The sequence below is a fragment of the Hyla sarda genome, chromosome 6, assembly GCF_029499605.1.
Source record: "Hyla sarda isolate aHylSar1 chromosome 6, aHylSar1.hap1, whole genome shotgun sequence".
NCBI lineage: Eukaryota > Metazoa > Chordata > Amphibia > Anura > Hylidae > Hyla > Hyla sarda.
The window spans coordinates 188,588,507-188,660,595 of NC_079194.1; the positions used below are offsets into that span (position 1 = coordinate 188,588,507).

Consider the following 72,089-nt stretch of genomic DNA (forward strand, 5'->3'; position numbering starts at 1 on the left):
GGAGAGTTCCAAGCCGTCATTTCTTTGCGAAGAAGGCAGTACAGGCCCTGCACAAACCAGTGGCAGCTCATACGTGACACCTGCCGTTTGCTCAGGTCCTTTGAGGAAGTCACATTATTAGTCAGTCGCCAGGATTACGGGATGAATGACATTCCACTGCTTCATTTCCTACAACAGGTGTTAGAAACGATGGCTGGTCAGGGCAATGGAGATGTGTGCCTACATCTCATGGCCACATGAGCCCTGTGGGGGCTGAACTGGAGGAGGAGGGGGAGGAGCACAGTGGAGCACAGTTTAGGTTTTGTGAAATGGGCAGTTTTTCTAGTCATCTGACAGGAGAGGTGAAGCAGGAGCAGCCAGAGGAGCTAGAGGGTAATGAAGAAGGTGAGACAGAGGACCCAGACACAACGTGGCAGTATGCAGTGGAGATGAAGGCAGGGAGATCCTCCGAGTCGCTTGGAAAAATGGCACGTGTATGCTCACTTGCTTGCGTAGTGCAACATTACAGAATATGTTGAAATAATATTTATTATATAATACTTTATATTTTATCCTGTATTGCCCTTACTACACCTTTTTGATTATTCAGTGTGTACCCTCAAGGTCAAAATGTCCTGTGGTATCTGTTGGTGTTATATAAAGTGTAATAATAATAATAGCTATAATTATTATTAACCTTTATATATTTAATTACTATTATATATTCTTTCATAATATTTTTTATTGTATATGAAACCATACACGTCTATAAATATTTTAGTTTTTTAGTGTGACTATGCCCCAATCCATGTTAAAGTTCTATTTTTGTGCATTTGTTTCACAAAATTTTTACTAATCCAGATTGTGATTTTTTAAAAGGCTCAATATGGGACTATAAAAATATATAAACAACATAAACAACATATAAAAAATATGTTAACCCCTTAACGACAATGGATGTAAATGTACATCATGGTGACGTGGTACGTAACGCACCATGACGTACATTTACGCGCCGCCATGACCGCAAGCACCAGACCGGTGCAGCTGGTATCAGCAGCCAGGGAGCCGCTGGTAATGACAGACATCCGCAATCTGAACTGAACTATTTAAATATATTGTTAATTATCCTGTACAGTGAACAGCGTAAACGTAAAAAAAAAAAAAAAAAAGTCCAAAATTGCTGCTTTTTTGGCACATTTTATTTTAAAAAAATGTATAAAAAATTAATAAAAAGTAAAACATAAGCAAATGTTTAACTAATAAAAACTACAGATCATGGTGCAAAAAATGAGCCCTCATATCGCCCCATATACGGAAAAATTAGAAAGTTATTGGTGGTCAAAATAGGGCTATTTCAAACATACTAATTTTGTTAAAATGGTTTGAGATTTTTTTTTTTCTAGAAAAGCATATAATATGGGTATCATTGTAATCATATTGACCCACAGAATAAAGAAAACATGTAATTTTTACCGGAAAGTGTACAGCGTGAAAACAAAACCTTCCAAAATTTGCTAAATTGCGCTTTTCTCTTCAATTTTCCCTCATAAATAATATTTGTTTGGTTACGCCGTACATTTTATGGTAAAATAAGTGATGTAATTACAAAGTACAATTGGTGACACAAAAAACAAGCCCTCATATGGGTCTGTGTATGGAAATATAAAAGAGTTAAGATTTTTAGAAGGCGAGAAGGAAAAAACGAAAATGCAAAAATAAAATCGGTCTGGTCCTTAAGGCCAACATGGGCCTGGTCCTTAAGGGGTTAATCTGATAGAGCCCATTTAAACCCACACTTTTTATTATTTAATTTTTTATTTTTTTTTTAATTTATTTTATTTTTTTTCATTTAGTTGCTGTTTTGCTTTTGTATTGTTTCCCATCTGGTCAATAGGAAACTATATTTATATTTTGTGTGTGTATATAAATACATTTGATATTGTCAGTCTATGCATTTAGTTAGTTACAATCATTTACAGTCTAGAAGAGCAGTGTAAGCTTGTATGTATCTCATTTTATCAATATAAAATTCAAGGGTACTCTGACATTTCACACCTGCACTCGACTGTGAATATCCATTTCTTCACCCAAAGGTGAGCTACCACAACCAATTTTTCTATATGCTCATGCAGAACAATGTCCAAGACCCTTCAAGATCCCTTTTTGGAGAAGGATGCCTACTGTTATGTGCACACAGAGGTATGGGATGAAGCAATGGTTTTTTCCAAGTGCCCCCCCCCCCCCCAATTTTTATTATTTTATTTATTTTTCTACAATTTGTAAAAAGCCACTGCTTTTTTTCTCTACAGGGGCAAAATCCAAGGATACTTTTAAAACAACTAAACCTGAGTGTGGTTGTGCCTGGTACTGCAGCGTAATAGGGCTGAATTAAAGTGCCAGACACAATGACACTTTTTATGGATGTCATTGTGGCTTTTAATGTAAAATACTGTTTAAATTCCAATAAAAAAAAAGAAAGAAAAAACTCCACTTCCATTTCATGAAAGAGTTAAGGTTTTGCCCAGTGTAATAATCTGCTGGCCCGAGACCAGGAATATTTTATTTAACGGTGTCGCAATCTGTGCAACAGCTATCATTTCTTCTGCTGTTCTATCTACTGCAGATGCTGATTTATATCATTAAGCAAACACTCACTAGAATTGCATGGATGGGAGAGGAAATTAATATTATAAACCTGTCATAAAATATTTTAATCGCAAGAAAGCCAGAGAGATTTGAATGCTTTGCATGGCTGAAGCAAAATGATCGAATTCTCGGCAGGATTCACTGTACTGTGGCTTTACTATGTCCCAATCTTTAGACTTGCAATTATTGAAAGACTCCATAGAAAATGAACCCGTTAGGCATATTCACACATTCATCATGTGATAATTACCTTGTCCACGTAATTACACAGCTAGAGTTTTGTGATGTAAATTTACAGCTGTTAGAGTTGATACATAAAGGATCTATTTCCGCCAAACTTTTAGCCATGATATTGATGAGTGTAAGTTCCCAGAGCACCATGCGCAGACTGCTGCCGGGAGTTCCAGTAAATAAATACTCGCAACAAGCTCACATGCTGTCAAAACAAGTATGATTGGCCATTTATTATGATTAAGTTGGTTATTGAAGGTTCATTGAAATGTACTAGGTAGCTTTAGTCACTAGACACCCATGTCCATATTTAGTGCATTCAGGGGTAAATATTTGCATACTCTAAAAGGGTTTATTTAATTTAAAAAAATATATATATGTGACTTTTTTTTCAAAAAAATTGCAACCCTTGTCCATGAGCAGTGTCTGGTATTGTAGTTAACCCCTTTCAGTTTGAAGGGTTTGAGCTGCAATACCAGACCAAACCTATGAGTAAGTGTGGCACTTAAAAAGAGTATTTTTTTGTAATCCGGACAACACTTTTGCATTACGGTAGCCATTCACGTTCAATAACTGTCAGCCTACAGTTATGTCTCCCGACCATCCCACACATATAATTATGTTTCCTCTATGAGGAGGGGTAAGTCACAGTCAGATAGTGTGACTCTGACTCTGGCTTATCTCTCCCAGAACAATAAAGTTGGGAGGTAAAAATCTAGCACACTCAACTCTTCTCTTCATCAACATCATCCGTCAGGGGAGTGTCAGGAGGTCGCCATACACTGGCTTAGCCTTTAGTCTAAGGTGTATGAGTTCTTATACTGGAGCTGCTCAGCATCAAGCGTCCCTATATTTTAGACCTATCTATTTCATCTTATTCTAAGCCACACTGTACGTACCTTAATCTAAACTAAACCTCCCCTCTCTGCTGAGAGGAAAAAGGGACAAAAGCATGCCCTTATCACAGACTATGATGTTCCCAATGTAAAGAATTGGCCCATGTTAAGTGCATGGGCTGTCCACTAAGTCACAGCCATTAAAGAGTACCTATCATGATCTTGTTAAATTTTATAATCCTCCCCCCCTAGCAGGCATGACATCAACTGAAACCATGCAGGGGAGAACTTCTTCCCTCACTCTGCTACACACAGCCCAGAGCAGTTCAGTGTGAGAGGAGCTATGATTGGCTAAAGCTGAAACCCTCCCCCCCCCCCCTTAGCACTCCAGACTGCATTTCCTGATTTTGGACTTCTGCCAGGCCAGCAGGAGTCCAAAGTCTGTGCAAGAGATGGGGAGAAATGTGCTCTGTACAAGTAGGGAGACACCTAGTGGCAGCTTTTTTAAACACAAATAAAACATAGAAAACTTCATTTTTTAAAATCAAATTACATTAGAAAGATTTTTTATTTTCCATAAGGAGTGCAATAGCAAAAAAAAAAAAAAAAATCATGAGAGTGCCCATTTAAAGGAGTAAACATCAGAATCACAACAAAAATAGACATAAATACAAGGCATTTTATCTGACAACCAACCCACTGTCTAAAGTATGGCATTGACAATTATTTTTATTTCCACACAGTTTCCACACATGTGATTTTTAAGTACATTAGATTTTTACTATCTTTATAATCTCTCTTTATACTTCTCATGAATATCAATGGCTAATAAGATTTTAGGAACTTATAACCCATACCAAATTGATATCTCTTGCTATGAAATGTCTTCTGAGATACCTGTTCATGCATGGATTTTTGTCATAACAAAAATGATGCAGCCACACAGGGCCAACTCCAGGTTTATGTGGACCCTTGGGTGGTCACACTAGATTATTATGCATAAAAGGGGTAATCCAGAGACCTAAAATAAAAAATAAAAACCTAAAGTACTCCACAAGGTCTGGGATGTTTCTGGCACCATTCTCTATTACCTTCTTCCTCTACCTATTAGTCCATTTTCTCTCTTATTCTTCCTCCTGCACACTCTACTAAAACTACATTTCCCAGCAGTCTTCACTACTGAGACTGTTAGAAAGGGGGAATGGTTGGACAATATTAGAAAGGGGAAACAGAGTGGACAGATTATGGCAGGTTTTTCTTCCCTTATGCCTGTCACAGCATATTCCAACAAGAAAAACATCCCAGTAAGTTCAGGTAAAGAGTGCATATTACAATACAGTTGGTCTGACTATGAGGGAACAAAATATGAATATGTTTTGCTATCCAGAGTACCTCTTTAACGTCTCTCATCTAGCTGCTATACTGTACATACTGTATGAGAGCCTGTGACTAGGAAAGCAGTGTTGAAGGGGGCAGCATTTTATTGAGTAAAAAAAATTATATACCTGTATAGTTTTGCTTTATCTGAGGCAACCAAGCTGTAACGTGGAGGGAAAAATATTCTCAATGGGTTAAAACAGCTGTGAATTTTACCTGCTGATTTGGAACAAGAACATGTTTATTATGTTGTGGATTTATTATTGATTTTGCCACATTCTGTGCGAATCAGCAACACAACCTGCAAGTAACACATGAAGATTTGGTTTGGACAGATCAACATGAAATATTCTGTGGAATCACAGAGCAGCACAACCTGTAAATACGGCCCTGGCTATACACCAATAATGATTTTCATATCACATTTTTTTCATTTTAATAAAAAACACGTAGATTTTTTCTGATACGTTTACCATGTGTGTTATAAATATTTAGATAGCGATGATGTTTTTCTTTTCTCTTCCCACAGTTTTTTTAAGGGGGGATATGATCAACATATAAAACTATATAAACAGCCCATACAAAAAATATAGGGAAAAAACTGTTCCAGGTTAAACCCCCTCAAAGGACAAGGGGGCACTTACTCCATCTGGAGAAGAAAAGGTTTAGTCTCAAAGGGTTACATGCCTTTTTTACTATATGAACTGTGAATTTATAGAATAGTCTACCTCAGGAACTGTTCACAGCAGGGACAGTTGGAAGCTTCAAAACAGGGTTAGATACATTCCTAGAACAACATAATATTAATGCTTATGCAGTAACATAAAATCACATCCCTTCCCCTTCATCCCACCATACTCCTTCCCTTCAAGTTCTTGGTTGAACTTGATGGACATATGTCTTTTTTCAACCATACTGACTATGTAACTATTGGCAGCCATCCAACATTGAGAGGCCATTTGTGAAATCCCATGCAACTTCTACTGCAAAGATATAAAAGGTTGTGCAGTGTATATGTGAAAGCATAATATAGATAGAGAAATAGATAGATAGAGAGATAGATAGATAGATAGATAGATAGATAAAAAGATGCCTGGTGGTGTGAGACTACCGAAATGTAGCATTTTTGTATTTCTTGCTAAGGATGGAATAAATATAACTTTTTTGCACTGAAGACACTTTTCGTGTGCTGCGTTTTTTTCTACTTTAGATAAAAAGAAAGATAGATACAGTAGATGTAGCAGACCTGCAGTTTAATTGATATTCTAAGAAATGTATTATATATTAGATTACAATGACTGTTGGCAAGTATCCTATTGTTTGTTATACATAAATGCTATGCTTGCCATAAATAAAAGTAATGATAATAATAATAATAATAATAATAAGAAAAACACTAGTAAAGTTTGAATATGCTTTCTCCTCTATAAAACCCTAAATGGACTGGAGCAGCTCTGGGAAGAGCCCCATGATCACAATATGACAACATGATGACACATGCCATAGTCCAGGTCATTTGAATGACACACAAGGGCAGCCAAGATGAAAGCCATTAGGAAAAGCCAAACCTGAATGCAACCCTTGATATGATCAGTACTGACATTTCTATAAAAACAGTACAATATAATGGAAAAGCTCTCTAGGGGGCAAACATATAGGACTTTTAAGCACGACTCTGGCAATATGTACACTTTAATTAAGTAGTTGAGCACTTACATAGTAACATAGTTACATAGTTAGTATGGTTGAAAAAAGACATAGGTCCATCAAGTCCAACCAGGGAATTGACACGTTTCTTTTTAGCAAAACTAGTGCAAAGTTGACCAGTAACCCAAGAATCAGGTCTCTGCTTTATTTTACAAAGAATTTCTGCAAACTGAGAGCTGGAAATGGTAAATGGTTGCTATGAGAAACCGCTTCACTTTTTATTTGCAATAGTTGTGATAAATCTCCTCATTGTAAACATGCAGAACCCTTATGCAGCTGTGTGGAGTATCGTAACATAAGAGTGTGGGTTACAACACAACGGGAATAGGACAATTCTTTATAAATAATTGCTTATTGGCTATGTTCAAACTGTGAAATTCTGAATGGAAATTCTGCAAAATTTAAAGCACATATCGCAGCTCAGCTAACGAGCTGTGGTAAAGTGAAAGCTGAGTTGTGATTGGTTGCTGTGGGGAAAATCACTAAATTTTTTCTCTCATACAGTTTGATAAATCTGGGCCATTATGTTCAATTTGGCTTCCCCTGTCCCATTTACATGACATTCTGAATTGTGCAAAAATATAAATTTAGCTAAATTTAAATGTAAAAATATGCAGAATTCCAGGTTGGATCTTTTTGAACTCTATGGGGCTTTGAATCAACAGAATTTGGTTTTGTGAGCACATATTCCGATGAAATTCCACTCAAGTTTCTCAAAACTGCAAACATTCTGCAGTAAGCTTTGCAGAACAGAATTTAAGCAGAATAGCCAAATTTCTGTAATGTAAACATAGCCTAAGGCTGCTGACCCCTTCAGCATTTTTGAGCCTAAGGCTGGGTTCACATCCCGTTTTCTCCCATATGGAATCGCATACGGCAGGGTGGAGCTAAATCCTTGCGCTCCCGTATGCCTTTCTATGCACTCCCGTATGTAATTCATTTCAATGAGCCGTCCGGAGTGAAACATTCGGTCCGGTCGGCTCATTTTTGCGCTGTATGCACTTTTACAACCGGACCTAAAACTGTGGTATATCACGGTTTTAGGTGCAGGGAAAAAGCGCATACGGCGCAAAAATTAGCCGACCGGACCGAACTTTTCACTCCGGCAGGCTCATTGAAATGAATTACATATGGGAGTGCATAGAAAGGCATACGGGAGCGCAAGGTTTTAGCTCCCCCCTGCCGTATGCGCTCCCGTTTGGGGGAAAACATGATGTGAACCAGCCCTTAGCCAGAAGTGGATTCGGCAACTTCTGGCTTAGAATTAAAAAGGACTGTTGCAGTTTAAAAAAATGAAACAGCCTAAAGGGAACCTGTCATCACCGTATGAGACCAAACCACAGGTTATCGGGTGGTCCTCAGTAGCTGTTCCCCACCCCACAGCTTGACCTGTTTGGGAGAGATCTATGGGCAGGCAGAAGCTGTTAGGACCGCTTAGATGATTCATTGCTCCAACAGCATGAAAATCATGCATGAAAATTTAATTGTCACTTTAGGAGGCTGCTCAATGAATCCTGTTGTTTTGACTTCATAAATGTATGATTGTAGTAGTTAGCAACAGGGATGAAGGCTTCCTGAACCGACAACCACCAAATGCAGGTATGCAAGCAAGGGATCTAGTACTGGCAAGGAGACACAAGTGATGTTGCTAGTACACTGCATCACCACACGGAGGATGAGGAGACAGCTAGGTGGAAGCCTGTGAAAAGGGCTGTGATGTGTTTACAATAAGCCTGCCTTTTGATATCTGGCCCACAGAAGGAGGGACAGGGAATTGAGGCTAAGAAGGCACTGGTGTGCTGAAAGTTGACATGGCACATACCCTTGTGGAGCTAATCGGAAGGGTTAACTGTTCTGTTAGGGCGATTCTTTAAAGAAGGAGCAGTAGTGCTGGTCTGACAAGCAGGAAATGGACTTTGTGGGCAGGATGGTACACTGGGTAAATGGCCTCTGCTATTAACCTGGGGCTAGATAGGAGTGGTCATGGAAGTGAATGGCTTGCAGTTTGCTTTTGTAACATCCTACTTCATCACTTTAAAGACCACAAATAAAATCCAAAAACTAATGTATTGGAGTAAATATAAAATACATAAATAGAGGGGAGGGGTAATGGAAAGGGGCTGTCTGATTTTAGGGGAATGTAGACAAGTGAGGGTGTTGGGAAAACAAGTAGACAAGTGAGGGTGTTGGGAAAACAAGGTCTGAAACGTGGGTGCGGTTGTGAAAGTGATCCAGTTATCAGAACTAGAAGTAATTTTTCAGTCCTATCCGAAAGGTCTGCAGACAGTACCTCCATGAGAAACAGATGAGCCATTTATTGTTGCCAAAGTAGAAGTGTGAGTGGTGAACCATTGGTAATACCTGCCTATCGGCTGTCCCGCAACATCACAATATGTTTTTTATCTGCTAACTAATATAGTCAGGGAGTTTGGGGAGAAAGGCAATTTTGTGTTGGCTACTAGCTGCTGAAAAATAGTGCAATGGTGACATTTAATGCACCATATAATACATAACAAAACACAATTATTTGTGTGTGGTGGAATGCAAACACAATTTTTGTTAGAGTAATTTAGGGTTTTATTTTACATGCCTTTTACCTATAAATTTTTTCCTGTCCAATTATATACAATATTGCCTAAATGTATCTATTTCTGAATAGAAGATTAAAATAATTTTATCATAGGAAAAATATGAGGCAGTGGACTTAAAACATGACATTACAAAAATGCAGAGTCCGCTGTTGAAATAGCAAAAACAAATAGAAATGTAACTCGCAACAAGACAGCAAGAAGCCGGTTTATATAAAGGCTGCTGAATGAATAGCTACCACCTGGTGATTTTACATTACTAGTAGGTGATATGACTTGACAGCATTTTCACAACAAGAAAACGACAGGAGACTTAGTCCATTCACAGCAGGAAAACGCAGATTGCCCACCCCTGTTACATGGTAATAAAACAGAGAAAGGAACATTTAGCTTACTTATTTAACCAGGTAAAATTATTTTAGTTTTGGATAAGTAAGCATTTAACCCCTCAAGGAGACGTGCCGTAAATGTACAGCATTGCAGGCAGTAAATTTGCGCACAACACTACATTTATGGAACGGAACGCTTGGGGAGTAAGCGAAGTAGCTGTGCTCACTACGGGGCAGGTGAGTTCCTGCTACTAGTAGCCAGGGTCTCACCGATAATGGCGATCCTGCTGATGTTTGCCATTAACCCCATAGATGCCGTGATCAATGCCAAGGGGTGTCAAAGTACTGATAAAAACTACAGATCACGACACAAAAGATGAACAATCATGCAGCCCTGTATGTGGCATGTTGGAAACTGAGTAAGCTATAGGGGGTCAGAATAGGGAAATCTTAAACATACTTATTTTCTTTAAAAAAAAAAATTCAACCATTGCAATAATAGTAAAGTATGGAACTATAGGTATTTTAATCATTCATGTAGGGTAAAAAAAAAAGGAAGTCCGTCACAGCCGCTACTTGTGTCACTCAATGGACAATAGGTGTGTGCAGTAGGGAAGTATAATTTGCGGAGTCTTTACAGACTAGCAGTGCTCAGACATTAAATATGCATAGTAAAGAAAACGTTTTCATGGTAGAATGTTTGAATGACGGCACTCACCACTTCTTCCTTATTCTTTCTTCTTTATTAGAAGTCCTTCATCTTCTCACACATAGTGGGTTGGGGGGTACAGAAAAAGGCTATGGCGCTGTTTCGCATCTGCTTGTGCTTCGTTGGGCCTCTGACCTGCAATGGTCACACTCGCACATAAAAGGGGCGTGCAGTCCTAGTGAAACCAAACACCCAGTAAAAATTTTTTTTAATCATACTAACTTACAGAATAAACAGAACATGGCAATTTTACCGTAAAGTGCACTGCGTAAGAACAAACCCTCCAATTTTGCAAATAGTTTTTGGTTGCACCATACATTTTATGGTAAAATGAAAGGTGTTCTTACAAAGTACAATTGGTCGTGCAAAAAAACTAGCCTTCATATTGGTCTCTAATTGGGAAACAAAAGCTTTGTCTCTGTTACGTTATGCTCTCTGGCCGCACACGCTGGCCATAAGCGCCTGGTCCCATTACCTGCTGCTGCCGGCGGGGCTGGGATTCGCATTGCGGGACATGCCCGCATGTGAGTCCCAGCCCATCACTCACCTTGTGCTTCTTCTGCCCCCGCCTCTGCTTTTCTGCTCCAGTGCGCGTGTCCCCATCACCTAGGGCGCGCCGGAGCTTTAAGATTTAAAGGGGCAGCGCGCCCATTAGCCAAGTAATATCTGTGGCTCATTGATAAATACCTCTACCTCCCACACTTCCCTGACGGATTTTTGTTGCCCTAGAGCCTTAGAGAAAGCATTCCTGTGTATTACCTTGCCGTGTATCATACTCCTTGCTCCTTTGCCACCTGCCTACTGACTATTTGCTATGTTCCTGACTAAGCTACTGTGCCACCTGCCCTGACCTCTTGCTATCCAGACTACGAATTGCCTTATCCCACCTGTGCCTCGAATCTCCTCAGCCGCCTGTGTGGTTGAGCTGTGCCAGGGGTAGCGACCTGGGTGCCACCTGCCACAGCAAGTCCATCCCACTTTGCGGCCGGCTCTGATGAAAACCAGCAGCACCTTAGTCTCCGCTCCCTGGTACGTTCTGAGTCATTTACTACACATGTCCAGCGGATCCACTATCATCAGTGTTCCAGTCTACAGAAATGGGAGTGTTATAATCTCTTAAAATGGCAGGGGGGGGGGGGGGAAATGAAAATGCAAAAACGAAATTGTCTGTATCCTTAAGGTCAAAATGGGCTGTGTCCTTAAGGGGGTAAAGCTTTGCCTGGCTTAAAAAGCACAATGCTCCATCCTCTCATATTAGAGGGAGGAGGTCCCTTGTTCAGGGAATTCATATCTTGGTCATTGAAGAGAAAAGTTATGCAGCATGTCTCTCACTATGGACCTGTCCTGTGAAACATCACACAAATATTCTATTTTAAGCAGTAGATAATGCTTAAAGTATACCTGTTGTATCAAAGAACATTTAACACATTCTATTGACATGTCAAAAGTTTAGAATGAGCAGTAAGAAAAGTGCAGCTGACAAAGACAATCCCATAGACTTACACTGTAAATTTGTTTCCGTGGGATGTTCTTCTTTTAGCTAGTTTTAGCTATTAGTTTTAGCTATAGATCAAAACTTGTCTATTCAACATTTCAAAAGATAGTTTTTGTTAAACGCCTTAAGGACCCCTTTAGCGTTTTTCAGTTTTGGCATTTTTGTTTTTTCCTCCTTGCCTTTTAAAATCATAACCCTTTCAATTTTCCACCTAAAAATCCATATTATGGCTTATATTTTGTGCCACCAATTCTGATTTGCAGTGACATTAGTCATTTTGCCCAAAAATCCATGGCAAAATGGAAAAAAAATCATTGGGTGACAAAATTGAAGAAAAAACACAATTTTGTAACTTTTGGGGGCTTCTGTTTCTACGCAGTGCATTTTTTGTAAGAATGACACCTTATCATTATTCTGTAGGTCCATACAGTTAAAATGATACCCTACTTATATAGGTTTTATTTTGCCTTTTCTGTTTTGATTGGACTTTTTGATCGCTTTTTATTCATTTTTTAATGGTATAAAAAGTGACCAAAATACACTATTTTGAACTTTGGAATTTTTTTACGTGTACGTCATTGACCGTGCAGTTTAATTAACAATATATTTTTATAGTTTAGACATTTACGCATACAGCAATACCACATATTTTTAATTTAATGAAATTGTTTTTTTTTTATGGGAAAAGGAGGGTGATGCTGACTGTTCTTAGGGAAGGGGTTAAATCAAAATTTTTAACATTTTTTTTTTTCATCTTATTTTTTGCAATATTATAGCCCCCATAGGGGACTGTAACATTGCACACACTGATCTCTTAGGCTAAGTTTCTACTTGGTTTTTTGTCCTGTGTTTTTTGGTTTGATAAAAATGCAAGAAAAGATGCCTGAAGAAACGCCAGTGCAATTTCCTGCATCTGGCGTTTTTCCTGGTGTTTTTTCTGGTGTTTTTTTCATTTGGGTGGAAATTTCATTTGTGTGTAAATTTGGCATTTTTTTGTTGGGTACCAAAAAAAAAAAAAAAAAAAAGGATACAGTAGTGATGGAAAATAAATATTTAACAAAATTTATATTTTTCATAACAACATTTTTTCCCTTTTTTTCTAAATTTTTTGTCATTTTTTTTAGGTAGTACTACTACTCCCAGCATGGAACAGACTGTTCCATGAGGGGAGTAATAGTACCTGTACTAATAGACATAACGCCTGATGCGATCATCCATACTATAGCAGAGATGTGGAGAGGCTCTATACAGCACTCACATCTCTGCACTATACTCCGGCCAGTGATGTGAATAGAACATCACTCATTCATATTTTACTCATTCATCCCAGAGGGAAATATGAATGAGTGATGTTCTATTTACATCACTGGTCGCAGTATAGTGCAGAGATGCGAGCGCTGTATAGAGCCACTCCACATCTCTGCAATAGATGGGAGGATCACAGCGGATGTCAGGAGTGATACCCTCTGTGATCTTTCCTTAACTGCAGGTACTATTACTCCCATCATGCAGCATACTCTGCTCCATATTGGGAGCTGTAGTACCTGCATTAATAGAAAGATCTCAGTGAGTGCCACTCCTGACACCCGCTGTGATCCTCCTGTATAATACATAGATGCAGCTGGCCGCTCTTCTACGGTCTCCTGCACTGCTGTGTATATATACCTATTCATATTTCCTGCCATATATCTGGCCAATAGCAGCTCTCTGTGGGAAATATGAATAGGTATATATATAGGGCAGTGCAGGGGACCATAGAAGAGCGGTCGGCCGCATCTATAAATTATACAGGAGGATCGCAATGGAACCCGGGGCGATCTGTCAATTAGTAGAGGAACTACTGCTCCCATCATGGAACAGTGTGTGTTCCATGCTGTGAGTAGTAGTACCACCTAAAAAATAAAGAATAAAAAGTGAAAAACACACACACACACTACATTTTTATTATTGTCAGCTATATTTTTAGTGCCCTGCCCGCCCACATAAATTGATCCCTGTTTAAAAATTAATAAAAATGTTGTATAGAAAATATACATTTTGTTAAATGCTATTTTTTCCATCACTACTGTATCTTTTTTATTATTTTTTTAATGGTACCCTACAAAATGTTATTAAAAAAGGTATCTCCATCACTTTTTTTGATCGCTAAAGTCCAAAAGAGAATAAAAACTGCCTGAAAAAACGTCAAAGTTAAAACCCACATGGCGTTTTTCTTGGTGTTTTTTTTTACTCCCATAGACTTCTATAGGAGAAAAACGCCACAATTTCAGGGAAAAAAACGCCAGTGGCTCAACATGCTGCAATTTTAGAAAACCGCCAAGGAGCTGAAAAACGCCAAAAAAGAGTGAAAAAAAACCCATACGTATAAACAAAAAACGCCAAAGTGAAAAACGCCAAGTGGAATAACATTTTTGCCATTTCTCATTGATTTACAGCTAACATCTGGCCGCAGCGTTATTTGGCCAAAAAAACGCCATGCGGCAGAATTGGCATTTTTCTTGGCGTCCCCGTCCCCCCCAAAAAAAAAAAAAGTAGAAACTTAGCCTTACACTGTTCACTGTCATGTATTAACATGGCATTGTTCAGTGTTATTGCCGCTCGACTGTTCCTGCCTGGATTTCAGGCACGGAGCAGTCATTCAGCGATTGAACATGCAGGATGCAGGTAGGGATCCTCCTGGTGTCCTGCAAGCTGTTCGGGACACCGGAACTTCACAGCGGCGGTCCCGAACAGCCCGGCTGAGCTGCCGGGCAGCTTTCGGTTTCACTTCAGACCGCCGAGTCTAAAGGCATACGCCCTGCATCCCCGATCATTGAGGACTCAGGGCATACCTGTGCGCCCTGGTCCCATTTATCAGGTTTAAATCATTCTCACCAGCAGCCAGGACCCACGGCTTATGCCGGGCAAGGCCAATCGGGCCGATGACCAGCATTAACCCTTTAGATGCCACGATCAAAGTTGATTGCAGCGTCTAAAACTAAAGTAAAACAATCCCTACAGCGCAGCGGAGCTGATCGGGACTATCGCAATAAAATCACGATGTCCCGATCATATTACCATATGACGGGAGGGTCCTCACCTGCCTCTCCGTTGTCCGATCAGCGATCTACTGCTCCATGCCTGCGCAGCAGGCAGGAGCAGCAGAGCGCCGGTTATACTGATCAGTGCTTTGCAATGGCAGAGCACTGATCAGTGTATCCAATCAGAAGATTGCTTTGACCCCTATGGGGGCTAAAAATTAAAAAAAGTGTAATTTCCTTTTATTTATTTATTTATTTTTTATAAAAGTTCATTAACCCCTTCCCTATTAAAAGTTTAACCCCTTAAGGACTCAGGGTTTTTCAGTTTTTGCACTTTCATTTTTTCCTCCTTACCTTTTAAAAATTCTACTTTGCAGTGACATTAGTCATTTTACCCAAAAATGCACGGCGAAACGGGAAAAAAAAATCATTGTGCGACAAAATCGAAAAAAACGCCATTTTGTAACTTTTGGGGGCTTCCGTTTCTACGCAGTGCATATTTCGGTAAAAATTACACCTTATCATTATTCTGTAGGTCCATACGGTTAAAATGATACCCTACTTATATAGGTTTGATTTTGTCGCACTTCTGGAAAAATTCATAACTACATGCAGGAAAATTTATACGTTTAAAAATGTCATCTTCTGACCCCTATAACTTTTTTATTTTTCCACATACGGGGCGGTATGAGGACTAATTTTTTGCGCCGTGATCTGAAGTTTTTATCGGTATGATTTTTGTTTTGATCGGACTTTTTGGTCACTTTTTATTCATTTTTTTATGGTATAAAAAGTGACCAAAATACGCTTTTTTGGACTTTGGAATTTTTTGGCGCGTACGCCATTGACCGTACGGCTTAATTAATGATATATGTTTATAGTTCGGACATTTACGCACGCGTCGATACCACATATGTTTATTTTTAATTTTTTTTACACTGTTTTATTTTTTTATGGGAAAAGGGGGTGATTCAAACTTGTATTAGGGAAGGGGTTAAATGACCTTTATTAACACTTTTTTTTTACATTTTTTTTGCAGTGTTATAGGTCCCATAGGGACCTATAACACTGCACACACTGATCTCTTACACAGATCACAGGCGTGTATTAACACGCCTGTGATCAGTGTTATCGACGCTTGACTGCTCCTGCCTGGATCTCAGGCACGGAGCAGTCATTCGCCGATCGGACACCGGGGAGGCAGGTAAGGGCCCTCCCGGTGTCCGGTCAGCTGTTCGGGACGCCGCGATTTCACCGCGGCGGTCCCGAACAGCCCGACTGAGCAGCCGGGTCACTTTCAGTTTCACTTTAGAAGCGGCGGTCAGCTTTGACCGCCGCTTCTAAAGGGTTAATACCGCACATCGCCGCGATCGGCGATGTGTGGTATTAGCCGCGGGTCCCGGCCATTGATCCCGCTTCATATCGCGGGAGCCGGCGCAGGACGTAAATATACGTCCTGCGTCGTTAAGGGGTTAAATCACCCCCCCCCCCCCCGTTCCCATTTTTTAAAATAAAATAATGTAATAAAGAATAAAAATAATCATATGTGGTACCGCCGCATTTGTAAATGTCCAAACTATTAAAATATTACTGTAGGTTAGCTAAACCACACGGTCGATGGCTTACACGTAAAAAAAAAAGTCCAAAATTGTGCATTTTTGGTCATTTCATATACCATAAAAATATTAATAAAAAGCGATCAAAAAGTCCCATCAAAACGGTACCTATGAAAACTATAGATGAGGGCGCAAGAAATGAGCCCTCATACCACCCCGTACACAGAAAAATAAAAAGCTATAGGGGTCATAAGATGCCAATTTTAAACATACAAATTTTGGTGCAAGTATTTTATAAATTTTTTAAGTATTAAAATAAAACCTACATAAATTGGGTATCCTTGTAACCGTATGGACCTACAGAATAAAGATAAGCCCCCAAAGAAACGGGAGCCCCCAACAGTTGCAAAATTGCGTTTTTTTTTTTTGTTTCGCCGCAGGTTATATTCTATAATAAATTATGTCATTGCAAAATACAAATGGTGATGCAAAAAACAAGCCCTTATATGGGTCTGTAGGTGCAAAATTGAAAGCGTTATGATTTTTAGAAAGGAAGGAGGAAAAAGCGAAAATGTTCGAGGTCCTTAGGGGTTAAGGAGTTAACTGAAAGTGCCCATTGAAAGGAAACTCGTCATTATTTTCATGGTGCCTGAATCATAAGTGAATCCTTGGTGGATTTGGGAGTCCTCCATAGCTTTTTACCACAGCAACAATGGGAAAAAGACAAAAAAAAATGCTTCTTCTAGAGGCCATTAGACAACACCTCTGATGAAGCTCTGAGGTGCAAAACATGTCAGGGGGGCTATTTGTCTGAGTTTTTAATAAGCCTGTGTCACTGGTCATATTTTTTATTACACTTGTTGTTAGGACTGCAGCCATCAACAGTATATATGATTTATACTTCTAGTATAATTAGATTGTGGGAGCATGCCAACATGCCACATTGACGTAAACCTAGTTACGTATACCTAGTTAGACTGGTGACACTGGTGTTTTTAAACTTTTTTTGTTATACCTTTTAATAAACACATTAATAAAAGTGATGTATTAGGATGGGATAATAATAAGGGTATTTTTGATCCCGGGAATGGGATTTGTTGGTTTAACTTCTACCCTAGGGCCCCATAGTAGCTCTTTGGCCTGGCTTTGTGATTTATACTTTCTTAGTATGAAAGTAAAATGTGAGTTAAACATCATTATCTGACTTAAAACTCATAATATGATACATCAATAATAAACAATTTCTAAGAAGATTTTAAAAAATGCAGAAAAAATTACTGCAATCCAAGAACGAGTCGATCTTTCTTCCGAGTGAGTGAGGGGATTTATTCACTCCATCTAATTTCCTTAGATGCACACAAAGACTCTAGATGCTACACGTCTCTGCTCCCTTTATTCTACAGTCAGTCCCTAAAGCAAAGACAAATCCATAAACAACTATTGACTGTCAACGACGATAAGGGGAGTGCAGGGGGGAGGTCTGGCAGACAAGTAACTTTATGCCAAAGGAGATGCCCAGATGATGAGAGGGATGACATTGTTATCAGAGCTAGTCCGGAAAAGCACCAAGGCCTGAAGATTAAGAGGAAAGTTTGAGGCTGTCATAGTCGATGCTGTGAAGAAAGCACAGCTCTATCCATGTGACGGTTATTTGAACTCACTCGTGAAGTCTTTTTTTCTGCTTCACTGAAATCACAACAGTTTTAGACAAATCCCTTTATGTCTTCAATTGGAAATGACTCATCCGTTAGGCTCTGGAGTAAAGTTGATCACAGCGCTAACAATCATAGAAGAGCGACTAGACATGTCCTCTCTAGCTAAGCCACTTCCTAATAGGACAAGCAGAAAAGTGGTGATCCTCCTGAGATGGACTGGCTGCTAATTACAAATATATATTTATTTTCAGGGTAAATATTCTTTTGTTTCAGTTTTTTTTTATTGTTGCTAATTCTGAATGACAAAGGATTGAGTGATCAGCTTTTGTAGTTGGCAGCTGTGGTTTGAGGCACTAGTCACAGCAGGAATGATAATCCATTCTAGGAAATCATATATGCACTGGAAACAGTGAAAAGCTGGAGAGGAAGGGAGGGGGAGACACGAGGAAAATGGAAATCAAGAGATGAGGAATATAAATAAAGGGATATATTTACTAATATCTAAACTGCTCTCAAAATAGCAGTTCAGATTGTGAATATCTAATGTGCTTTCTCAAGATCTTATCAATGGAAGCATTCAAGCAAAACCCTTAAAGGGGTACTCGCCCCTGGCATCTTATCCCCTATCCAAAGGATAGGGGATAAGATGTTAGATCGCTGCAGTTCCGCTGCTGGGGACCCGGGGATCGCCGCTGCGGCACCCCGCCATCATTACTGCACAGAGCGAGTTCGCTCTGTGCGTAATGACGGGCGATACAGGGGCCGGAGCAGTGTGACGTCATGGCTCCGCCCCTCATGACATCACGGCCCGTCCCCTTAATGCAAGTCTATGGCAGGGGGCGACCGCCACGCCTCCTTCCCATAGACTTGTATTGACGGGGGCGGGCCGTGACGTCACGAGGGGCGGAGCCGTTACGTAACGATGCTCCGGCCCCTGTATTGCCTGTCATTACGTGCAGAGCGAACTCGCTGATCCCCGTTGTCCCCAGCAGCGGGACCCTGGCAATCTGACATCTTATCCCCTATCCTTTGAATTCAGAACAGAGAGATCGACTTCTGCTCTGGTGGACTTGGACCATTCATGGATAGCAATTCAAATGAGAGAGAGTGACAGAGGTTGTCAGTAACATTTTAAGCACTCCCCGGACTGACACCTTTTTAAAATTTTTTAGTTCTTGCTAATATAAAAACTATAAATGGTCTTCATATTTTTTTGTAAATTTTGGGTGATACACCAGGCTTTATTTTTATGACATTTTCATCTTAGTAAATTGTTATTATTATTTTTTTATATTTGGGAAACGTCAAAAATTACATATTTGTTTAATAGCACACAGTGATGCTAAAATAATGTTTTTAAATTGTCATGTGATCTGGGTGTCCTAAAACCAAGCAGCTCCTGCAGATACAATGCATTGGTGATCACATTTTACTGTGTACACATTGATCAGGTAGAAAAGTACGGTAATACACCATCCCTAATTTCTCACTACAATGCCCGGCTGTCACTGACAGCTAGCTCTTTGCTCTAACAGCAACATCATTTCCATGATGCTGCAATACTCTGCACAGCTCTTTTGAAACAGCTGTGTGGAGTTAATTGCTTACTTTCTGGACATTAACACCTTAAGAATGCTTGGTGTCTACGCCGGAGCTGAGTGTGCTTCATACCTGGTGAGTCCCGGCTGTTTTCAGCAGCCCTGACCCACAACTGATGTATGACAATAACCCTTTTAAACTGCAAAATGCAGTTCCTGGACCCTTTGGGAAGCAATCGGGACCACTGAGGCAAAATCGCAGGGTTCTGATTAGCTGTGACAACAGCTGGAAGTTCCTGATCATGGTCTGTGCCATCAGATCCATGCTTCAGAAATACAAGCAGCTTCGACAGCCTGCATAAGTGGAGAGCCGATAACACTATTCTATGCATCACTGCTATGCTATTGCCCCCAACCCTAATAAAAGTTTATTTCACCTCTCTTTTCCCATTTTTCAAATAAAACAATGGAAGAAAAAATAAGTAAAAACATATTTCACCATGTGTGAAAATATCCGAATTATTGAAATATAATATTAATGAAACCGCACGATAAATCAGAAAAAAAAGAAAGAAAGAAAGAAAGCAATGTCTAGAATTGCTGATTTTTTGGTCGTTTCATATGCCAAAAAATAAATAAATAAAAATAAAACACATCAAAAGGTTCCCATGAAGTAAAATAAAAATACAGGTTATGGCATACAAAATGAGCCATCATACAGCACCGGAATATTAAAAGATTTATAGGAGTTGAAATAGGTCAGTTTTAAGCATACTCATTTTCTTGCAAAAAGTAGTAGTAGTAGTCAAATAAAACAAAACATATGTACAGTAAATTTGGTATCAGTGTAATCATATTGGCCAACATAGTAGAAATAACATAATTTGTACTAAAAACTGCACTGTGTGAAAAGAAAAACTGCTCAAAAGAAGCAAAACTTTTATTTTATTTTTATTTTTAATTTATTTTGCCCCACAAATATTTCAGGTTGTGTCATATATTTAGAGGTAAAATGAGTGATATCATTACAAAGTACTGTACAATGGCGCTAAAAACAAGGATCTGTAAAGTTATGGCTATTAGAAGGCAAGGAGGAAAAAAATGAAATTGCAAAAAAAAAAAAAATTGTTATGTCCTTTAGGCGGTTAAAGTCTATGGGTTGAAATAAATTTGATGAGTTATGTCTTTCTGAATAAAGACTATGGTGAGAAAAAGGCTTGTGACTCATAATGGCCATCATAAGACTGAGACACCTGATCACATTTGTCTGTAATACTATGGACCCTGTAAGTCAATAAGATTAGTAACATCGATTAGTAGGTACTGCATGTATTGTTGCACGGAGCTCTATGAAGCAATGTTTGTAAGTGACAAAATGTCCATAACATAGTTTGAAGAATGCAATATTTATTTATTTTTTATTTTTATTTATTTGTTTGGTTCACATCAGTTACCAAAGTAATTGCCTATATATATTTTAAAAGAATGTTTTCTCTTTTGAGACAGGAAATAATACATCCATTCACCCTCACTATGTCTATAATTGCATCCTAAAAAGAACTAAATTGAAGAGTATTCCAAAGCATCATGGGAAAACTTCAACATTTATGTTTGTGCTGAAAGTAGTAGCTTTGTACAGATAGAACCATGCAACAGATGAATGTGCTGCATACAAGTAAAGAAGAGAACATTAGACCTGCCACACCAAATTGGCTTTCCGAAGCTGTTGGATAGATGGTAGATATTACCATTACGGTTCTTTATGAAAGTCTGGGGGCTTTCAATGGTTTTACTCATGTGTGCTGAGAAATGAAAGCATCAGAATTGAAATGAGAGCCAGAGACAAGGGAAAAGGCAGTAGTTTGCAAAATACTGTATATATATATATATATATATATATATATATATATATATATATATATATATATAGTCTTTAGTATACTATTTTTCTGCATTATCCATCATAGAAGTTATGGGTCTCATATCAGCAGCACCTTTACCTCCTGAAGAAGCAACACCAAATGTAATTATATGCATGGGCCTCTTAAAAATCAAGCTTTTTTTTTTTTTTCCATAATGTGACATCCAGTACATTATTTAAAAAAAAAAAAAAAAAAATGAATTATTCTTGATATAGCTTATCTTTATTAATAATACTCAATAATCAATATCAATTATCAATCACATGTATTGTTCTTTTTTATACTTATTTATATTAAAAAAAATGTTATTATAGTGACATTTATACTATATTAGCCAATTATCTATTTGCATTTACCATTACTTATTAGCAATACAGCAAAATCACAATGTTTTTATGATTAGTTAAGTCTTGTAATTGTTTCTCAATTGTCTTTTTATGCCCTCCTCTTTCTTGTTCCTGTACACGTCGTATACTCACATTATTTGTTGGTTAGGTAGTCACTGATTGAGGAGGGACACTGCTGGGGTTAGTGATTGCCTATGCAGAGCAGTTATTATATCTATGGTTGTAGTAAATGATAGATAAGAGTGAAATATTACATTATTATGTTGAAGACACCAAGGGTATACTAGAGTTGTAGTTTGGCATCAGCTGTGGACCTACAGGTTGGAGATCACTGCTCTAAACATTTCGAAAAGTACTATTTAGGGAAAAAATGCATGCAAAGTCAAGGCTCTAATCTCAGCTAAAACTAAACACTGGAGATTAATTTATTGATCAACAGAAGCTTAGAAAGTCATTTGGGGACAACACTCCCGGATGAGATGTGCTCTGAATTAAATGCTTATTTATGCTCCTTAAGTGTATAATGTAGAACATTTGAAGGAGAAACATATAGGGCCAGGCTTTTTGAGATGAGAGATAGAGATGAGAGGAGATGAGATTTTTGAAAATTTCGATTTGGGCAATTCGCAGAATTTTCCCCAAAAAAGTTGGTTTGGTCCGATTTTATTTGTGGTAACTCTCTATAAAAAATGGTTATTCCTGGCCTACAGAAAGCCTCAGTAGGGGTGTAGAAAACTTTTCCTTGCTGTAACATGAATTTGGTGTGTGCTGGGTTAGTTAAATAATACTGTTATTCAGTACGACATGCAAATTAGAGGCCTTGCTATTAGAATCACTGTCGCAGAGCGGCAAAATGACAGAGCCTGGAGGTGGCATCAGTATGAGGAGACCATATAGTGGCTGAATGACTAAGCGTGGAGGTGGAGGAAGCATGAGGAGATATATAGTGGATTAATGATGCAGTGTGGAGGTGGCAGCAGCATGAGGAGACCATATAATTCCTGAATGACACAGCACGGAGGTGGTGGCAGCACGAGGAGACCATATAGTGGCAGAATGACCCAGCCTGGAGGTGGCAACAGCCTGGCGAGACATTTAAATTTAAGATTTCAAATACATGAACCTAAAATGTTTTATTTAATGTGCCTGCAGCGTGAGGAGAACCCATGGCTGTACAGTGACACAGCTTGGAGGTGGCGGAAGCTTGAACAGACCACATAGTGGCTGAATGGCACAGCCTTGAGGTGGTGGCGGAATGAGGAGACCATACAGTGGCAAAATGACACAGCCTGGAGTTGGCGGAAGCATGAGGAGACCATATAATGGCTGAATGACACAGTGTGGAGGTGGCGGAAGCATGACGAGACCATATAGCGGCCCAATGAGCTCAGGCCTCTCGCTGCAACTCCTGCTGCCGCCCGTCCCTAGACCTCTGCCTGCGCCTGATGAATTTAGAGCCTCTGCTACTCATCTGTGCATGTCCTGGCACTTCTCTGCCTGACATACTTAGTGCATACATGAGGGGAGGACAATACGCTTCACTACGCTTAAAACAGTATGTGTCTACAACACCAGCAGGTGTGTACTTTTTGCTGGCCTTTTACAGTAACCAGGCCCTTAGGACTTTAACAGGAACAAAATGGTACACCACTTAGATGTACGTAGGTGGTATGCACTTATGAGGGGAGTACAATGCGTTCCACTAGGCTTAAGACAGTATTTGTCTACATCACCAGCAGATGTATACTTTTGGCTGGCCTTTCACAGTAACTATGTAAAGAACCGAAGGGTTAACTTGAACTGAGAGCTTTTGTTTGGTCCTGTTGCTTTGGTTACCCCTGTCTGCTGAGACTGGTCAGCTGACCTTGATTGAACACCTGGTCTGGACCAATTTAAGCTGGCAGCCTACTCCCAGTCTTTGCTTGCTAAATAGTTCTGTTTGTCTCCTAGCTAACTTTTTACTGTACCTGTGATATCTGGCATTTTGACCCTTTGGCTCTGCTCTCTGAGTCTTCTCTCTGGTATTAGCGTTTTTGTACTTCCTGCTCTCCTAGTTTAGACTCGGCTCACTAACTAGGTATTTTTGTGTGTTTAGGTTTGTTTTCTGTTAGTTGTGTGACTCCAGCCTTTCAGGACCTTTTGTCAGTTTTGTAGTTTATTGTTTTGACCTTTTGACTGTCCCTCACTTATTTAGGTAGGGACCGTCACTGTGGTTACGGACCTGTTGTCTAGGGCAGGTACGTAAGTAGGCAGGGACAGGGGAGTGGGGCGAGAATAGTGTGCACTCCTTCCCTGCCCAGACATGACATTTTAGCAAGCTCAATTACTGCATCTCTTTAGTTGTTAGTCATGGACCCCATGACAGCTCTAGTTGGTCAGATGCAGAACCTTACTCAGTTGGTTCAGGATTTAGCTGAGAAGGTATAGCAGCAAGAGAATTCTAAAGCTCAGTCTAGAATCAACCAGGACTTGATTGACAGGTTGGAACACCAAGAGCAGCTGATTCAAAGGTTGCTGGCAAAAATCCTGGAGCTTGAGTCATCACACACTACTAATCCTACTTCTCCATCTTCAACTCCTTTAGAGCCACAAGTTAGTCTCCTGGATCAATTTTCTGGTAACCGGAAAGAATTCAAAACTTTGTGTGAGAGCTGCAAATTATCCTTTAGGTTACCAGCTACTCTGAGTCCCAAAGAGTAGGTATTGTTATGTCTCTTCTGCAAGGGGATCCCGAGAAATTGGTATTTTCCCTTGATCCCAATGCTCCGGAGTCGTCCTCAGTGGAAGCTTTATTTGTGGGATTGGGTCTCTTGTAGGCTGAACCAGAATGTGCTATGTACGCTGAATCTCAGTTGCATACAGTAAAGCAAGGGCGTAGACCTATTGAGGAGTATTGTGCAGACTTCAGAAAGTGGCGTGTGGCTTTCAGATGGAATACCCCAGCTTTGTTTTGTCAATTTATACTGGGGTTGTCAGATGTCCTTAAGGATGTGTTAGTGACTTACCCCTTTCCTCACACCTTAGACCAAGCTATGACTTTAGCAGTTCATTTAGATAGATATTTACGTGAACACAGATGGGAATATTGTTCTTCCTATGTCTCTCCTTTTTTGCCTGTCTCCTCTTCTGCTCCTAAACATCAGTCGGTGCCTGAGGAGGAACCTATGCAGATAGGGTCCATCCGCACTCCAGAAGTTGTGTGCCTCCAACCTTTCACTGTCCCTCACTTATTTAGGTTATTTAGGTTAGGACTGTCACTGTGGAAGAACAATAACCAATCTTCCAATGTACCAATCATCAAAACAGGTTCTAGGTCTTCCCCAGATAATTATACAGTAGACCTGTAAGCTTAACATCCTTTGTGGCAAAATTGTTTGTAGGGCTCATAAGGGACTACATACAGGAATTCATAAGGGGTAATAATATTATAAGCAGGGCTAAAGTCCTGTAGGAATGTGTGGGAACTGGTTCCTGTACTTTTTCCACAGCAGGAACACCGATTCCCATTAACAGAAGACCTGCAGTGCCAGCCATTGAGTGGAAATCTTCCTGCACTTTTTTCCCCAAGACTTGACCCCTGATTATAAGTGATAGCCAGCATGGGTTTACTGAGGATAGAAGTTGAGGATAGAAGCAGAAGCCTTGACAGAGGGATAGCTGTGGACTTAGGGGGACATTCATGAAAGTGTTTACCCGTTTTTTTTCTTATATTTGTTCGCTAAAAAGTCGCAGTTGCGACTACACATTTTTCTTTGCGACAATTCTTCTTCAGAGCGAGAAAAGTAAAAATAATGATTTCAGCTTTTGTAAGCAACTTTTTCAAATCAGCTTACGGTAGTTAGAGATTTATAAAATGCAAATGTCGCAAAAAAGTCGCAATAGAGTAAAAGTTTGCTTACATTTACTCCAGGAAAATCCTGGCTTAGGTTTTTAATCTTTTTTGAACTTTAGTGATCCAAAAAAGTGAGCTACCTTTTTTATAAAAATTTCGTAGCGTACCATTTAAAAATAATAATAAAAAAGATACAGTAGTGATGGAAAAATTGTATTTAACGAAATGTATATTTTTTTATAACAACATTTTTATTCATTTTTAAACAGGGATCAATTTATGTGGGTGGGTAAGGCACTAAAAATGTAGCTGACAATAATAAAAATGTAGTGTGTGTGTGTTTTTCACTTATTTTTTTTTTACATTTTTAAGGTAGTACTACTACTCCCAGAATGGAACACACTGATCCATGATTGGAGTAGTAGTTCCTGTACTAATAGACAGATGGCCCATTGCAATCCTCCTGTATAATGTACAGATGTGGGCGGCCGCCGCATCTATACATTATACAGGAGAATCACAGAGTGACACTCGCTGTGATCTGTCTAATAATGCAGGTACTACAACTCCCAGCATGGAGCAGAGTGTGCTCCATGTTGGGAGCAGTAGTACCTGCAGTAAGGGCCAGATCACAGCGGATGTCACTCCTCCTGATGTGAATGTCGGGATCAGCTGTTCTAAGGGCTACAGAGCTGGGAGAACAGCTGATGCTGAGCCACAGGTATACATCTTATATCTACTGCCCAGCAAGAACTTACAGTGAGCCTGCAATGAGTATACAGTATACACATTGCTGGCTCACTTAACCCCTTGTTGAGCTGTGCGCTAAGCCAGCCCGGCAAGGAAAGAGTTAACTTGCACTGCTGGACAGTGAAGGTTAACCCTTTGGGCAGTCTACAATATATACAGCTATCTATATCTATCTATAGATAGCTGTATATAGTGTATACAGAAGATGAAGAAGTCCCCTTACCTCTGTCCAGTCCCCGTGTTGCTCAGCCCCTAGTGATGATGTCATTAGGGGCGGAGCTACAACAGGATCCAGGCTGATATGTCTGAAGCTCTGTTAACATTGTCCGTTTTGGATAATGTGAACAGACCCTTCTGCCAGTGTCTTCCCAGACAGGGAGACTCCAGCTGTTGCTAAACTAAAACCCCCAGCATGCCCAGACAGCCAAAGGCTGTTTGGGCATGCTGGGAGTTGTAGTTTTGCACCAATTGGATGCTCCCTGTTTAGGTAGACTTTGCATTATGGGCGCTCTCCCCTGCGAAGAGCGCAAAAAATGTCCTAACCCATTTTTTTTCTTCTCATTTCAGATCTGTGTATACAGAGGATTACTGCGGATTCGATGGATTATGACGGATGAACTGGATTTTTTAAAATTTTAATAAAATGGTTAACAAGGGCTGTGGGGGAATGTTTTTTTAACCTCTTAAGGACGCAGGGCGTATGGATACGCCCTGCATCCCGAGTCCTTAAGGACGCAGGGCGTATCCATACGCCCGTGGGAATACCGGTCCCCACCGCTAGCCGGTTGGGGACCGGAGCCGGATGCCTGCTGAAATCGTTCAGCAGGCATCCCGGCATATCGCCCAGGGGGGTCATTATGCCGGCCCATGTCGGCGATCGCCGCAGATCACTGGACAATTCAGTCCAGCGATCTGCGGCGATTCCGGGTCAATCGGGTCTCCAGTGACCCGGTGACCCGGAATTACTGGCTGTTCGGGGCCGTCTCTGACGGCCCCGAACAGCCAGAGCCTGCAGGGTTGAGGTGGCACTGGTGCCACCTCACAATCGCCCTGATTCGTCGGCCGGATTATCGGCCGACCAATCAGGGCGCCTGCTGCGGGTGTCACTCCCGCACCCGCTCCGCCCCTCTTCCGGAGGGCGTGAGCGGGTGCGGGAAGATGACCCCGGGTGCTGGGGACCCCGATCCCCGGCGTCAATGTTGGGATCGGGGCCCCAGGAGCGACGGCGGCGGCGAGGGACAGTCCTGTGATAAAGCAGCAGCAGGAGGTGAGTTACAGCCTCCTGCTGTTGCTTAGCAACAGCTCCCAGCATGCAAAAAGGGCATGCTGGGAGCTGTAGTTATGCAAAAGCAGGAGGCAGACCACCACAACTCCCAGCATTCCCTTATGGGAAAGCTGGGACTTATGGTTTTGCAACAGCTGCTGGAGTAGTAGTTCCTGTACTAATAGACAGATGGCCCATTGCAATCCTCCTGTATAATGTACAGATGTGGGCGGCCGCCGCATCTATACATTATACAGGAGAATCACAGAGTGACACTCGCTGTGATCTGTCTAATAATGCAGGTACTACAACTCCCAGCATGGAGCAGAGTGTGCTCCATGTTGGGAGCAGTAGTACCTGCAGTAAGGGCCAGATCACAGCGGATGTCACTCCTCCTGATGTGAATGTCGGGATCAGCTGTTCTAAGGGCTACAGAGCTGGGAGAACAGCTGATGCTGAGCCACAGGTATACATCTTATATCTACTGCCCAGCAAGAACTTACAGTGAGCCTGCAATGAGTATACAGTATACACATTGCTGGCTCACTTAACCCCTTGTTGAGCTGTGCGCTAAGCCAGCCCGGCAAGGAAAGAGTTAACTTGCACTGCTGGACAGTGAAGGTTAACCCTTTGGGCAGTCTACAATATATACAGCTATCTATATCTATCTATAGATAGCTGTATATAGTGTATACAGAAGATGAAGAAGTCCCCTTACCTCTGTCCAGTCCCCGTGTTGCTCAGCCCCTAGTGATGATGTCATTAGGGGCGGAGCTACAACAGGATCCAGGCTGATATGTCTGAAGCTCTGTTAACATTGTCCGTTTTGGATAATATGAACAGACCCTTCTGCCAGTGTCTTCCCAGACAGGGAGACTCCAGCTGTTGCTAAACTAAAACCCCCAGCATGCCCAGACAGCCAAAGGCTGTTTGGGCATGCTGGGAGTTGTAGTTTTGCACCAATTGGATGCTCCCTGTTTAGGTAGACTTTGCATTATGGGCGCTCTCCCCTGCGAAGAGCGCAAAAAATGTCCTAACCCATTTTTTTTCTTCTCATTTCAGATCTGTGTATACAGAGGATTACTGCGGATTCGATGGATTATGACGGATGAACTGGATTTTTTAAAATTTTAATAAAATGGTTAACAAGGGCTGTGGGGGAATGTTTTTTTAACCTCTTAAGGACGCAGGGCGTATGGATACGCCCTGCATCCCGAGTCCTTAAGGACGCAGGGCGTATCCATACGCCCGTGGGAATACGGGTCCCCACCGCTAGCCGGTTGGGGACCGGAGCCGGATGCCTGCTGAAATCGTTCAGCAGGCATCCCGGCATATCGCCCAGGGGGGTCATTATGCCGGCCCATGTCGGCGATCGCCGCAGATCACTGGACAATTCAGTCCAGCGATCTGCGGCGATTCCGGGTCAATCGGGTCTCCAGTGACCCGGTGACCCGGAATTACTGGCTGTTCGGGGCCGTCTCTGACGGCCCCGAACAGCCAGAGCCTGCAGGGTTGAGGTGGCACTGGTGCCACCTCACAATCGCCCTGATTCGTCGGCCGGATTATCGGCCGACCAATCAGGGCGCCTGCTGCGGGTGTCACTCCCGCACCCGCTCCGCCCCTCTTCCGGAGGGCGTGAGTGGGTGCGGGAAGACGACCCCGGGTGCTGGGGACCCCGATCCCCGGCGTCAATGTTGGGATCGGGGCCCCAGGAGCGACGGCGGCGGCGAGGGACAGTCCTGTGATAAAGCAGCAGCAGGAGGTGAGTTACAGCCTCCTGCTGTTGCTTAGCAACAGCTCCCAGCATGCAAAAAGGGCATGCTGGGAGCTGTAGTTATGCAAAAGCAGGAGGCAGACCACCACAACTCCCAGCATTCCCTTATGGGAATGCTGGGACTTATGGTTTTGCAACAGCTGCAGGCACATTTTTTCTATGGAAAAGTGTACCTTCAGCTGTTGTATAACTACAACTCCCAGCTTGCACAAACAGCTAAAGTGCATGCTGGGAGTTGTAGTGGTGCATCTGCTGGTTGCATAACTACAACTCCCAGCATGCCCGTTGGCTGTCGGTGACTGCTGAGAGTTGTAGTTTTGCAACAGCTGAAGGCACACTGGTTGTGAAACTTAGATTTTTTTTTAACCTAACTCAGTGTTTCACGACCGCTGTGCCTCCAGCTGTTGCAAACTACAACTCCCAGCAGTCACCTTACACCATGCACCGTACATGCTGGGAGTTGTAGTTTTGCAACAACTGGAGGCACACTGGTTTTGAAACACTGAGTAAGGTCACAAACTCCGTGATACATAACCAGTGTGCCTACAGCTGTTGCAAAACTAAAACTCTCAGCATGTACAGTCTGTCAGCGCATGCTGGGAGTTGTAGTTTTGCAACAGCTGGATGTCCCCCCCAATGTGAATGTACAGGGTACGCTCACATGGGCGGAGGATTACAGTAAGTATCGGGCTGCAAGTTTGAGCTGCAGCAAATTTTCTGCAACAGCTCAAACTGCCAGCGAGAAACTACTGTGAACCCCCGCCCGTGCGACTGTACCCTAAAAACACTACACTACACTACCACAAAAAATAAAATAAAAATTAAAAAACACTACATATACACATACCCCTACACAGCCCCCCTCCCCTCCCCAATAAAAATTAAAGCGCCTGGTACGCCACTGTTTCCAAAACGGAGCCTCCAGCTGTTGCAAAACAACAACTCCCAGTATTGTCGGACAGCCGTTGACTGTCCAGGCATGCTGGGAGTTTTGCAACAGCTGGAGGCACCCTGTTTGGGAATCACTGGCGTAGAATACCTCTATGTCCACCCCTATGCAATCCCTAATTTAGGCCTCAAATGCGCATGGCGCTCTCACTTTGGAGCCCTGTCGTATTTCAAGGAAACAGTTAATGGTCACATATGGGGTATCGCCGTACTCGGGAGAAATTGGGCTTCAAATTTTGGGGGGTATTTTCTGCTTTTACCCTTTTTAAAAATGTAAAGTTTTTGGGAAAAGAAGCATTTTAGGTAAAAAATTTTTATTTTTTTTACATATGCAATAGTCGTGAAACGCCTGTGGGGTATTAAGGTTCACTTAACCCCTTGTTACATTCCCCGAGGGCTCTAGTTTCCAAAATGTTATGCCATGTGGGCTTTTTTTGCGGTCCTGGCACCATAGGGGCTTCCTAAATGCGGCATGCCCCCAGAGCAAAATTTGCTTTCAAAAAGCCAAATGTGACTCCTTCTCTTCTGAGACCTGTAGTGCGCCAGCAGAGCACTTTTCACCCCCATATGGGGTGTTTTCTGAATCGGGAGAAATTGTGATTCAAATTTTGGGGGGTATTTTCTGCTTTAACCCTTTGTATAAATGTAAATTTTTTGGGAAACCAAGCATTTTAGGTACATTTTTTTATTTTTTTTTACATATGCAAAAGTCGTGAAACACCTGTAGGGTATTAAGGTTCACTTTACCCCTTGTTACGTTCCCTGAGGGGTCTAGTTTCCAAAATGGTATGCCATGTGTTTTTTTTTGCTGTCCTGGCACCATAGGGGCTTCCTAAATGCGGCATGCCCCCAGAGCAAAATTTCCTTCAAAAAAGCCAAATGTGACTCCTTCTCTTCTGAGACCTGTAGTGCGCCAGCAGAGCACTTTTCACCCCCATATGGGGTGTTTTCTGAATCGGGAGAAATTGGGCTTCAAATTTTTATTTTTTTTTTTCTGCTATTACCCTTTTTAAAAATGTAAAACTTTAGGGAAACCAAGCATTTTAGGTAAAAAAATGTTTTGTTTTTTTTACATATGCAAAAGTCGTGAATCACCTGTGGGGTATTAAGGTTCACATTTCCCCTTGTTACGTTCCCCGAGGGGTCTAGTTTCCAAAATGGTATGCCATGTGGGGGTTTTTGCTGTTCTGGCACCATAGGGGCTTCCTAAAGGTGACATGCCCCCCAAAAACCATTTGACGCTCCTTCCCTTCTGAGCCCTCTACTGCGCCCGCCGAACACTTTACATAGACATATGAGGTATGTGCTTACTCGAGAGAAATTGTGTTTCAAATACAAGTAAAAATTTTCTCCTTTTTACCCCTTGCAAAAATTCAAAAATTGGGTCTACAAGAACATGCGAGTGTAAAAAATGAAGATTGTGAATTTTCTCCTTCACTTTGCTGCTATTCCTGTGAAACCCGTAAAGGGTTAAAACGCTTACTGAATGTCATTTTGAATACTTTCGGGGGTTCAGTTTTTATAATGGGGTCATTTATGGGGTATTTCTAATATGAAGACCCTTCAAATCCACTTCAAACCTGAACTGGTCCCTGATAAAAAGCGAGTTTCAAAATTTTGTGAAAAATTGGAAAATTGCTGCGGAACTTTGAAGCCCTCTGGTATCTTCCAAAAGTAAAAACTCATCAATTTTATGATGCAAATATAAAGTAGACATATTGTATATGTGAATAAAAAAAATATATTTGGAATATCCATTTTCCTTAAAAGCAGAGAGCTTCAAAGTTAGAAAAATGCAAAATTTTCACATTTTTCATCAAATTTTGGGATTTTTCACCAAGAAAGGATGCAAGTTACCAAAAAATTTTACCACTACGTTAAAGTAGTATATGTCACGAAAAAAACAATCTCGGAATCAGATTGATAACTAAAAGCATTCCAGAGTTATTAATGTTTAAAGTGACAGTGGTCAGATTTGCAAAAAATGGCCGAGTCCTTAAGGTGAAAAAGGGCTCAGTCCTTAAGGGGTTAAATAAAATAATTTTTCCAATGTGTTGTGTTTTTTTTTTTTTATTGAATTTTCAGGCTTAGTAATGGAGGCTGTCTAATAGACAGGGTCCATTACTATGCCAGGGCTTAGCGTTAGTCCCAAAAACAGCTAGCGCTAACCCCAATTAATACCCCGGTACCCACCGCCACAGGGGTGCCGGGAAGAGCTGGTACCAACAGGTCTGGAGCGTCAAAAATGGCGCTCCTAGGCGGTAACAGACTAGTGTTATTTAGGCTGGGGAGGGCCAGTAACAATGGACCTCGCCCACCCTGGTAACATCAGGTTGTTGCTGCTTTGTTGGTATCTGGCTGATACTGAATACACAGGGAACCCTATGCTTTTTTTTTTCTTCATAAATAAATAAAAAAAGCATAGGGTTCCCCGTATTTTCATTCTCAGCCAGATACCAACCAAGCAGCAACAGCCTGACGTTACCAGGGTGGGCGAGGACCATTGTCACTGGCCCTTCCCAGCCTAAATAACACCAGCCTGTTACCGCCTAGGCCCAGGAGCGCCATTTTTGATGCTCCAGGCCTGTTGGCACCAACTCTTCCCGGCACCTCTGTGGCGCTGGGTACCGGGGTAATAATTGGGGGTTAGCGCTAGCTGTTTTGGGGGCTAACGCTAAGCCCTGGCATATTAATGGATTCCATCTATTAGACAGCCTCCATTACTAAGCCTGAAAATTCAATAAAAAAAAAAAAAACACGACACATTGGAAACATTATTTTATTTACAAAAACACTCCCCCACAGCCCTCGTTAACCATTTTATTAAAATGTAAAAAAATCCAGTTCATCCGTCATTAATCCATCGAATCCGCAGTAATCCTCTGCATACACGGATCTGAAATGAGAAGAAAAAAAATGGGTTAGGACATTTGATGATGCTAGCGGGAGGCATTCTTGTGACACTATGACATTAGACAATAGGTTGCCTCCAGCTGTTTCACAACTACAATTCTCAGCATGGCCTGACATCTAATAGCAATCATGGCAAGCTGGGAGTTGTAGTTGGGAAACAGCTGGAGGCACCCTATTAGATAAATAAAACACTCATGCATAGACAATGTGAGGGCGGAAGCAAGCGCCCAGCAAGGCATCAGTGACGTCACGCCTGCTGGGAAGCGCTGCTTCCTGCCCTGCTTTATAGAGCAGATTTAGAAGCACTAAATCTGCTCTAATAAAGCGATTTAAATTTTTTTTTAAGCCAGGTAGGGGGTTAGGGCTAGATTACTACTAGGTAGGGACATATTAGATTATATAGTACTTGGTGGGAGCTACCCTTTAAGAGCTTCAAAAGAGAGTTAGATACATTCCTAGAACAATTTAATATTAATGCTTATGCAGAAATATGGAATCAGATCCCTTCCCCTTAATCAACCATACCTGTTCCTTTGAATTCATTTGGTTGAACTTGATGGACGTATATCTTTTTTCAACCTTACAAACTATGTAACTACAAAATTGCACTGAATATTAAAAGGATTGTCTGGTTTGGAAAATCTATTTTGAAGTACTCCATTCTAGAGTTCTACATAAGATATAATAGTGGGGTCCCTCATTCACAACATCCATCAATGAGCCAGTATTTGGAGCAATTCCAAAGATATTATTCTTTCTCCTGTAATACATGGCTTCCTAATAATTTCAATAATGATTGATTCAAATGATTTCTTCATTTTACCTTTTTCAAACACACATACCTCTCTATTCAGTACCCCCTTTTAAAATGAAATACACATTTTTCAGTAACAGCATTTATATTGTTTTTTGCACCTTTGATTTATGAGATTATTGGCAATTACAACATCCAGACAGAATTTTACCTCCGGTAATGGAGAGGCCCTCCAAGAAAATGATTGCCAGATAATAGGATTATAGATTAAAAACATACTATAACAAGCCAAGTACTTGAACCAGGCACAAGGATGAGGTCACCTGCAGGGATATCTGTTCAGTTAGTTAAAAATCAATTACTTTCAATGAGGTATTTGACAAGACTATGTTCCAAACTTCTCATTTAATTCAGAGAAAGCAACATGCAACTTCTATTCATCAGCGCATTGTCTATTACTCCAAAAATTATCACTGCTATGAAGGAGGAATCATCAATCCTGACATGGTTGTTTTAGTAAATACTTGCATACTGCAAGACACACACAGCATATAAAAAAAAAAATGTGCATGCTACATTGCCTACAGATAATTGTGTCATTTTCAGTCCCTTGTCTCTATTTCATTCACTTCACATTCCAATTTTTTGGAAGAACCTAGTGCAGTAATGATCTGGAGTTCTCTGGCTCATGAAAATAATACCGCTGTAACAACAAGGGTACAGCTACTGTATAGGGGATACATAGGTGATAGTTGCTTTTAGGCTCAGGTGCTGAGAGGGTCCAAAGGTCATACCACACAAGAAGATACTAGGATCATAAATTCTGTCTATAAGAGTAGGGTCATGTAGGGAGCATCCGCAGTGTATTTCACGATGCGGATGCACCAATGACAGTCATAGAGGGACAGCAGAGTGAGCTTCCAGCTGCTACCGGGTATCTCTGTGTGTCGGCTCATAGCAGTGGATTTCTAAAGTGGGTAATCCGCCACTACAAGTGGACATACAAGTCTACCTGGCTGCCTCTCTGCTGTCCCTCTGTGACTGCCATCAGTGCATTCACTGATGGCCAAGTGAAATACACTGCGGATGTGCCTTGTGTGACCCTACTCTAAAACTGAAAATTCTACTGTGTTGCTTAGACAGGCAGAACAACAGGAAAGAGGGACACTGCCTTGGCCTTGTACATTAATTAAATTATTTGAACCTAATTTGTGCCCGGGATGAAGCTATTTAGCTACTACTACTGTACACATCTGGCATCTCTGATTTATTCTCATGTAAGAAGTATTTATAATGACATATATATATATATATATATATATATATATATATATATATATATATATATATATATATATGTATGTATAGAAAAAATAAAGGGCACACTAAGAGAACACGTCCTGGATCTAAATGAATGAACTAATGGAAATACTTTGCTTTACGTACTGTTTACATAATTGAATGTGCTGACAACAAAATCACACAAAAATTGTCAATGGAAATCAAATTTATCAAGCCATGGAGGTCTGTATATGGAGTTACACTCAAAATCAAAATGGAAAACCACATTACAGGCTGATTCAACTTTGATGTAATGTCCTTAAAACAAGTCAAAATTAGGCTCAGTAGTGTGTGGCCTCCACGTGCCCATATGACCTCCCTACAATGCCTGGGCATGCTCCTGATGAGGTGACAGATGGTCTCCTGAGGGATGTCCTCCCAGACCTGGACTAAAGCATCTGCCAACTCCTGGACAGTCTGTGGTGCAATGTGGTGTTGGTGGATTGAGCGAGACATGATGTCCCAGATGTGCTCAATCGGATTCAGGTCTGGGGAACGGGCGGGCCAGTCCATAGCATCAATGCCTTCCTCTTGCAGGAACTGCTGACACACTCCAGCCGCATGAGGTCTAGCATTGTCTTGCATTAGGAGGAACCCAGGGCCAACCGCACCAGCATATGGTCTCACAAGGGGTCTGAGGATCTAAGTACCTAATGGCAGTCAGGCTACCTCTGGCAAGCACATGGAGGGCTATGCGGCCCCCCAAAGAAAAGCCACCCCACACCATTACTGACCCACCACCAAACCGGTCATGCTAGAGGATGTTGCAGGCAGCAGAATGTTCTCCACAGCATCTCCAGACTCTGTCACGTGTGTAACATGTGCTCAGTGGTAACCTGCTTTCATCTGTGAATAGCACAGTGTGCCAGTGGCAAATTTGCCACTGTTGGTGTTCTCTGGCAAATGCCAAATGCCAAATGTCTGGGCTGTAAGCACAACCCCCACCTGTGGAGGTCAGGCCCTCATACCACCCTCATGGAGTCTGTTTCTGACCATTTGAGTGGACACATGCACAATTGTGGCCTGCTGAAGGTCATTTTGCAGGGCTCTGGCAGTGCTCCTCCTGCTTCTCCTTGCACAAAGGCTGAGGTAGAGGTCCTGCTGCTGGGTTGTTGCCCTCCTACCGCCTCCTCCACGTCTCCTGATGTACTGGCCTGTCTTCTGGTAGCGCTTCCATGCTCTGGACACTATGCAGACAGACACAGCAAACCTTCATGCCACAGCTCGCATTGATGTGCCATCCTGGATGAGCTGCACTACCTGAGCCACTTGTGTGGGTTTTTAGACTCCATCTCATGCTACCACTAGAGTGAAAGCACCACCAACATTCAAAAGTGACTAAAACATTAGCCAGGAAGCATAGGAACTTAGAAGTTGTCTGTGGTTCCCACCTGCAGAATCCCTCCTTTATTGGGAATGTCTAGCTAATTGCCTATAATTTCCACCTGTTGTATGTTCCATTTGCACAACAGTATGTGAAATTGATTGTCAATCAGTGTTGCTTCCTGAGTGGACAGTGTGATTTTACAGAAGTGTGATTGACTTGGAGTTACATTGGTGTTGTTTAAGTGTTCCCTTTATTTATTTTTTTTTTTTTTTTTGGAGCAGTGTATATACACAGTGGGGATCTGAGGTTTCTGTGATCTCTGGTGTTGTATAGGATTGTGTCTTCTAATTGAGTGTGCACATCTGTAGTAGCTATATGATGTCTGCCCTGTAAATGTACTTCACTGTGCATTAATGCACTCCAGCCAATGTTGTAACATTACCGAGCTGGTAAATGTACAATAATATATATATTTTGCATGAAACATACCATCATGAGCATTGGCAATCTTTGTAATGGGTGATGGATCTGGCTGTCTCTTCACAGGTCAATGATTAAGGTATTTCCAAAGAAAATACAGAAAATAAACATCTTTGGAGTTGAACTGTGGAAATATGTGCTCTCTGCTAGTGTCAATGCAGCTTCTTACCAAATCCATTAGGCTTAGAAAATCGTTACAGAAATATTGACAAGCAGAAAATTGACAATTACCACGTTTATTCTGTAAACATCCGTCTCCAATTCCGCCAGTTAAATGGTACATAAGCAAATTTAGGAATAATAAGATTCTTCTGTTTGAACGATTCAGACCTGAGTAAATAAATGTCTTCAAAAAATTGGTTTTAAACCATTTCCTCCTAAAATAATATGAACTGCAATTCTGATGATTGTATACATAGATATTTGTCCCAGTAGAACATCACAAATTGAGTAAATATGGAAACCTCTTCCCAACAACTATCAAACAAAAAAATTAAGTACTATATACCAATTCTACAAGCTTAAGAATGTAATTGCATCACACAAACATTTCCCTACCCACTTTCTTGCAAAGTTGTTGCCAGTCACACCTGGATTTCCTTAATCTTATACCAAGGAGTAAGTCCCAATTTTGCCACTGGGTATTTCATTGTTATTATGGGGGGGGCTCTCTTTTAAACACTTTTTTATTCCTCTTAGCAGGTTTTTGTAGGCAATCTTTGATGTCTACTACAGTACACTGCAATACTATAGCATTACAATATACTGTTAGATTGGCCTGTTATAACAAATCTACCATGAAAGCTACAAAAGCTTTTAAGTGCCTCTGGGAGTCTTGGCAATTGATCAGCACCACCACAGTCTTTTTCTAAAATGTTTGTTATTAGGACTGCAATCCTTTATACCATTGAACACAACCTAGATAGCTATTGCAGTCTTCACAGCTGCTAATTACAGCTACTCCAGGATCAGCTAAAGGGGTACTCCACCCATAGACATCTTATCCCCTATTCAAAGAAAGGGGGATAAGATGTCAGATCGGGGGGGCTGCTGGGATCCCTCCTGATCTCCGTGCAGGCACCCAGCGTTCTGAATATTATGTTCAGGAGCTTGGTTCGGGTGGTCGTGAACCCACATCATGCCCCCTTGTGACTTCAAAGCCCCACCATTCATGTCTAGGGGCAAAGTACCCCTTTAAGGGCATACCACTTATTTCGCTTTAGCAGTGCTGGAAAAACTTCTTTGCTACATTGTTAGTTTGGGTTGTTGTCTTAGCCCTATTGAGCTAGGAATCAGCTAGAAAGTGCAAATCTAAAGATGGTGGAAGGTATAAAAGGTTATAAATATGTGTTCTGATGGATTTATTTGTAGTAACTGACTATTTAAGGATTTAGTCAGCCAGGAATGTGCACTTCCCGTTTGGTAGGTCTGCGGTAATGCAGATGCTAGTTAGAAAAAGTCTTATGGAAACATATATGGTTGTGCATGCCATTTTATCCTGGGAGTCTACCCTCCAGTGAATTACAAGCCTTCTATGGGGGTATTTATAAGATCTGAGTCTAGTGCAGGGCAGAGAACAAAAACAAAGTTGAGTAGAGCTGGAGTAGATTTCTGGGTCTGAATTCAATGAGATCCTTCACTGGCAGGGGTTTACTTGAAGGGGCTGTCTAAAATTAGTAATGGTATGGTGCTGTTTGTGGAAGAAATTAGCTCGGATTTTCTATTCCTGGATAACCTTTAAGACTAGTGTTTCCAGTGAATTCCCCCAGAGTGTTAACAAGCTGACTGAGTTATTGGAACCTGTAGCTGTTACTGTTGAAAGACTAATTTTAAAGAATGCAGCAAAAAACAAACAAAAAAAAAAACACTTTGTGTTATTCTTCTTGTGTAGACAAATCAAACAGGATTACCCATTTATCTTGGATATGTATTTACAGATATGTGTTTATTTCTATCAAATTCATTTCCATCCAGGATCTCTTTCTTATATCAGGGATGGAGGCGGTTTCTTTTTTGCTTGTGTTCTGAGCTTTGCTTCACGCACAACCTCCCAAGCTGCCTCGCGTGCTCATGAAGAGAGATCATGCAGAGAGAATAAGCAGTATAAATAGAGAAAAGTTTCAATTATACAAAGTGCTGTTGGAACTTACATATAGCGGAAGCACTCGAGTTCACCTGCTTGTAGATTTTCATGCCAGGGCTGTGCTGCGTGTGATCGGGAACAGACGAGTATTAGGGGGCATGGCAACAATGAGCATATTCCATTACAGTCTGTAGCATAAGAGGATAGGAAGAGGCTACAGATTTGGAGGGGGCGGAGCTGAGGTTGAAGAAGTAACACAGTGCCCTGCACTAAAATTCAGGAAATGTAATACAGGAAAAGAAAAAAATAAACATTAACATTTAAAGGTAAAATGATTAACTTAATATACTAAACAATATGTGTTAGATATCTACAGTAACCCATTATGTTCTTCTATATTCAAATCCATATTTGACTCAAGTGGGTTTCTGCCACGAATTGCAATCAGATCATAACTTCTGGCCCTATCATATAACAGCTTGGCTCATTGACTAACAATATCTGTTCTCCATGCTTGTAATTGACAGGTTTCTCCCTTTCCCTTGGTTAATGATTGGGATTTTCTGCAATTTCCAACACTCACCATATGTTGCCAGATTGCAAACTGACATAAAAAAATTTACACCAGACCCACGCATAAAGATGGCAAATGTCTTATGTCCATATGATAAGAGACAAGAAATTTTTCACAGGGAATACATATGTTGTGCTCAGTGTAAGAAAAATGAATAAAAACACATAAATACAACATGAAAAATCAATGACATATTAGGTGGTCTTCTGAAAACACATGCGTACGACATATTCATGAGTAACCTTGCAATACATTGGCCTTTTAAAAGATGGAAGACCCAAAATGTATGATATCATATGGTTTTGCAAATGCGTTCATGGTTTTTCTGGTGATTTCAAATTTGGATTTTGATTCTTGAGATATCCTATATTAAATTGTTGGTGCTCTAGATACACCTTATTTGATGCAAAGTGTTATATCCTAATACAAGGTTATGTGATGCTCCTGGAATATGATGGTAAGTATATGTAAATGGATTATGCAGTACAGTCATCTACAGGGAACACCTTAAGGCAATTCACAGTTAGCAGACGGTTAGCAGCAGAGAGATACCCTCAGTTGCAGAGTGCCGTTAGTAGATCAGTAGCGCTCCGGGATGTCCTCTCCCTGGTGCGGGAGGACATCAGGCTATTCTCCAAGGATAGATCAGGCAGGGGTTGCCCTTATTAGGGTGGGTGCTCCGCTGGTTCCCTGTGTGAGTAGGGCTTAGCCCACACCACTGCACACATAGGATTTTCCAGGGATTTTTTCAATTTCCCCTGCCTTCTGCCTTGCTTTTTTGCCCTCGTGCTGGTCCTTTTTCCTGGAATTTTCACCAGTCTTCTTCTGTGATGTGACACAACTACTCATTTGGGTAAGAACTGACATCTCCTACTTGAGTACTGGTCACTAATAATAATAATTTATGATAACTTGGTGTACTCCTGGTATTCAGTGTGACTAGCGACCAGCCTTATTGGCCATTATTGTTATGTCTGTGAGGTATGTATACAATGTCATCAAGAATTATTAAAAGTTATGATTTAAGTCAGGTGTGTCTCCCCTTGCTACTGATAATTAATTTACCTGTAGACTTGAGGCACTTTTGCTACTGTGCTGTAGTACTATTTATGTCAAGTAGGGACAAAAATAAAACAAAAAACATAGCAACCCATCTTAAGTTAGACAAGATGTTCCACAGTGCTTCTGAAAAAGTTGTCTATGAACAAATAAGACAAAAAAGTTCAGTTTTTTTAGCATTAATACATAACAAAGTTTGGAGGAAAGAACATTGCAGATCACCACCAAAACCTTATTCCAATTTGGAAGCAAGGTGAAGGGAGCTGTCCTACTGTATAAGGACCTGAAAACATTGTGATCATTGATAGAATGATGAATTCAAAGATGTAACAAAATATATTACAGAAGAATGTATATGGCAGCAGTTCATAACCATAAATAATTTTTATATATTTTTTTGTTTTGGAATTGACCATCCAGAGTCCTGAACTTAACTCTCATGAGATGCTATGGCATGACCAGAAGAGAGCTAAGCATGTAAGGCATTACAGAAATATTGATAACATGAAAAACATTTGTGGAAAAGAATTGTCCAAAATTCATCCTCAATGTTGTGTAAATGTTACACGAAACATTTTGTGCACATGACCGCAGATTTTTTTCCTTACACTTTAGATGTTTTCTTAAAGGAATATTCTCATCTAGCTGATTACCTCTCTTTTTGCTAATGCTGTCAGCTCCCAGTATTGTTGGTGGACAGGGCTGGGGTCATATCTAGGCCATCTGCTTTTGTTCTTCTGTGTTTGACAACTCCCAAGCTAAAACACTATGCCTGCATATGTCAGACATATGTGCTGAGATAAGCTGGGCAGAAAGACTCCAAGCACTGACCACTCTACACTGTGACATCACTGCTGCTTCTTAAGCAGATCTGGTGGACGGGAACCATGACTAACAGCTGTCAACAAGTGGGATATATAAGAAATGTCTACAAAACCAGACAACTTTGCTTAATGATGCCAAATGCAAACTTGTTTATGCTGTCATGGTCTACACATAGATACATGATTAAGGAGTTGGGAGTACTCCTTTTATAGGCTTATTAAAATCCATGAACAGTACAAGTGTTTGTGGGTAATACATTTAGTTAGATTTGTTTGTCTAGATTGTGTTTGTCTATTCTGGGAAGCAGTGAATTCACCCTGTATAGTCATCCATTATTTTGGTAATTATGCAATGAAATGGTTGGGAACCTTCAGAATGTGAAGTGAATAGAGGGGTGGTCCTCTGTTTTTCATCTCTTGGTCACAGTAGAGAGTGGTTACATAGCACATTTCTTGCTTGCCGAGAATCTGTTCTGTCCCACATTACACAGATAATACTTTAAATATGATTATTGAATTTGTCCTGTCCATATAAGACAATAACACATAATGCTTAAACAATATAAATGATAAAACATGGCACAGCCATAAAGTGTTAATCATAATGTCCCAAAAAAGTATGAGTCCTAATGTCCCAATAACACTGTGATAATGAGTCTAAAACAGTACAGTTATACACTTATAATGTCTCATAACTGTGCAAGCCTCCAAAACAGAGGAATATATTTACATATTGGCTCCCCTTCTATTTAGAGAGGGTGTCATCTATGGTGTAGACTGTATAGAAGAACAAATATGGTCCGGCACTACTGTCCCCAATATACATCCAGGTGAGTCTAAGAGGCGTGCATTCCGGATCACAAGTAAACAGCTTGGCGGGGCTCTAAATAATGGAGAAAGGCATTGGGCAAATGTAAAGCAAAAAATGACTTGGAATCCGGGGTGGGGGAGGGAACAGATGGAGGCAGGGGGTACTAGTGGAAAGGCGCTGTTTTGTGCCTTCTTGGCACTTCTTCAAGCCACACAGACGCCATTGGCCGTTCCACTAGTACCCCCTGCTTCATTCTCCTCCCCCACCATGGATTGTGTTATGATCTGTCTACTGGATTAAAGTCCACACGTTGATTAGCAGCAGTGAGTCGCCGAGTCATTTTTGCTTTACATTTGTCATCTGTGGTGCGTTGGTAATATGACAGTGTAGACCATGCACCCTATAAACCTAATTATGATTAAGTAAGATTTAATATTTATACTTGTTATTACCAGCAGAAAGAAATAAATCTGTTCCATCTAGTGGCTTGGAATAGTGGTGCCCAGCACTTTACTCATGTTAGACCTTTGATGTGTTCACTGCTCTTCTTTTAAACATAAAAATGTATTTTTTCAATGGTCAAAATGCTCTATACAGCAATCTTCACTGTAAATACACTTTAACATTCATCATAATCATGCATTATTTCCGCAGCCAGGATTTTTTTCAACTACAGAACAAAAAACAATCACTATGTACCCACTGGCAAATGACCACTGCATTCTCTCCAGTTCATGTTTCCAAAATCAGTCCAGTGAATGAGCTGAAGGCAAGGAAACATTAAACTAATGTGCGCTCGGCAGCTGAGCTGATGAACAAATCAAAGCAGATAGTCAAACAAAATTACCTAGGAAGAAATAGATGTGCAGGTCTTCAGAATCCTGTTTGGGGGCAGAGATATTTGGGTGACAGTTTGCATTTGCGGCAGATAATAACAAGTGACTCTATCAAAATGTCAATTAAATCCATTATCCGGTTATAATATCTGCATTGACATCTGGACAATAATAGCTAATCCACTAATGGAGATAGATAACTCACCTTGCTGCACAAATATTGTGCTACAATCATAACTATAGGGACGCACTCACACCTGGGACTTGGAGCCCAAAATAGCCTTCTGCACAGAGTCAGGGCCAAGACGTGTGTTAGTAATAATTATATTAAAAAAAGCATCTATTTTATACTGGTGTAAATCTAGTTCATGTTGTGCTAGTGTGAAACATAAGGGGTATACAACCTATTTTAACCTCTTAAGGACCAAAAACGTATGAGTACATCCTTGGTCCCGTTCCCGTAATATAACACGGGGTCCCACGGTGACCCCGCATCATATAATGGCGGGCCCAGCGTCATAGTGAAGCCGGGACCCGCCGCTAATAGTGCGCGGCACTGATCGCGGTGCCGTGCGCTATTAACCCTTTAGCCGCGCGCTCAAAGCTGAGCCACATGGCTTAAAGTGAAAGTAAAAAGTACCGGTTAGTTCAGTGGGCTGTTCGGGATAGCCTCGGCGAAATTGCGGCATCCCGAATAGCTTACAGGACAGCCGGAGGGTCCCTACCTGCCTCCTCGCTGTCCGATCGCCGAATGATTGCTCAGTGCCTGAGATCCAGGCATGAGCAGTCAAGCAGCAAAATCAACGATCACTGGTTTCCTTTAAGAAACCAGTGATCAATGTAAAAGATCAGTGTGTGCAGTGTTATAGGTCCCTATGGGAGCTATAACGCTGCAAAAAAAAAAAAAAACCTCCCCTAATAAAAGTTTGAATCACCCCCCTTTTCCCATAAAAAAATAAAACACAGTGTAAATAAAAATAAAAATAAACATATATGGTATCGCCGCGTGCGGAAATGTCTGAGTTATAAAAATATATCGTTAATTAATTTGCACGGTCAATGGCGTACACGCAAAAAAAATTCCAAAGTCCAAAATAGTGCATTTTTGGTCACTTTTTATATCATGAAAAAATGAATAAAAAGCGATCAATAAGTCCTATCGATGCAAAAATGGTACCGTTAAAAACTTCAGATCACGGCGCAAAAAATTTGCCCTCATACTGCCCCATATGCGGAAAAATAAGAAAGTTATAGGGGTCAGAAAATGACAATTTTAAATTTATTAATTTTCCTGCATGAAGTTATGATTTTTTCCAGAAGTACGACAAAATCAAACCTATATAAGTAGGGTATCATTTTAATCGTATGAACCTACAGAATAAAGATAAGGTGTTATTTTTACCGAAAAATGTACTACGTAGAAACGGAAGCCCCCAAAAGTTACAAAACAGAGTTTTTTTTTTTCAATTTTGTCTCACAATGATTTTTTTTTTTCCGTTTCACTGTAGATTTTTGGGCAAAATGACTGACGTCACTACAAAGTAGAATTGGTGGCGCAAAAAATAAGCAATCATATGAATTTTTAGGTGCCAAATTGAAAGAGTTATGATTTTTTAAAGGCAAGGAGCAAAAAACGAAAGTGCAAAAACGGAAAACCCCCCGATCCTTAAGGGGTTAATCAGCTTCCCATGCTGAAAGTGGCACCACAGATGAACTGGCATCCAAGGCTTGTCAATGTCATGATGATTGAATAGCACTATAATTTAGGCATTTAGATGACTGTATATGTGGCACACAAGTATCTTGAAGCAGATTATATGTGGAAATTCTACCTGGAATCAAAGCCCAATTGATTTCAATGGAAGGTGCTGAGGAGGAGTAGTCTTGTGGAGAAAAACCTTTTTCCCTATCCAAAGGATACGTTTTAGGATACGCAATCTTCTGTACGGAGCCCTGGCTCTCCCCCAGAGTGGCGCATCATGACCCCCAATCCCTCCATATAGTTCTATGGGAGAGCCGTTTGGTTATCTTCGGCTCTCCCTTAGAGCAATATGGAGGGGGTGTGGTGCCCCCATTTTGGGCATGGGTCTTGACACTTAGCTATGAGGGAGAGCCAGGGCTCCATAAAGGAGATTGAGGGGGCCCCAGTAGTCTCCACAAAACTACTCATTTAAGAATAGGGTCACACGTAGCATATTTTGCTGCATATTTGATGCTGCATATTTTCCTACCTACCCCAGACACAACTCGATGATAATGAGCAGGGTGCAGAAGGGGCTTCATCATCATCATGAGAAGAGGGTTGCAGGTTGCCCGTGAGGCAGCAGCTGAGCCAGCAAGGTGGTAGCATGGCTGGCAGTCAGCATGGTGGCAGAAGTGGAAAGTCTGGAGCCAAACGGGCCCGGGGTAGACCACCTGCTTCGTGGCAGCCTGCCTTCCCGGGAGGTAGTGGAACAGGGGTTCCAGGAGTCGGCGGCAGTAGCAGTCAATCAGTGCGGATTGTTTGGGGGAAAATCAACTACTCGGCAGTGTTGAAGTTTTTCATCAAGCATCCGGAGGATGTTAACTTGGCCACATGCAAGATGTGTCGACAGATGATGAAGCGTGGCCAGGGTCCCAATGTTGGCACCAAGGCCCTTTGTCAACATATGCAGCGTCTCCATAAAGCAACCTGGGAGAACTGTGGCTCCGTTGTGGTGGTCCAGCCTGCTGCATCACTCAGTGGCACGCCGCTCCCTGTTTCAGCCAGCTAAGGCTCCACCACCTCAGCCGAAGGAGCTGTGTGTCATACCCTCCTTATGTCACTCCATATGCTCCCGCTCCTCCTACTTCGAGTCAGTCATTCCGCCAGCAATCCATCGGCAAAGCCATGTCCAAGAGACAACAGTATGCAACCACTGATCTAACAGCGCAGAAGCTGAATGTGCTCCTGTCCAAGTTGCTGGTGCGTCAGTCCCTCCCTTTTCAAGTGGTGGACTCTGAGAGAACTCATGGCTTGTACCAAGCCAAGTTGGAGAGTCCCAAGCCTTCATTTCTTTGTGAAAAAGGCAATACCAATCCTACACAATTTTGTGGAACAGAAGGTCTTGAGCCTGTCAATGTGTACCAAAGTGCACGTCATTGCCCACGTGTGGAGCTGTAACTACGGTCAGTTACAATACATGTCTTTTACGGCCTACTGGGTAAATGTGGTTCCTGCACAGCCACAACAGCAACTTGGACAGGTCACGCCGCTTCCGCCTACACACTCTGAGGCCATTGGTCCTGTGACAGTGTGCGACTCTGCCTCCTCATCCTCCATCGTGTCCTAAGCCTCCACAAGTCTAAGTGCCCCTCCAGCATACCATGTGTGCAGGGCACAGCGATGTCACGCTATTCGTCACATGATTTGCCTTGCCGAACGGAGTCACACTGGGGAGAAACTGCTAAAAGTTATTCATTAAGAAATCGAATCATGGCTTACTCCACGAAAACTGGAAATGGGAACCATGGTGACCGACAACGGGAAGAACATCTTGTCTTCGCTGTGACAAGGAAGCCTGAGACATGCGCCCTGCATGGCACACGTGTTCAATCTAGTTGTCAATCGGTTCCTGAAGTGCCCCCCCCCCCCATTTACAAGACATCTTAACAATGGGAAGGAAACTTTGCATGCACTTCAGCCACTCGTACACCGCAAAGCACGTCCCCCTTTGAGTTGCAGCGTCAGAACAGTATCCCTTAAGATAGACTGATTTGCAACCTTTCCACACGTTGGAATTCCACCCAACTATGTGAACAGAGAAAAGCCATCACCAATTTCTTGATGATCCAAGTGGATGGGGGGACTTCCCTGTGTAACTTCAATGTCAATCAGTGGCAGCTCATACATGACACCTGCTGTTTGCTCAGGCCCTTTGAGGAAGCCAAATTATTAGTCAGTCGCCAGGATTACGGGATGAACAACGTTATTCCACTGCTTCATTTACTACAACATGTGTTGGAAACAATGGCTGGTCAGAGCACCAGAGATGTGGCGCGTACATCTCACGGCCACATGAGCCCTGTGGGGGCTGATCTGGAAGAGGAGGGGGAGGGGCACAGTGGAGCACAGTTTAGGTTTTTATAAAATGGGTGGTTTTTCTAGTCATCTGACAGGTGAGGAGAAGCAGAAGTCGCCACAGGAGCTAGAGGGTTATGAGGAAGATGAGATATGAGATATCCTACGTCAGTTGGCCAATGCCTATCTGCACCATCGTCCATCCTCTCGTAGGTCTGACTCGGTGGCCCTCTGCGCTCACCTTTAGTGTTGCTTGCGAATATTCGTAGTGTGCCATCAGAGCGGGTGCTTAGTGCAGCAGGGGCCATAGTAATCCCAAGGAGAACTGGTCTGTCCACGAAAAAAGTGGAGAGACTGACCTTTGTGAAGATGAATCAGGCATGGATCAGCCAGGATTTCCACCCACCAATGCCTGATGCATCAGAGTAGATTGACCATGGTGCCACACCAACACTTCACAAATATGGATAGTGCTAAACATATTTAAGGTGCTGCTCCCCAGTTACAGAAATTCCTCTGTATCAGACCACAAGTAAGTATTGAGGATATGCATTAGCTAAAAGTTCACAAAAATATATGGACCCCAATTTTTTTTATATCTAAGAAAAGGAAAGGTGTGCAAAAAACACCATGTGCCACCTACACCACCAAGTATTGATGTGATGCAAAGACCTCTAAACTGTGGAAGGGAACAACTTATGGTCCATTGTAACCGGTGGGGGGTATAAACTTCCCCTGTAAGGCCCTACTCTCAAATTGATAATTCCCTTCTTGGCAAGTGTTACTCGCCCTTAAAAGGGTGGCCCCACACAGGAACCTTTCCCTATTTCCACCTACAAACACTGCCATTTCCCAGGGTTTTTAGGAGGACATATGGAGAGTTCCTGTGTGGGGCTGCCCTTTTTAGGGCGAGTAACACTTTCCTATCACAATGGACAATACGTTGTTCCTTTCTACCTTTTTGAGGAAAGTGTTACTCGGCTTAAAAAGGGGCGGCCCCACACAGGGACCTCTCCCTATTTCCACCTAAAAACCCTGGGAAATGGTAGTGTTTGTAGGTGGAAATAGGGAGAGGTTCCTGTGTGGGGCCGTCCTTTTTTGGGTGAGTAACACTTGCCAAGAAGGGAATTAATAGTGCGAGAGTAGAGCTTTACAGGGGAACCATATGTTGTTCCCTTCCACCTTTTAGAGGTCTTTGCATCACATCACTACTTGGTGGTGTAGGTGGCACATGGTGTTTTTTTGCACACCTTTCATTTTGTTAAATATAAAAAAAAATGTTAGGTACATATTTTTCATCCTAAGAATATTATTCAAAGTTAAGTTTTTGCATATCCTCAATACCTACTTGTACACACTAACACTTTTTCAAAAGAGAGCATTTTCTTTTGCCTACCTGCCTCAGCTACTGTTCCGATCTTGCCACCCACCTGATGCCACACATTTGATGCAAAGTTCTCCTTTTTTCACCCACCTTCATCACCCGGTACTGGTATTGCCACCCACCGCCCCACTCTGTCACCGGGTCACTTTCAGGACTCCTGATGTTGCTGATGCCACTTCTAGGCTGTCTCATTCTTCCATCATATGTTCTCCTCATGCTGATGTCAGCTCCAGGCTGTCTAAAACTGCCACCATATGTTCTCCTCATGCTAATGCCAGCTCCAGGCTGTCTCATTCCGACACCATATCTTCTCCTCATGCTGATGCCAGCTCCAGGCTGTCTCATTCTGCTACCATATGTTCTCCTCATGCTGATGCCAGCTTCAGGCTATCTCATACTGCCACCATATGTTCTCCTCATGCTGATGCCACCTCCCGGCTGTCTCATTCAGCCACCATATGTTCTCCTCATACTGTTGACAGCACCAGGCTGTGCCATTCAGCCACTATGTGGTCTACTCATGCTTCCGCCACCTCCAGGCTGTGTCATTCTGCCACTATAGGGTCTCCTCTTGCTGCCGCCAACTCCAGGCTGTGTCATTCAGCCACTATATGGTCTCCTCATGCTGCGCCACCTCCAGGCTGTGTCATTCAGCCACTATATGGTCTCCTCATGCTGCGCCACCTCCAGGCTGTGTCATTCAGACACTATATGTTCTCCTCATGCTGCCACCACCTCCAGGCTGTGTCATTCAGCCTCTATATGACCTCCTCATGCTTCCGCTATGTGGGCTACTCATGCTTCCGCCACCTCCAGACTGTGTAATTCAGCCACTATAGGGTCTCCTCTTGCTTCTGCCCACTCCAGGCTGTGTCATTCAGCCCCTATATGGTCTCCTCACTTAATAGTGATTTGCCGCAAATACATTTGGATCAAACCACATTTTTCCAGAAAATTTGGCGGATTGGCCGTATCAAATCTTTCAAAAAATCACTCATCTCTAGTCACTAGGGTGAAAACCTAGCTGTATTCACAAGTCTGAAACAACAATGTTCTCTGACTGAGAGCAGATATGTAGAAAAAGGCAAGACATTGAAACACAAAGCCTATTAGAAAGCTGCATAACTTTCGATTTACATGGAAAACTTTAAACTCTCTTTAACATAGCAATGTCCAGTAGCATGCATTATAATCAACAATTTCCGATTTTCATGATAACAATCCTAAAACCTTCCTAATAATGTTTCCGTATTCTAGTCAAACAAGAGGTCATTGACTAAACATAAAAACAGGATATTTTTCCAGCTAAAAAGGCAGGCTAAAAATAGTCTCTTAGGGACAAAGTAATTTAATTTCCTGGTTGAGAAGATATAGTATAAATACATGGCAATGTTCTTTGCATTGTACAGTACATCTCAATAACTGGGGAGATATAGATAAGGCATGGCAGCTGTTCCTATTCAAAATTGGCATTAGAACTCTGCAGACTGACACAGATTCATTAGTCAAGAAGAAGAATCTAATGATGTCTGGGGATAGAAGCAGGTATCCAGGCAGTGGAAGATCTGCTACATTTCTGAATATTTAGCCATTCATAGATACAACGTGTCGATAGAAATAGGGCCAGACACAGGTAGTGGAAACTTCATATGCAAAAACCATACTGTTACTGTATATAGTCCCTATTCTCTACCATAGCTCTTCATACAGTACTGGAATATACTGTATTTCTTTAGTAATTGTAAGATATAAAATGTATCAGCTCAGTCTGTTATATGTGATTTATTAGACAGTAGGATAATGCTAGTGTTTTTTTTTGTTTTTGTTTTTAAGGAGAAAGTGGGCCCTTATACCTAATGGACCCTGCACATTTGGTATATCCATCAATATTAAAACAAAATGGCTAATAAAAGTAGACATACAATAGGTTTGTTTTTGATAAACATGATAAAACAGAGTCTGATGAAAAGAAATCTCAAAACACCAATTTGCTTCATGACAGAGCTATGTGACAACTCTGGCTGTGGCACAGATCATGCAGCCAAAGATTGCCATGTGATACCGCCTGAATTATGCTGCGCTACAGCTAATGTGAGTTAATGGGGTTGTGTTGTGAGCTGCAAGTGGTCAGAACCAGAAATCTATCCTGGAAGAATTTCTGGCGATTTCCCAATCAAGGCCACTAGCCACCGATGTCTCACCCAAAGTTGCCATGTATCCCTAGCCTAAACTGAAATGCCTAGTTTTACCTTGTACATCAAGGTCAGCCTAAAATTCTTCTTTACGTTGGCTTTCTCTGCTTGGCCTGGCTCCTTGCTGCAAATATGGTGGATTTCAACAGGAGTAGACCTTTGGTGAAGGGTCTTTGCTCTCAATAGCCTTTTATTACCTACTGACATTTAGCCCAGTCCCTTTATAGGTATTCTATCAGTTTTTCAGCACTATAGATACTGTTAAGAGAGGGTTGCTATAGCATTTTTTCATGGCCACCAGACAGATCATGCACAATCTTCAGCCCTCCCTCTCGTATCCTGTGGGTAGAGGCATTGGACCAGTTGTAGAGGATGGTGGAGCTTTACTTCTCTGATACCAACCAATCCATTTCATTTCTTTTGCTATATGATCTTTCTGGTAGCAATTTTGGGATACCCCTCAAGACTGCTACCTTCCTGTACTGCCTGATTATTTAATAGCTTTACATCTTGGCTAACACCTTCCCCTCCTCACCTGACTCTCCCCTCTTCCCTTTTTTTATTTGTCTCTTGACTTTTGTCCTGTGTCTTTCCTCGTCTGGTTTAATTTGTTAGTTTGGCATTGTACGTTTGATATTTTGCTATATATACCGTAACTTGTCCTCCATTATAGGAGTATTGTACTGCTATCACTTTGTTGCTGAGGTTGCATGCTCGCTTTGTATGAATTGATGGTTTTTTGACTCGAGGTTCAGGTCTTTTATTGAACCACGAATCAGCCTGAAATTCTGTAATGATCATTTTCTCAACAGTCTCAAAGGAAACCCTATTTTGTTTTACACATATGTCACGCTGGAGTGAAAAAGTTAAATAGCTGATCTCACCTGCCACCGATCCTCTGCCACTTCCATGTAGATGGACTCTGGTCCCCTCTTCTTAGCACCTTCTGGTTTTCTATTGACACAAGAAATTGTCTGCTACGCCAATCATTGGCTCAGGTGGGTCATTTACCTTTGGTTCGATTAGCTGTATGCTTTGGAATCCTGCACATGAGATACTCCCATGTAGAAACATAGTAAAATGAAAAAAAAAGACTTAATTTTACTTATTTTACTCCTATTTGTGAATTACTATACATGCAGTTGGATAAAGGTTCTTAAGTGGATGCAAAGGCAGAACTTTGTTTTAAAGGGGTTGTCTGCTTTGGGATATTCATTTTTGTTAGAAAGGAGCAAAGAAAATAAATTGACCACAGAGATCCTCAATGGAAGGCTATAATCTGAACCTGGCAGGAGGTGTTTAATATCCCTGCAGTCCCATCACAAGAGAAATTAAGTATTATGCTGTACCCAGGAAGGGGATATTCAGTCTTTTAAAGAGAATCTATCAGCTGTAATTGCTGCTAAGAGCTGCAGACACTTGTGGATAACTGTCAGGGTATAAAAGTAATCTGTACTTTTTCTGGAGCTGATGGTCGAACCTATCAAATCACTTCTTCTATTTCTCTATTTCCAAGTGTCAAGGAGCTGCTCATGTGCCACTACCTGGCACTCCTCCTTGCTCACATCACTTCCCAGCCCCTTCTTGCATGTGCAGGTCTCTGTATGTGAATCAAGACTGGGAGGTGAGGGTGAGCAGGGAAGCATGCCAAGCATGGTACTCAAGCAGATAGACTCCACCTCCTTAACACTTAACTGAGAAATAAAAACATGATTTTATAAGTTTGTCACCCCCATCAGCTTCAGGAAAGGTACAGTACTCTAACAGCTATCAAACTGTCTGTAGCTGTCAGCAGCAAATAAAGATGACAGATTTCCTACTGATAACATTGATGGAGGTCCCCAATGATCAGCTGATCACAGGGCCTGTGTCCTGCAGTCCTTTGAATTTTTCAATCAGTCTCCATTGATTTGTACTTTGCAATAACATTTTTATAATATTGTCCAATTTACTTAACCCCTTAAGGACTAAGCCCATTTGGACCTTAAGGACTCAGACAATTTAATTTTTACGCTTTCGTTTTTTCCTCCTCCCTTCAAAAAATCATAACTCTTTTATATTTTCATCCACAGACTAGTATGAGGGCTTGTTTTTTGCACGACCAGTTGTCCGTTGTAATGCCATCACTCACTTTACCATAAAATGTATGGCACAACCAAAAAAAATACTATTTGTGTGGGGAAATTAAAAAGAAAACCGCAATTTTGCAAATTTTGGAAGGTTTTGTTTTCACACCCTACAATGTATGGTAAAAATGACATGTGTTTTTTATTCTCTGGGTCAATACGATTAAAATGATATCCATGATTATACACTTTTCTATTACTGTTGCGCTTAAAAAAAATCGCAAACTTTTTAACCAAATTAGTACATTTAAAATCCCCCTATTTTGAAGACCTATAACTTTTTCATTTTTCCGTAAAAGCGGCGGTATGAGGGCTCATTTTTTGCACCATGATCTGTACTTTTTATTAATACCATATTTACTTATACAAAACTTTTATTACATTTTTTATTTATTTTTTTTTGGAATAAAATGTTATAAAAAAAGAAGCTATTTTGGACTTTTTTTTTTTACGTTCACGCCGTTCACCGTACGGTATCATTTACATTTTATTTTAATAGTTTGGATATTTTCGCACGCGGTGATACCAAATATGTATATAAAATAATTTTTTTACACTTTTTGGGGGTAAAATAGGGAAAATGGGACAATTTACGTTTTTATTGGGGGAGGGGGTTTTGCACATCTTTTTAACTTTTTTTTTTTACTTTTTTTTTTTTACTTTTTTTTACACTCTTATAGTCCCCATAGGGGACTATTTATAGCAACCATTTGATTGCTAATCCTATTCAGTGCTATGTATAGGGCATAGCACTGATCAGGGATATCGGTCATCTTCTGCTCTGGTCTGCGGGAAGGCAGATCAGAGCAGAAGACTCCCGGAAGACAGCGGAGGCAGGTGAGGGGACCTCCGTCTGCCGTGCAGGATGAACGAATCACCGCTATAGCGCTGCGGGCGATGCGATCATCCTGTTAAGTGACCGCGATGCTGCAGATGCCGTGATCTGTATTGATCACGGCATCTGAGGGGTTAATGGCGGACATCCGCGGGATCGCGGGTGTCCGCCATTACCAGCGGGTCCCTGGCTGCGATCCAGAGCCGGGACCTGCCGCGCATGATGCCGTTCGTTATGCTCAGGACGTAAATGTATGTCCTGGTGCGTTAAGTACCACATCACCAGGACGCACATTTACGTCCTGCGTCGTTAAGGGGTTAAAGTGTAAGTCCAAAGCTGCTCTCAACTAGTCTACACTGATCCAAACAGAGAGATACAGTTTTAGCTGGACGGTACAATTGTTGAGTCAATGGTAGAATGCCCAGCAAGTTCCGCGCAAGTGTCCGGGTTCATCAGAAAACGGTTTGTGCACTGAGCTTTGTACACTGTGCAGATCAAGCGAGAGAGCATCTCTGCACATACATTGTTAGTGAGACAATACTGAAGTACTTTCTACCATCAATATGAAAAATAAGGAATTTGTAAAGTACAAACCAGGCTTCTGCGTTGCCTGACATTCTAGGTCCTTTATAAAGAGAGGCTTTGCTTTTGTAGCTGCTTTTTTAGACATTACGCTGCTGAATATAGTTCCCTCTAGTAAACCAGATTTTGATAATAGAATAATTTAAAATGAGTTTTCTAAACCCCTTTAAATTGTCATTTATTTGTGAAAGTGCAGAAGTAATATCTCTCAGCACATTTATTTTATCCTCCATGTTCTATTTGCTCTATTTACCAAATTTTACCATATCACAGATTACTTGCAAACTTTATCTAGATATAACTGTAATATGCAAAACTCTAAATTCCCAGGGACTGAAATCCTTAAAGGGGTACTCCGGTGGAAAACATTTTTATTTTATTTTATTTTTTTTATCAACTGGTGCCAGAAAGGTAAACAGATTTGTAAATGACTATTATTTAAAAATCTTAACCCTTCCAGTAATTCTCTGCTGTTGTATGCTTTACAGGAAGTTCTTTTCTTTTTGAATTTCATTTATTTTCTGTCTGACCACAGTGCTCTCTGCTGACACTATTGTTGCTGTCAAGAACTGTCCAGAGCAGTAGCAAATCCCCATAGCAAACCTGTTCCTGACATGGACAGAGGTGTCATCAGAGAGCACAGAAAAAAAATTAAAAAGTAAAGAATTTCCTCTGAAGTATACAGCAGCTGATAAGTACTGGAAGAATTAAGATTTTTAAATAGAAATCATTTACAAATCTGTTTAACTTTCTGGCTACAGTTCCTGAACAAAGCTGTTTTTAATATTCATGCAAAGTGGGCAGAAGCAACGGACAGCAAAGTTTAACACTTTAAAGGGAATGTGTCTTCAGAAAATGACCTTAGAGCAGGTTAATCCATACTAACCTGCTGGTATAGGCTGATAGCGCTTCTCACCCTGATGTCCATGTTACTATTTGTATATCCACTCATTGTGTGTTTTTCTTTAAAACAGATTAATAGCATTATGCAAAAGGAAGGTATACTGCACACTGAGGGCATTACCTAACCTCTAAGTGCACTGCTACACCTTTTCACTATCTCTGGTAAAAACACCTTCATGAGTCTTTGCTGTGTGTTTATGGAGGCATCCTTACCGGGGCTGACGGGCAAGCCTAGTGGAACACTTGTACACTATGTATTTTCTGTAAGGAGTTCCGTTGCAGGAAATATAGTAAGCCTTTCTTTTTTTTTTTTTTAATATGGGATTCTACTGTGCCATTCACACAATGGAACTTCCACAGCAGATTTTCCAGATCCCAGACTTTGATGAAAGAATCAACATGTTAATTATTTTGATGGAGACCGCTCGAAAATGCTTTGGCAACTTCGGAGACAAGCCATGGAATCTCAGCCTGGAGAATCCATCTGTGCCGGTGCCCTCTAACATCTATCTAGCTATCTGTCTATCATAATCACCTGTTATGAGCATGAAAACTGTAATATAAATACTCCTATAATTCTAATTGTCCCTCTATCTCCTTTACAGGGAATACAATGAATTATAGGGTTCTATTATATTTAAAGTGCTACTCTATTGCAAGACATCTTATCCCCTATCCTAAGGACCCCCTGTGATCTTTGTGCAGACACCCGACGTTCTGAACACTAAGGTCAGAATGCTGGGTTCAGTGGAGTGGCTAAGGGGCATGGCAGCAATGGTGTTGGTGTGAGACACCTTGACTGCTACCTACCAGCAAATTAACCAACAAGTGGGAATCTTCAGCAGGAGAGTACGGGCATCACACATAACAGATTGCGGTACATCTGCCTTACCGGGACCAGGCACTAAAACAACATGACCAGAAGCAAGGCTAAGAAGAACAGCCCAACTAAAGTGACCAACTTTTACTCACCTCTGGGCAGAGCAGCAGCGGGTGGTACAACCACACGTGGGAGCATTGCGCTGGGCAGCGAGTCTCGCATCAGATACGTCACACCCGCGTCAGCAGAGTGCCAAGCAACAGCCCGGAACAGAGAGCCGAGACAGAGTACCTGCGCGCACAGTGTGGATGAAGGGCACTTCCGGGACAAGCCTTGCCAGAGAGGGAGGCTTCAGCAGAGACGCCGAGGAAGTAACTAAGGAGGGAAAGAACACCAGTAGCGGTGATGCCGCAATCGAGAAGAAGGAAGGAGACGGGTTACAGCGGGGATATCAGGACCCAGCAGCAGTGGAAGGACACAGTATCCCAGCGGGACCAAAGGAGCAGGACGTTCAGGCCACCCAGAGTTACCTGAACCAGACGGACTCACCATTAAAGCAAAAGGAACTGGTAAGCCCTGATGGGCGTATAAAGGGGACAGTAGGGGACCAATGCCACTTGCATAAAAGTGCTTTCAGCGATCTTTGTCTCCGGAGCTTATAAATACAATAGGGGATAAGGGTATAACTGATACCAATAGTAGGGCAAGAATTACCCCAGAAATACCCACCCTAGCTAGATTATCAGCTCCAATAGCATTTAGCCCAGCAGCCAGAGCTAAAACTAAGATTAACTTACTATTTAACTCTCCCCCACCTGAAAAGATAGAGGAAGAATTGGAGTGGTCAAATTTAGTAGTATTAAGTCAGACACCAAGCCCGTTAAACCCTGAAACTGTTGAAAATGCAAAACATAGTAATGATCACACTCCAGTATCAGAAGGTGCAATGAAAAGAATGTTGGCTGACTTGCAATCATCTTTCACATTGGTATTAAAGACCGCAGTATCTTCAATACACCAAGAGATCCAATCACTAGGCAAACGAACAGCTCATGTGGAACAAAGGTTGGAGGAACACGCAGAGGCTCATAACAATATGGCTAGCTCTGTAGACCACATGAAAGCTTGAAGTAGAACAATTAAAATTTAATATAACCGACATGGAAGACCGCTCTAGGTGGAATAATCTCCGGGTCAGAGGCATTCCAGAAACAGTAAAACATTTATTCCCTCTCATACCACAACTGACCCCAATAGACTAAAGTATGGATAGAGTACACTGCTTACCTAAAGCTAAAAACCTTCCTCAGTCCCTCCCCAGCGATACTATTTTGTGAATGCATTTTTATCTTGTGAAAGAACAAATCCTTTGAGCAGCCAGGAACCCCCCACCATTGCTGGCCCATTTCTCAAGTTTACATATATATATATATATATATATATATATATATATATATATATATATATACAGACTTATCAGCAGCAACTATGGCAAGAAGAAAATAATTTGGCCAGGGAACCTGCATACTCCATGAACATGGGATGTTGTATAAATGGGGGTTCCCTGTAAAACTTATAATTACCTATAAGGGGAGAAAATATGTTGCATCTACTCCACAACAGCTAACATCTCTGTGCCAAGAATGGGACTTAACTCTGACTGGGCAAGATAACATAGCTCCGGCTCAGGTTCATCCACCTTTTGTCAGAACCGAATGGGTCAGAGTCCCCAGGAGAGGAGAGCTGTTGTGTAGAAATAATGGACCTGGGGTGGAAAGGTCTCCACCAGACCATTAAGGTCTGAAGACAAACTAATGAAAAATGGACTAAGCTAGCTGTCGCACATAACAGTTTCTTTTTGTCTTTATTACTTTTTTGCCGGAGTAGCCAAGATAGCAGTATTTGGGTAAACCCAAGTTCCCTCTAAAGGGCATAAAAGCATAATGCCTGATTTATAAATTTTTAACACCCTGATGATAAAAGGAATAAAATTGTTTAACTATGTTAGATGTGATAGGCTACTTGAATATAGTTTAGTAGGTACTTACAATTTCTTGCCTAGCTTATACTTTCTTCTTTGGTTTACTTTAATTAATATTCTTCTCTTCTTTCAGGCACTTGAATTTTTTTTCCTATTGGAGAACAAGACCAAGGGACAGAACCTTTCCCGCAGGTGGGACATCTCACAGACAGTCAGTAATTGTTTATTCATATACAAGGGAATGGGGGCTCAACCTGTCTGCGCAACTGTCAAAACAGGGAGACAACAAGTAACTTAAATTACTCTTAAACTGTTTTCTTTAAATGTAAGGGGATTAAACTCCCCTACAAACGTTCATTACTGATTAAAGAAGTCCGTATCCACCAAGCGGGCATTTGCTGCATCCAAGAGATTCATCTGAATAAAAATGACTTTCATAGACTTAAGCTTAAATCATACTCAACAGTAGTCTCCTCACCAGCAGTGCGCAAGAGAGGGGGGTATCCATTTAAATATGAGACTCAATAACAGTTAATATTAAGCAACAGATAATTGACGATGAAGGCAGGTACATTATACTCCAATGCCTTTTTAACGGTAGTCCTTATACATTAGCTTCAGTATACAGTCCCAACACAAAACCACATTGTTTCATCAAAAGGGTACTGAAGCTAATAACCAGCATAAGACAGGGAGTATTAGTTATGATGGGCAACTTTAATATGGCACAATGGCCCTCTATGGATACAACTTCTTTAAGTTCGTCAACAGAACCCTCTTCATAGGTTAGAACACTTAACACTAACCATCTGTATGACCCCTGGAGAATTCAACATCCCGGTGAACATGACTTTACGTTTTACTCCCCCTGCCATAATACTTGATTATTTCCTAATAGACCGCTCTTACTTTAGCCAAGTAGACAACACAACTATAGGGGACATAACATGGTCAGACCATAGCCCAATAACTTTAACCTTAATAGAGAAAAACCAACGTACACATTAGTCAAGATGGTGCCTGAATGAGATAGTCCTTCAACAACCTTATAGTGTTGAGCGGCATAGGCCATATTCGAATTCGCGAATATTCGCGAATATATGGACGAATATTCGTCATATATTCGCGAATATCCGCATATTCGTTATATTCTCGTTTTATTTTCGCATATGCGAAAATCCGCGTATGGGAAAATTAACACATGCGAAAATTCGCATATGCGAAAATTAGCATATGCTAATTTTCGCATATGCGAATTTTCGCACGCCAGTCTCACACAATAGTATTACAGCCTTCTTTACACCACACAAGCTGGAAGCAGAGAGGGATGATCACTGTGATGTGTACTGTAAGAAAAAAAAAATACGAATATTCGTCATTACGAATGTATAGCGCTATATTCGCGAAATTCGCAAATTCGCGAATATGCGATATTCGCGAATAGTATTCGAATTGCGAATATTCGCGAGCAACACTACAACCTTATTATAAGAAAGCTACAGAAGAAGCAATACAGAACTATTTCATGACTAATGACAATGGACAAGTATCAGATAGTATGCTGTGGTGCGCACATAAAGCGAACATCCTAGGCCATTTAATCAAACAAACCATTCACTTTAATAGAAAAAATAAAAAGGAGATTACAGAAATTCAACAAAAAATTCAACAAAAAACAATTCAAACAAAGTAAAATTTTACCCTAAAATAGCTAAATAAATTTCAGTTCTTGTTATGGACATGAAAATGACATACATTTTATTTGCTATATTTTGTGATTCTAGTCCAAGAGGGCCGCATGGAGGATCATCTTTATAGTAGGGGTCTCCAAGGCATGCTTACAGGGGCTTTTGTAACATTAGACAGACCACATGGGGGCTGGCTGGGGGCGGAGAACATCTAAAATAAAAGCCCATTCAAAGGGGGCAAAGGGCTCTCTTTCTATTGCGGGGCTGGATACCAACACACCTGGCCATTCAACTTCCTGTTTGGGCCTGAATCCTGAAACAAAGGACTGCAGCCTACTCCCAGCCTACTTTGTTCATCATACTTGCTGTAAAGGGTCCGCGAAGCTAAGTATTTTTCAGTATTATATTCTCTGTGTGTTTCATTTAGTATAGTTGTATATTTTAAGGAAAATCCACCTAAATAGCCAACGGATAGTGTTTTCTACTATAATTGTTGTATATGTGTCTACTTACACTGCAGATTTAAGTTTCTAGCTATTTGTAAAATCTTTTTCTCTTTTCTCTCTTAGTTAGAGTGTGTTTTATTTAGCTGTATATTAAAACATCTTTATTTCTGCCAGTATTTGGGTGTGTAGTGTTAATTTGTGCATTGGATATTAGGATATAACTCTTCCAAAATTCCTAAATAGGTTGGTCTGTGGGGTGTTTATGAATGCATTTGGTCTCCGATAGTACTGCTCAGTTAAGTGTCTATGCACCTGGTCTGTGAATATATTGTATTCACAACACCGCACGGTGGCAGCCATTTTTGTCGGACATTTTGTGTCCCAGATGCATGGTCTGCAGATTTTAACTGGTCGTGTGACCCTTGGAGCCAGATATAATTCAACCCCAGAGCCACGAACCACAACAAATGGCGACGAGGATGGGATTTTGCAGGAGTTATGAATATTAGTAACCATTTGACCATATTAACTAATTTTCCTAACAATTATAATTTATTTATGAAACTTCTATATTAAGGAATATTTTTCTGATGATTAACTTTGTAGTCTTCAAAGGGCTTTTAAACTAAAAGGGTGATTTGTATGTTGGCCTGTACTTCCTGCTTCCGTTTTATACATAGCTGGGGGCCATTTTTAGGGACAAAGAAAGCACATGGTCGGGGGAGGGGCATGTTTTGTTGTACTCTTATACAATAAGTTAATCTGTTGAGATGTGGTTATCTCGTGTAGCACTGTACTAATTTTATAGGATCCTAATAGACTGTTGCTTTGTGTTCCTTGTTTTAAGGGTAACTTGAATATCATACATGATAGCTATTTAGTGATTTGTCACTGGTAATTAATAGCATTGCTTTTCTAGGTAATGGTTGTTTGTATTGCATACATGATAGTTATTAGACACAGACTGTAAAGCATATTGAAAGTCTCCTGTTGTACATGTGTTTTATATTGTGACTGTACCTTTAGTTGTGTGAGCTGTAACTCTCCACTGTATTATCTAGTGTGGGAGGGTGTATACACAAGTGTTTGTACGAGATACCCCAGTGTAGCCTGTTTGTGTATGTGTTTGGTGATTGTCCTGCCATCTGATATTGTGCTTGAGGTTCCTTTGTCTGATCATATTCCAAGTATATCTGACTGAGAGAACGAGCTTCATTAGAAGGAAGTTTTGTGCATTGCGGCAGGATAGAAGGCCCAAATTTGGGGCTGTACCACATTGGGCTACCACTATGGGAAAATGGAGTGTTGTAGCAGAAGAGCTTGTACGCTATGGTGCACCAGTTTACCCAGAGATGGGGGATGAGATAGGAGGTATGGCTCTGAAGCTTGATTTAGGGGTTTATCCCAAAAATGAGAGCCGAGCTGCGGCTGAAGTGGGCTGGATTCTGTTACATGCCCTAAAATGTGAGGTGCAGAGAAATGAGGAACTTGAGAAAGAGTTGCAGACAAAAACACAGGTGATTTGTGATAAAGATAAGCAGATTTGCATGTTGGAATCAGAATTACTGGAATGGGAGAACCAATGTATAAATACTGATGGAAAATTGTCTCAGTCTTATGCTGAAATCCAGGAGTTGAGGAATGAGATTGCTAAAAGTGAGTTCCCCAAGATGGTGTCTGGTGTGGCCTCTTCCCATAATTCACAGCCACATTTCACAGCAGATTTGCCCTCTGAAAAGGTCTGTGTTTCAAATGCAAATAAGGGGGCGCTAGAGAGTGAAATTGTAGAAGTTCCCAGTGTTGGTTCTCAATGGTGTAATAAACAGAAATTGAATAACAATAAGGGGAAATACAAAGCAAATTGGAGAAGTTTAAGAGTTGTTAGAAGTGTGTCTCTGGCAGTGAAGCGGTATAGATCAGCTATGAAAAATGAGACCCAGATAGTAAATACGGCTAAAAGGGTAAAGTCTTGTTTTGCATGTGGTGTTTCAGGCCATATCGCTAGATATTGTAAGGCCCATAGTAACAAAACTAAACACTGTTCAGCTAAATGTACTACATGTGGTCTTAGTGGCCATATCTCCACAAGTTGTTATTCTACTGGAAACATGATGCAGAGGGAACCAGGTAAATCCAGACTGACTGAGAAGAGCAATATGCATTCTTCCTTCAAACAAGAGTTTCCAGAGAAATCTCTCAGCTTCCCATATAAACCTCATCTGTTTAATCCTATGAAAGATGACATTACAAAATATGTGTTCAAGGAGTTGTGTGCACAGGTAGCAATATTCTTACAGAAACCGTATATACAGGTCAAGGATCCCATGCCCCCTGTTGGTCAAACGGGGGAAGGGAGACTAAAGAGTAAACAAGGGCTACCTTCCTTTTGCATGTAAATAGTGTTCACTTGTTTTGTCTTTTGGGGAAAAATGGCGGTACATAAGATACTGACTAAACTTTCTTTCTGCCCACTAGGGCCATACCATAGGCTTACTTGTAAAAATGACAATTCATTTGTTAGTTTAGGGTTGACATTTACAGGAGCCTCCCCAAATTTGTGGAGAAAACTAATTAGGAAGAAACTAACTAACCACTTTGATTTATTTTTTTCAAGAGGTGGGGGAGGTTTAGCAATAGCTAGTCCTTCCACTAGAAGGCAATATGCCTAGAGGGACTGAGGTAACACTCACACTCAAATATTAGTTAGCAATGGTCGGAATAATGCTGGGAAAGTGAGTATGGATATGCAGAGTGGAGTTCAACTATGTCTAGTGTTGGGTTGTTCCAAGGTTCACTGATCAGCACAGGCAGAAGATAATCTCTGATGGGCCTGGAAATACTAAAATTGTATTGTTGAAAAGTGACTCTAAACATGTTTGTTTTCCATTCAGCAGATTAGTGGCAGTGTAACCCCGCTCAACCCATGGACCTCCAATCAGAAGAATCCAAGCTCACCACAAACAGATGACCAGATGACCAACACTTCTAATGGAGTGAAGAAGGCTACCTATTCCCCAGCATCCCGTGGTTGGAGGATGACAAGGATCAAGTCGTCAAGACTGGGTTTGGATGACATCGCGAGACAGGAGAACCCAGAACCAAAGGATTCCCTCCAACATTTTGGAAAAAGCTTTTGGACACCACAGAGGACGCTTTAAATAAACTGTCTCAAGAGAAGCTACAACATGAGGACAGTAGCTCCATCACTCGCCTAAGACCTAGACTATCCCTTTACTGGCAACAGTAGAGTTGGTGCTATAGCTACATAGTGAACAATGCGGGCGATGTCTACCATAATCTATGTAAGCTGAAAGCAAGAATCTAGGGCTACCTAATGTAAATTTAATAATTTGTGAATACTGAGTTTAGAGGATTACCCATCCAGCAAGCAACTCTAATGTGGTTTCCTGGTACTAGAATCAAGAGGTGGAATGTTATGGACATGAAAATGACATGCATTTTATTTGCTATATTTTGTGATTCTAGTCCAAGAGGGCCGCATGGAGTTTAGATAAAAGAAAAGATGGAGGATCATCTTTATAGTAGGGGTCTCCAAGGCATGCTTACAGGGGCTTTTGTAACATTAGACAGACCACCTGGGGGCTGGCTGGGGGGCGGAGAACATCTAAAAAAGCCCATTCAAAGGGGACCAAGCTCTCTTTCTATTGCGGGGCTGGATACCAACACACCTGGCCATTCAACTTCCTGTTTTGGCCTGAATCCTGAAACAAAGAACTGCAGCCTGCTCCCATGCCTGTCTTTGTTGCTCATACTTGCTGTAAAGGGTCCCCGAAGCTAAGTATTTTTCAGTATTATATTCTCTGTGTGTTTCATTTAGTATAGTTGTATATTTTAAGGAAAATCCACCTAAATAGCCAACGGATAGTGTTTTCTACTATAATCGTTGTATATGTGTCTACTTACACTGCAGATTTAAGTTTCTAGCTATTTGTAAAATATTTTTCTCTTTTCTCTCTTAGTTAGAGTGTGTTTTAGTTGCTGTATATTAAAACATCTTTATTTCTGCCAGTATTTGGGTGTGTAGTGTTAATTTGTGCATTGGATATTAGGATATAACTCTTCCAAAATTCCTAAATAGGTTGGTCTGTAGGGTGTTTATGAATGCATTTGGTCTCCGATAGTACTGCTCAGTTAAGTGTCTATGCACCTGGTCTGTGAATATATTGTATTCACAACACCGCACGGTGGCAGCCATTTTTGTCGGACATTTTGTGTCCCAGATGCATGGTCTGCACATTTTAACTGGTCGTGTGACCCTTGGAGCCAGATATAATTCAACCCCAGAGCCACGAACCACAACAGCTCTCACCAACCAATTACATGAAATACAACATCATAAGTTTGTGTCAGCATTAAGCAAGACGTGCTTGTCCATTTATTGGCACAGTAATCGTCCGTGTAAGTGTTTAGCAAAACAAATTCAAAATCAGCAATCCAGATCCCACATTCATTATATTTATAATCATAGGGGGGAAGAAATAGTAGATCCGAAGGGTATCGCAAACGTTTTGGCAGATTATTACAAACATCTGTACAATCTGAAAGAAGACCTCGCCGAGCCACAACCTTGCCTAGTAAAAGTCAATGCTTTTCTTGACGAATTAGATCTCCCCCGGGCGACCACAGAACAACTACATTTTCTTTCCATGCCTATTACCCCAGCAGAGATAAAATTGACCATTAAAACAATAAAATCACATAAATCTCCCGGGCCGGATGGGCTGTCCAATGCATATTATAAACTTTATAACTGCTTTCTTGCACCCTATCTGACCAAAGTATATAACGAAACTATCGCAAAAGGGAAATTTCTACCTGAGATGCAGAAAGATTTGATAATTACCCTGCCCAAACCAGGCAAAACTCCGGACAGTCCTCAAAACTTTCAGCCAATAGCATTATTAAATACCGACTTAAAAATTTACTCTTCCATATTGGCTAAAAGACTGAACAGTATCCTTCCTCCATTGATAGCCAGTGATCAAGTAGGGTACCCGAAGATTCTTAGATATAACATCTGTCTTAGAGCACCATTGAACACCTTCTCTGCTCCTTACACTGGATGCGGAGAAGGCGTTCGACCGGATTGGATTAGGAGGGAATTTTGGTAGGGCAATTATGGCCATGTACTGTCAGCCAACAGCTAACGTCTTCATCCCAGGAGCAATTTCTGGGGAATTTGGCGTCTCGAATGGCACGAGACAGGGGTGTCCATTATCCCCATTGTTATTTGTGTTGGCGATGGAACCCCTTGTCCAGTGCATTCAAGACGCCAAGGATATTAAAGGAGTACTCATTGGCAACAAAGAACATCGTATAGGCCTGGAAGGGTACAGTAGTCTCAGATATTCAACAGATTTTAAAGGCTACCCAGCATAATTACATTATGGAATGCTCTTTTGCCTCTGTTTCTAATAATTTAGAAAGATTTAATAGAATTTGGGCAAAATGGATGGAATTCAGAGCCCACTAACCACCCTGTCCCTTTAGGCATTAGTTAAGTCAAGTGCCCACCTTATTTTCTTTCTTAGCACTACTTAAATTATTACATTTCCATTTTTCTCCCTTTTTTTTCTCTCTCTTCTTTCTTTTGTTTTAGTTTTTTTTTCTTCTCCTTTCTTAACACTTTCTTTTTATATCATTTTAAGTAAGGCATTTAATTTTAGGAAAAATTTGGCTACGAGAAGCTAGTCAAGTAACCTTCAATGATTAAATATTGTTTGTTTGCTTTGTATTCTTCTGTGTATAAATAATAATTTAAAAAAAAATAAAAAAAGAATGCTGGGTTCAGGACGCAGTGGTCATGTCGTCACGCCATTCCCCCTTGTGACGTCACACCACAATCCCCACCCCCAGGGGTCAACTCCTGGGGAAAAAAAGTGTGGGTACTCACCTAAGATTTCCACTTAGGGGCTGGTCCAGCAGGACTTCTGCTAAAATGATTGGTGTTCCTGCCATGGAAAAAGTGCAGGAACTCAGTTCCCACACGTTCCTGAAGGACTTGAGCTCTGCCCGCCCCCCATCGGATAGGGGATGAAGTGTTTAGCAATAGAATACCCCTTTTATGTGAAGCTTTTGAATATGACTACTCTGTTATGCTGTGCAGATCTCATGGTAAATAAAAGATATCTCTTTTCTTGAAGGCTTTTATTAATTCAAATTCCTCGGAAGATTAATACATATATACCTACCATTTTCTGCAACTGTCTCCATTGTGATGTGCCCGTGAGAATTCTTATCTCCGTTAGACATATTTGGGGGACTGACAATCTTTAAACGATGCTCTGAAATGGGAAGGAAAGAAAGAAATAAAAGAAAAAAACAAGAAATAGTTTTATAGGGAATTTCTGAGTTTCATTTTTCCAGCTGAAATAGATACAAATTTAAATCTAAAGCATTTGACCTCTCTTTAAGTCTATTTCCCCCCCAGAATTGTCACTTATTCAGCATACTCCCGGTAATGCATCTCTTTAGACACATCATGAATCTTGTAATGAAACACTGTGATTGTGCGCTCGCTTACACCTTACATCTTTTGGAAAGTGTTTCAACTTAAATAACCAGTTATACAAAGCAGGTCAGATTGATATGTGGAGAAAAAGTTCTAATCCCCAGTTACTCTGCTCCTTCCTCCTGAATCTTTTTGTTATCTTATTTTAGGCCTTATTTAAAGGGGTACTACACCCCTAGACATCTTATCCCCTATCCAAGGATAGGGGATAAGATGTCTGATCGCGGGGGTCCCGCCGCTGGGGACCCCCGCAATATAGCATGCGGCACCCACCTGTTTCTGGTCCGGAAGCGCTGTAGGGTCTGGGTCCCGACCTCGGGAATCGAAGTTTATGACATCAGGACTCCGCCCCCCTGTGATGTCATGCCCCATCCCCTCAATGCAAGTTTATGGGAGGGGGCGTGGCATCCCCAGCGGCGGGACCCCCGCGATAAGACATCTTATCCCCTATCCTTTGGATAGGGGATAAGATGTCTAAGGGTGGAGTACCCCTTTAAGGTACTCTGCACCGTACATCAAGTCTGGTATGAGCTCGATCTTCGTCATGTGGCTGAAGATCTGAACAGATTGGGTCCATAATAGATGTCTTTCTTATTTATCTATATGCTGTGATAAGATATAGGGATAAGGCTTTTCTTCATGAGATAATCTCTTTAAAGGGGTTCTCCAGTGGAATTTTTTTTTAAACTCAACGGGTGCCAGAAAGTTACACAGATTTGTAAATTACTTTGATTAAAAAATCTTAATCCTTCCAGTATTTATCAGCTGCTGTATGCTACAGAGGAAGTTGAATAATTATTTTCTGTCTGACCACAGTGCTCTCTGTTGACACCCCTGTCCATGCCAGGAGCTGTCCAGAGCAGGATAGGTTTGCTATGGGGATTTGTTCCCGCTCTGGAAAGTTCCTGACACGGACAGAGGTGTCAGCAGAGAGCACTGTGGTCAGACTGAAAGAAATTAAAAAAAGAAAAGAACTTCCAGTGGAGCACACAGCGGCTGATAAGTACTGGAAGGATTAAGATTTTTTTAATAGAAGTCATTTACAAATCTGTTCAACTTTCTGGCACCAGTTGATTTAAAAAAAATAGTTTTCCATTGGAGTACCCCTTTAAGCTTTATATATTTGTTCAACTCTGCAACATGTCCTCGAACCATTATTCCTTATTTATTGCGCGATAACACATTATGTATTCATTAGCAATGGGACTGAGTACATGAAAATGGTCAGGTGCCATTGAATTGTGCCGCAGAAATTGGGTAATATGCAATGTTTATTGAACGTGGAGTAACAACAATATTTATTTGTAATGCCTGGCTGGTGATGTATTGAGAGAGCTTAACTATTCGGGAAAAGCAGGATTTATAACAGGGGCTGTAATTGAGATCTTTGACAGGAAATACTATAATGTTTCACAAGCCTTAGTTCTCATTTACACACAAAAGCTAAAGGTCTTTGTGGCACTGTAAAATGTTAAACACCTGCTGAGTGAGATGCAGTCAGATTGAGTTGTGTGCGGCTAAACTTAGAAACCTATTGACACAACCTTTTCAAATGCTCTGCTACTTTCTTTTATATAAATGTACTGGATTTAAAGGGAAATTGCTTGGAAAGAAATCCTGGAACAACTAAATACATGGAGAGCCAGTGGCACCAAACACTGCTATAGTGTGAATGACTACTAAATGAGAAATATGTTCAATGTATCTTCGGAATGCTAAATTGAAGATAATGGGGTACACGACAGAGCACCCAGACTAAAAATAGTAATAATGGTTTTTGAATAAACATTGAATTCATGAAATGTAGTTACAGTTTGAGCCAGGTTTATCTTTCTTGCAGGAAGATAAAAAAAAAAAAAAAAATAGGATGCAGTCAAAATAAAACCATGAGTAGAAATAGGTAAAAAAAAAAGATGGTTGACACGTTTCGGATAACTTATATAGTTTAAAGGGGTTCTCCACCCCTAGACATCTTATCCCCCTATGAAAAGCTGGTGCTGGGACCCCTGTTATCTCTGTGCAGCACCCAGCGTTCGTTTAGAACACTGGGTGCCTTGCCGAAGGGGGTTGCGATGTCATGGCCATGCCCCTCACGACATCACATCACACCCCCTCAATGACAGTCTATGAGAGAGGGTGTGGAAGCCGCCACACCCCTCCCATAGACTTGCATTGAGGGGGCATAGCTTGGAGTGACGTCACAAGGGACGTGGCTGTGATGTCACTACCCCTGCCGCTGGCAACCAGCATTCAGAACAAAATGTTCAGAACGCTGGGGCAGGGAAGTGCCCCTTTAAATACAGACGATGTGTGGAATTTATGAAGACAGTATGTCTGGCTTTAGGCTTTAGGCAACTTTATGCCATGCTCATCAAGAGGGCAGAAATTGGCATAAAAGGGCATGAAAGGGGTCATGACCTTTTTGTAACTTTATTACAAATTATGCCAGAGAGCAAGTGTAGATTTTAGTTGAAATGTATGCTGACTCAGAGCTAATGTAGGGACCATGGGGGAGATTTATCAAAACCTGTGCAAAGGAAAAGTTGCCCATAGCAACCAATCAGATTGCGTCTTTCATTTTGCAGAGGCCTTGTTAAAAATAAAAGAAGCGAGCTGATTGGTTGCTATGGTTAACTGGGCAACTTTTCTTCTGGACAGGTTTTGATAAATCTCCCCCAATATGTATCGGACTGTTCTATATTTATCAGATGTCAGTTGTGTTGTATAACTGCCTAACAAATGTCGAGGTCAGAGATAACTCTGATTCAGTCCATATTGCCTCATATATGTCAAACATTGCTGCCTATCAGTGGTTTGGTAAAGTTCACCTGGACAAGCCAGAAGGTGTCTCTAGGTGGATAAATAAGTCTAAAATAGAGCTTTTTTTTTTGTTTAAATGAGAAGTGAGAAAGGAAAACACTGTATTCTAGCATAAAAACATCATACAGGGTTGTTGTGGTATCATTGTTTAGGTCTGTTTTGCGGTATTTGGGCCTGGATAGCTTGATGTCTTTGTTGAAGCAAGGCATTCTGAATAATAACTGCACATTTTAAAGGAAAATGTCATTACATTTGTTTGTTAGCTGAATCTCTAGACAACGGGAATTATGCAGAACGACATTAAAGATCCTAAGAAAACAAGTTGTTCTATCAAAAAATGGTAAAGAAGACTAAAGTTAAACTATTAGGTAAAATGTAACTTTATGTTTTGGTGTAGTTTTAGGTCATTTATGTAACTCAAGCAATTGCGTGTTCAAGTCTGACTTTTATATGTTATCCTGTGTGAGAAGTAAAAGAAGGTTGGTCGTGACCATGCCTGAGGGAGCTGACGGCACATTGGTTTTGGTTCCTGTTAAAATAATTCTAGATTAAAAGATTGTACACCAATAAGTAATGACCTTGGTTGTATTAGGATTTGCAACCTCCTTGACTTGAATAGAGATAAGATGCAATAGCAGACCCATCTTTTAGACTAGAGTGTTGCACTTTCATGAAAAAAGCAGTGACATTGGGTGGAATTTATGAAGCCAGTACCCCTGGCTTCAGGCTCCAAACATTTACAACTTTTCAACTTCAAGCAATGCTCATGAAGAGGGCGGAGATTGGCATAAAAGGGGCATGAAAGGGGTCATAACCTTTTTGTAACGCTGAATTTATTACAAATTATTCTTGAGAGCCAATCTAAATTGTAGCTGAAATCTATGCTGGCTCAGAGCTATTGTGGATTTTAAACCAAAGAGCGTAAGGCAGCGGCTGAAGTATCTGATTTATTAAGAGGTGTGTGGCTTTTAATAAATCATGTGAATGGGAAGCCAGTGAGATTTTACATAAGACCCAAGAGTGAAATGGCACTGTTAGTAAATTAGCCACTTTGTTTCTAATCTCATAAAACTCTCTTAATCCTTTATCAACAAGCACAAAAATAGCTTGTTGTGGGAACAGCGCAGTTTCTGTGAACCAATGTACAATTATGGTGCAGTGATCACTTGTGAGTGTCAGTTGTGTAATACAGCTGACACCCTCCTGTAACATTTTGGATCATAGATAATCTCTTAGATCTCCCTCTGTCAACTTAATGCACCCCCAAGTGTGACATGATCTTGGGGTGTCAATGACATCCTGTAACAGTATGTGGGCTTGCCAGTGCCAATGTGAGATGTAGGGCCTAATAGGCTGGCTGTCAGTTTTATTACACACAAATGCATAGTGCACTGAAGTACAGAAGTCATTTTGGAGACAACTCAAAGAAAGTGGCAATGGTTCCTAGTCTTCCATAAATGGAAGCCCATTAGGCCCTGAGATAAGGCATACGTTTGATTAGTTTGCTGTCATTTATGGAACAATGAATTCTGAATTATACCAGCAAATTTTACCTGTCAGTACCTCTCATCAAACCATATTTTCTAAACTAACTCAGATTATATTCCCTAACTACTCCTAACACCTCTCCTGCCTTTGAACTTTTTTTCTGAGCTTTAAAAAGCTCTGTATCATACCTTTCCCCATGCTGACATAGTGTGAGCTCCTGTCAGGAGAAAGTGGGCGTTCCCCAGCAGGGGCGACGTCACTAAATCCTGCGAGAGCTGTTCCTCTCTATACCCCGCACGCACTTCCTGAGTTTGGTCTCCTGCCAGGACGGGAGGAGAATAAACTAACTGTTTGACTTGTGGCATGGAACAGAACAGAGCCACCTAGTGGCCGTTTTTTTCAATCACATTAAAAACATATAAAGGTTGATCATTTTAAAAGCAAGTACCATATTTATCGGGGTATAACACACATTTTTTATGCTAACATTTTTAGACTAAAGTCTATCTGCGTGTTATACGCCGATAGACTGTTTGTGACCACGCAAAAGCTGCTGCAGTTCAATGATTTAAAGAAGGCGCTTTAAATAATTGAACTGCAGCAGCTTCTGCCTGTCCAGAGCCCCACTGCCACTGCCCAATTCCCTCCCCGTCCCAATTCCCTCCCCGTCCCCGGTTTTATAGTTACATGTGCCCTAGGGACTTCGGTCCTTCATGCTCCGGCGGTCTCCTGATCTGTCACTGTG

At 41.1% G+C, this 72,089-nt stretch overlaps 1 long non-coding RNA gene across 1 annotated transcript; it reads right to left on the reverse strand.

Moving 5' to 3' along the window:
• Positions 1 to 10,457: 10,457 nt before the first annotated feature.
• Positions 10,458 to 41,822, reverse strand: LOC130277669 (uncharacterized). Its single transcript, XR_008845517.1, has 3 exons — positions 41,691 to 41,822; positions 39,472 to 39,673; positions 10,458 to 10,540 (listed from the first exon to the last, which is right to left on the reverse strand). It is a non-coding gene; the product is annotated as an uncharacterized LOC130277669 (long non-coding RNA).
• Between the last annotated feature and the right edge of the window lie 30,267 nt (positions 41,823 to 72,089).